We start from the raw sequence: 71,368 nt of genomic DNA, 5'->3' as shown, positions 1-71,368 counted from the left end.
AAACAAACGCTTCAAACAAAAAGAGCCATCAGGAGTTTCTGTTCTGCCAAAAACCCCCGGAAGTCAGACTGTTCTGTTAGGCCTTCGTGCAAAGCATTATTCTCATTAGAGGAAAGAGTGGGCTATAAAAAATGTTGTTTGATAGAAGTAATTGCTCCCCAAATGGGGAATTATTTTATTCATTTTTTTTCTTTTTTCCTTATAACATTAGAATGTCTGAGGAGCACCAAAGACAGCAGTCAAGTGTTTATCTACATTCCACAAACATCTAGCATCAGTGGTTTCTCTTTAACAGAAGAAAAACAATTTCCATATAAGAATGAGGCCTCTTGATGAAGGCAGTTGGGTGCAGAGCAGACTGCCATGTAGAAAGTGTTAGAACAGGGAAAGGAAATCCCCTTGCACCTGCCATGCTGATGGGTGGTTAGCAGTGGCTTCCCAGAGCGCTGTGTGAAGCCACATCTCAGGGAGAAGCAATGCTGTGATCCATTACTGATGTCTGCTGTGGCTTGGGAGGGGACAGTTTGCCATTTCTATACCAGAATCTCGAATCTGCCTGAAACATTGGCACGGTCTGGGATAAGAGCACAAATGGAGGCCCAAATACCACATGTCTAAAATATAAAAGTTAGTAAACAAATTGCACCCATGGCCTGGCCTGTGTTCTTGCTCACAGCCCTGGCAGCCTATGGCTGAAGCAGCAGAGCGCTTCCCTGGCCAGCCTTGCCACCTGCAGTCCAGAGTGGGAGCTGGACATTCAGGCCAGGCCAGGGTAATTCCCAGATGGTGACTGGGTCTGTAGGAACTAGGATGGGGACTTAGCTAGGCAATCTAAGTCAGGATTTCCAGTCAGTTCTAAGCACCTCCCAAATTATACTTCCCAATTAGAGGAGAAGGAGGGGCATAGTTATCTAGGAACAGTCTAAGACACTGATTATGGGTGACAGGTGGTTTGAAGAGGCCAGCTTTAACTTGAAGCAGCCGCTTTACTCTCAGTACCCAGCTCAATACATGGCACATAGTAATGCTCAGTAAATATTTATTTTAAAAAATGAATTATTTAACTATAATTCTTTGTACATGGGTTCATTGAATCAGCTTCAGGTCCCACAGTGAGGGGCCAGGAGGTGCTGGGTGGGTGGAGGCTGTTTCTGTTTTATAAAGGTGGTTAGAAAAGGACTCACTGGCAAAATGACATTTGAGCCAAGACAGAGGGAAGTAAGGGAGTGAGACATGAAGATATCTGGGGAACAATGTTCCAGGCAGTGGGGAAAGCTGGTGCAAAGGCCCTGAGACAGGACTATGCCTGGCATGTTTAAGGAACAGCGAGGAGGAGACTGGTGTGGCTGGAATGAAGTGAGAGCCAGGAAAAGCAGTGGGTAACGTGCTCAGAGGTTCCTGAGACTAACTCCTATAAGGCCTCATGGCCATGTTAACGGCTTTGGCTTTGATGTTGAGTGAGATGGGAGCCATCAGAGGGTTCAGAGCCCAGAACTGATTTACATTTTAAGAGGATCCCTCAGACTGCTGGGCTGAGAGTAGACCAGGCAGAAGTAGGGCACCAGTGAGAAAGCCACTGCCTGGTCCAGGTGAAGGTGCTGGTGGCTGGACCGATAGAGATGGGGAGAAACGGTCAGATTCTGGACCTCTGTTGGATGTTGGAGGCAAGAGATAACAATTAACTTACTAACAAATTGGGCATGAGATTTGAGAGTCAAGGATGATTCAAAGTTTTGGCCTGAGCAACTGGAAGGATGCTTGCTGCCATTCCCCGAGTCCAGGAAAGACTGTAGGAGGGACTGGTTCAGAGCAACAGACCAGGAGTTCAATATCCAGCATGGATCTGGGGCCAGATCATGGAAACCAATCGCAGGCTGTACTGCATTGGGTTTCCTTTCTTTTCTGCTCCACCGGGGCCTCTCAGCTTTTTCTCTATATTTTGATTCACCCTCTTCTCTCCGCAAATAGGTTGGCTCTGATTATTTTTTTCAACATGCCTCAGCAAGAAAACACCCAACCCTTCCAAGATTCTACCAGTTTGGCCGCCTCTGTGTCTCAGTTTATGCTTTAGAGAATTTCAGATAGTGTACCAGGCAGCCTGGGGCTCCGCAGCCAACTCACAGGGGCACCATGAAAAAACCCTTCACATCTTCAAGGCACTTGCAGTGATAGCTGACATCTCTCAGAGGCCTCGCGAACCTCGAGCTCAAGGTAGTTTCAGCATTAGATCCCACGATGTGCCTTTCCATGGTGTCATATCTTTGCAAGCTGGGTTTTCCATGGTTGCTGTAATAAAAAAAACCCCCAAACACACCCCTTACTTGAAAGCAATTACTTGAAAATCAACGTGGCGCAGGAAATAAGGTGTTGTCCAACCTACGTCCAAGGTTTGAAAGCTTGTGCAGTCCCGACAGGCACACACATGCCATTAGATAGCAATTGTAGTTACTCAAGAATGAATTAAAATGTTAATCTTTCAATTCACTATTTCAAAGTCTGCTAAGTTGTTAGGCTATAAAAATTTAAGTCCTAAATCTTTTAAGACGTTTGGACCTAACAACTTAATAAATGGAACGTAGGAATTTCTTTCTGCTTAGAGCCGGGGGTGGCGGTGGGAAAGGCTGAGTGACGAGGTTTCCCACGACCTGAGAAAGTTTGGGAACCTCTGCCTGAGAGAGAGAGACTCTAATTGGTTCCTGGCCAGCCAATGGGTGCGTAGCTTTGAATCAGGTGACCCCGGCTGGCCCAATCAGGGACCCCGCTGGTCTGGACCACGTCTAGGATGGAGTGTTGGCCCAGCAGGTGAGCATATCCAAGGTGTGGGTTGGTTGGTTGGTTTTGTGTTTATTTATTTTTTTGTTTTTCCATTAAATATGGCTGCTTCCCTTAACCGTACCCCTCACACCACCTCGAACGTTAACTGCACAAATCTCACTCTAAGTCTGTCCCTGAGCCCTGCTGGCGAGGGGAATCCCAGAATTCTGGAACTCGGCCCCCCTTGGAGAGCCTTTAGGTCCTTTCGGATCCATTCTGGTGTCTGTCCTTCCTCCCTGATGGGCCCGGCGAGCTTTGTGGGCGCTCCATTTTCCCAGCTGCTCAGCATTCGTGTCCCCATCCCGAATCCGCGACTCCCCAGATTGTGGCCTGCGTGCGGGCAGGCAGCGCCCACCCCAAAGCAGCAGAAGTTACCAGAAACTCGCTTTCTCAGAATTTCTTGCAGCCAAGGCGACCCATTAGATGCACCCACCGAGGACTCTTAACCTTGCAGTCGGTGAAGTAGCAGGGTCAAGGAGAGATCTGGGGGCTGGGGATCGTGTAGAAGGGGCGACACTGGCTAGGTTGCAGGGACAGTGGCCTCACTGAGGTCAGCGGGTTGACCAGGAGACTGCACCCGGGCAGGGGTCAGCGGGAGGAGCCGACAGCCGGTCCTGGCCCAGGCAGGTTTCTGGCGGAGGTGCCCCGTGTGTGCCAGCCCTCTTTTTGTACCTGTTTTCCAACCTCATTCTCCAGCCTTCTTGGCAACTGTGTGAACTCAAAGCTCTCCCTGTACATAAATTCCTATTCTGCCCAATTTAGCCAGAATCTGCATCTATGCCTGGAGTTGCTACTAAAAACGGAATAGATTCTGGAACTCACCTTACTCATTTATTGGTTGGAAAACAATCTTAGGAAATATATCTTATTGCTACATGAAAATGCATTTATACCAATCAGCCCATGAAATAGAAACTTATGCCTCAGAAGTAGGGTTATCCTATGTTCTGGTTTGTCTGGGACAGTTGTGGTTTGTAGTTGCTTCGGGCGTAATTATTATCAGCCCCTCCTTTTCACCCCCTCCCTCCAAAAAGTGCCAGTGAGGCAATAAAATGTATGGACACCTTACCCAGAAGCCCCCTGTATGCATGCACCCATCCCCCACTGTAGACCCTCCTTCCCCTCAAGTCACCACTATCTGAAAGTTTGCTTTAGTCACCCCACCCCTTTTCTTTACAGTTTAAACACCAAAACAATGTATTGTTTAGTTTTACCTGTTTTTGAACTTTATATAAATGGATCCATGCTGTTCATATTTTTTGTGACTCTCTTCTTTCCACTGAATTTTAGGTATGTGAGGTTTATGCTTGTTGGCAAATAATTGCAGTTCATTCATTTTTCCTGCTGTATAATATTCCACCATGTGAACATACCACAGTTTGCATTCTCCTGTGCATGAATATGTGACTTGTTTCTAGGTTTTGTCATTATAAACAAGATACGAGGAATGTTCTTGTACATGTCTTCTGCTGCACAGGCAAGCATGTGTGTTTTTTCCAGGGCTTATAACAAGGAAAATTGCTGGCTCACTGTAATGCATATAACCAATTTTATAATTTGGTTTTGCCAAACTGTTTTCCACAAAGGAGGTACCAATTGTGTTAGTTTTTTAGAGCTGCTGTAACAAATTTGCCACAAATTTGGTGGCTTAAAACACCAGAAACTTATTCTCTCACTTTTCTGGAAGCCAAAAGTCTGAAATAAGCATCACCCAGCTGAATTCAAGGTATGAAGGGGCTGCACTCGCTCCGGAAGCTGGAGGGGAGGATCCTTTCTTGCCTCTTCCAGCTTCTGGTGGCTCCAGATGTTCTGTGGCTTGTGGCTGCATCACTCCAGTCCCTACTTTAAGGAGCTCATGTGGGATGCCTGAGATGGACAAGTGAGTCAAGTGCTGTGATAGAATCATCTCTGAGGTGTTTCTGAAGTGTTTGACCATGCTTGGGAAGGTCAAAGGAGGCTTCCTGGAGGATATACTTCAGTTGAGGCTTAAAGCACTAGATAAGTTAGTTAGATGGGAGGAGTCGAGTAAGTAGAAGAGGGTGTCTCAGGAAGAGAAAGCAACAAAGGTAGAGGCCTGGAGATAAGAAACAGCATGCACATCTGAAGAACAAAAGCAGTTTGATGTGGTTGGAATGAAGGGTGTAGGCAGTTGAGGAAGTAGAAGGCTTTTTGTGCTAAGTTTAAGAGTCTGAAAATGTGAATTAAAAAAATATATATTTCAAAAAGATTCATACTTGTGTGCTTGTTGTAAACTAGTCACATATACATTGGAAATCAAAATTTCCCATAATACCAACTATCCCAGGAGAGGATATCTAATAATATTTGTGGTGTACATATATTTTTTTCCTTTTAAAAGATTGAGATATAGCCATAACCGGTTTGGCTCAGTGGATAGAGCATCGGCCTGCGGACTCAGGGGTCCCGGGTTTGATTCCGGTCAAGGGCATGTACCTTGGTTGCAGGCACATCCCCAGTGGGAAGTGTGCAGGAGGCAGCTGATGGTTGTTTCTCTCTCATCGATGTTTCTGGCTCTCTATCCCTCTCCCTTCCGCTCTGTAAAATTCAATAAAATATTTTTTTAAACAGATTGAGATATGACTATATATAGAAAACTGTCCAAAATTTAAGCACAGATTGATGAATTTTTACCCATGTTTATACCTGTGTAATTACTACTAAGATCAAGATATAGAATCAGCAAGTTTAGGGGTCTTTCTATAATTTTTTCTATTTATAGATTAATAATGTACACATACACATGTACTAATGTATATGTATATGTATATATACATGGATATATGAATATGAAGTGTAATTTTATGTATATATGATTATTTTATTTTTCAAAAATAGGATCATTCTTGACTTAATATTCTATGATAGTCTTTTTTCACTTAACACATCTTTCTATCTCAGTACATAAAGATCAAGAGATAAAATGTGATCTGGTTCAGTCATGCATTTATTCATTTACTCACTCATTCAACAAATACTATTTTTGAACTTATACAGTCTGTTCAGCTGTGTTTCACTGAAGAGATTTAGAGAGGAATGACATAGAGAGAACGGATAGAACTAAGCTTTACTTTTGTAGTTAGATCATTCTGGAAGAAGTATGCTGTCACTCACTTCCTTTGGTGCAAGAGGAGGGATAAAGCAGTTCCCTAAGGTAGGTGGCAGCTGCATTTTCCTTTTCGAATTATGTGTTTGTTTCCTCAAACACTCATTTCCACTCCAGGGAGACACCTACTGTCACTAACTTCTTACACATCCTTCCAGAGATAGTGGTGGTATGCATGAGAAGACACATGTACATGTTATTTTCATTTAGTCCTTTTAAAATCCATCTTTTCTTACTCAACAACATCTCATAGAGACCACTCCTATCACTGCACAAAAAGCATCCTCATTCTTTTTTAGTGGCTGCAGTTTTCTATTGAATGGAAGAACAACTTCTGTTTGCAGACCTTGCTGCTGTCTTATTACCTGCCGGACTGCTCTCATCCTCTGGCTGGTGGACATCTAGATGGGCTGGGTGATAGGCAGGGCTCAGAGATCTTGAAATGCGCCTTGCCTGACTGCCAGTCTTAGAGGCTGGAGCTGGGAGACCTCTGGGAGACATCCTGTGGCCCCAGGCTGTTCCCACTCTCTCTGTATGCTCAAGAAGTTGCCCTGGCTTGTTTATGGTTCTTTTCTTCTTGTTCCTGTGGCCAAGTAGGTCACCAGTTGGCCTGAGGGTCCTCTTGCCCACATCGGTTCTTGAGCTCTCCCACCTGGGTATCCAGCCATTTCACGGCTGTCTCAGAGTCCCCAGGCTTGTGCCCATAGTTTCTGGCAGACAGGCTCACCCTTGGTCATGGAATGAAAGTACTCATTTAATGAGTACCTACTATGTGCCAGGCTGTCTGGTAGCCTTATACAAGTTAATTTGTATAACAATTGCACCAAGTGAGTATTGTTGTCCCCATTTTAAGGATGAGGAAACAGGCTCAGATAGGGGAATCAGAGCTGGATAATGGTGAATCCTGAATTTGAACCCACTTACGTCAGACAGCTTAGTTTCCCTAGTACCCCTAGGCTCCCTGAGTCATTAAGCAGTAAGCACTCAATAAATATGTGTGGACTGACTGACTGAATGAATGAATTTGAGAGATATTTCCTGAGCAGGTCCTTTCAGACACTGGTCTAGGGCAGCCGTGGGCAAACTACGGCCCGCGGGCCGGATCCGGCCCGTTTGAAATGAATAAAATTAAAAAAAAAAAAAAAAGACCGTACCCTTTTATGTAATGATGTTTACTTTGAATTTATATTAGTTCACACAAACACTCCATCCATGCTTTTGTTCTGACCCTCCGGTCCAGTTTAAGGACCCATTGTGGCCCTCGAGTCAAAAAGTTTGCCCACCCCTGGTCTAGGGGCTAGGAATCGAGCAGTGTGCCAAGCAGACTTTGTGGAGCTGAAATTCTAGTGGGAAGACAAGCTAAACAAATAAGCAAGCAAACACACAAAAATAAGTTAATTAGAGACTAATAGGAACTGTGGAAGAAAAATAATAAGATGAGGTACTAGGCAGTGGTGGGGAGAGAGAGTGGGTGGGCCAATTTTAGATAGGGAGAGGGTCTGCAAGAAAGTGACCTTTGGGCTGAGATTGGAATGGCAAGAAGGAGCTAGTTAGCTACACAGACACAGTAGGTGGTAGGGAAGAGAGGATTCCTGGCAGAGAAACAGGACATGCAAAGGCCCTGAGGTTGGGTCAAGCTTGGTGGGTTTAGGAAACACAAAGGATTTCAGTGTGGCTTGAGCAGAAAAGGAGGGAGAGTGGTTGGAATTAAAAGTTCAGATGCAGGCAGGGGCCAACTCATGCAGGGGCTTGTCAACCGTGTAAAGAGTTGAAAGATACAAGTAGGGGAATGATCTTTTCTCCGGCTTCTGTGTGGAGAATACTCTGTGGGGTGGCAAGAGAGGAAGCAGGGAGCATAGTGAGGAGACCACTGCAGTCACCTGGCCTGAGATAGAAGGTGTCCTGGACAGAAGGTGGGAGCCATGGAGATAAAGGGGAGAAAACAGATTGGGGGTACATTCTGAAAGGAAAGTCAAAAAATTTGCAGATGAAATAAATATAGTTGGGTGATGGGAGGAAGGGACGAATAAGGATAACTCCTTGGTTTCTGACTGAAGCAACTTGGTGGATGATGATTGAATCGCTTATTGAAAGGGAGAAGATGGGGGAGGAGTAGGTTTTGGTGAGGGCGGTTAGGGAGCGAGGAGGACGAAACGGAGTTCCATTTTGGACACAGGAAGTTGCTATGCCCATTAGGCATCCCAGTGGACATATCAGCTAGCAGCTGGATAATGAGTCTGGGACTCAGGGGAGAAGTCAGGCAGGAGACTGATGAGTCATCCTACGGATGGTATTTAAAGTCACTGCAGGAACTTATGTGGGGAGCAAGTGAAGACAGACCCATTCTCAACAGACAGGAGGGTGAGGGTGCAGGTCGCCTAGGGTGGAGGACTGGCTTCCAGAATGGTGACCAAGATATTCAGCAGCTCAGCCTCAAACTCTGAGTTGTCCCAAGGGACCCTGGCTGAGGTGACTTCAGTGTTCTGGAAGCTGGTTCTTAGATGCTGTCCACAGGGCTTTTTTTTTTTAATGTAGGCTTTACTTTATTTTTGTTAATCCTCACTCAAGGATATTTTTTTCATTGATTTTTAGAGAGAGTGGAAGGGAGGGGGAGAGACGGAAAGAGAGAAAATCAGTGTGAGAGAGACACATCGATTGGTTGCCTCCTGCATGTGCCCTGACCAGGGCTAGGGACCAAGCCTGCAACTGAGGTATTTGCCCTTGACTGGAATCAAACCCAGGACTCTTCAGTCTGTGGGCTGACACTCTATCCATTGACCTAAACCGGCCAGGGTCCGCATGGCTTTTGACCTTCTGAGTCCTGACTCCTTCCTCCAAGAACTTCAAAAGCTTGACTGGGGTCCACAGGGAGCTGCCATTCTTTCTTTAGGGCCTTTGCCAGAATGAAGGCCAGGAAACTGGGACAGTAAGTACCTCATTCAAGGTCATAAGGGCTCAGATGGAACTGCCTCAGAACCGAGGAGGCAAACCCCCATCCACCCACATTTATAGTGGTTTGGTTTCTCATGAGGCTTTTGTTTTGCCAAGTGGGATATAAAAGCAAAAAAGCACTTACAGAATAATAAAGATGTTTAGCATGGGAGGAGCGAGAGAGACACCCTGAATTGTAGAGACTGAGGAGAGGGAAGTTTAATATAGGAAGAAGTTTGAGAACATTTGGCTTGTAATGTGTGATATAATACCATCCTTGGTCTCCACTTGGAAACTTTAGCAAGATCTGCTATTCATCAAGGCTTTGGAGGTTAGATTTGTGGTTTGGGGTAGAACAGTGTGCTCAAACTGGTCTCTGGATGGTCCTGGGGTCCGAACCACAAGTGGGTTATGTTGGGAGTAGTTTTAGGGAGGCTGTGAAATGCCATGAAATGCTTTCTGCTCCAGACTGGAGCTCCTGGAGGTCAGAGAACACACATAACTCACTTCTGTGTTCCCAGTGACCAGCTTCTCCACATCTCTTAAATTGTGACCCCAAAAAACCATTTGTGTCCAAATGCGGTGAAGGTTCATAAGTTGTGCTGCTGCCAGTGTTGGAGATGGACATGCTTTTAGTGTAGGGATAATTTTGAGAGTTGGAAGTACTTAGATAAAAACAGAGACAAATGAATTAACTGACAGCATGAATGCATAAGGAACTCTCAGGCTTCTCTTTGTGTTCCCATTTGTGGTTCTGGGGACATTCACACGCCTGTGTAATCTTCTCTCCTTCAGTGTGACCTGTAATTTGCTTTTTAGCTAATAGAATACAGCAGAGGTGATAGGATTTCACATCTGTGATTTCCTCGCATAAGATTATAACAACTGCCTTGCTTGCAGACTCTCCCTATTATCACTCTCCTTTGTTGGCTTTGATGAAGTAAGCTGCCATATGGAGAGGCCCACGTGGCAAGAAACTGAGGGTGACCTCCAGTCCACAATCAGCCCATAAAGAATTGAATCCTGAACCTTCACTGAACTTAGAAGCAGGTCCTTCCCCATTTGAGTCTCTGATGAGACCTCTACCCAGCTAATATTCTTATTGCATGATGAAAATTTCTAAAATTGATTGTAGTGATGGTTACACAACTGTGAATATACTAAAACAAAACAAAACACCCCATTACACTTGTACTATTTAAATGGGTGAATGTTATGGCATGAATTATATTTCAATCCAGTAACAACAAACACTTTCTTTTCTTGCTATGTAGCTCTGCTGGAATCACCTGGCCTTGGCTCCTGGCTGGAGTTCAGTTCAGGTATGTTTTACATGTTTATTCTATGTGTCTTTCATCCTCTTTGGATCAGAGAGTTAAATATCAGAAGTACAAAGGGGCAAGCAGGCACAGGTAAAGTTTCTTAACTCCTTGGCTCAGAACTAGCATATCACTTCTGCCCACATTCTATTGGCCAAAAAAATCATATGGCCAAGTCCAAGTTCAACATCAACAGGTCAGGGAAATACACTTGCTTCATCTCATGTACTTCAAGATTAGATGGGAGAAGGGAGTGAAGAATTGAGAATGATAATCTAATCTGTCACACCTTGTTTCTGAGCTCTGGTTAAACATGACATAGACCTAAACCTCCAAATCTGGGGCCACCTTAAATCTCCCCACAATTTCTGCCTGTTCCTGTATCTTATTTTCTCTTGCTTCTCTCTTCCTCATGGGTTTCCCTGTCTCAGGCTCATGTGTCTATGTGAGCTATCTTGCTTTTGGCCTGAGTCAAACTCAGATGAGAAGTCTGGCCTCATCCCTATTTTTGAGAAGAAATCCAGTCACACTCAGCATTTCATGCACTTAGTAACTTTGCTGAAGATTTCAAGGGTTAGGGAGAAGGATCGCATGGCATATTGCACAACCTCCCACTGTATTTATGGCTCCGCAATGCTCCCATCTCTGCATGGAGACTTCAGGGAAGACTTCCAAGAGGATGTGACATTTGACCAGATCTCGAAGGCTGAGTGAGAGTTGAGCAGAAGATAGTGACAGGAAAGAACATTCCAGGGAGAGGGAACAGCATGGATAAAGTGAGGAAATGGCTGGTGTAGTTGAGAAAATGCAAGTATTTGTCATTGACTGGAATGGAAGATATGAGCTGGCGAGTAGTGGGGAATGAGGCCGCTAGAGTGTTCCAGTGGTTTGTATGGTACCCAACGAAGCTAGAACTCCTTTTCCAGAATTAGCTTCCCTGTATGGTTCTGGGGTAGCATTGTCCACAAGAGAAATGTATGTGAGATTTGGAAGGTGGAAGTGAAACTGAAGTCACACTTTTTGTGCTCTGAAGGTTGATGCAGGGCCCCAGGCACTGTGGACACAGGTTCTACTTGGTCCTCTCAGTTGTCATTGTGGCTCCAAGTTCATCCTCCCAGGTTCTTTGTGCTCATTCATGCCCAGACCTCCTCCTTGATAGCTGAATGCAGAGACAAGATCATTGAATAGACTACCAGCTCCTGCAATAATGTGCAGTCTAATCCTTGTAATCAATCCTTTCTACTGTGGTGTTCATAGTGGTTCTCTGGTCAAACCATGACTGATACAGTCAGGATTGTAAAGACCTCTGTGTGCCACAGTGAGGCATTTGGGCTCCATCTTTTAGAAAGTTTTTTCTCAAATTTCAGCCATTTGAGGGCCATTGTGATAGAGGTAATGCTAAATGTTCACCAGTCCCTCTTCTTCTTGAGCTTATGGTGAATCTCCCGCCTCCCTTGCAGCTATGTTCTAGTGTAGTGGAAAACAGATAACTGATACAAATCTACATAATTTCCCCTCCTTTATAAAATGTCATTTACTTGCCAAAGATACTAGGTCATTGGTTCTTTAGTTTATTCCAATTTAAGTTTTTGCTAATTACATTCCCATGTATCATTTAATGTTAGTCCCCATATTTCTTTTTCTTTTTTTTTTTTAATATATTTTATTGATTCTTTACAGAGAGGAAGGGAGAGGGATAGAGAGTTAGAAACATCGATGAGAGAGAAACATCGACCAGCCGCCTCCTGCACACCTCCTACTGGGGATGTGCCCGCAACCAAGGTACGTGCCCTTTACCGGAATCGAACCTGGGACCTTTCAGTCCGCAGGCAGACGCTCTATCCACTGAGCCAAACCGGTTTGGCAGTCCCCATATTTCTTATATACTGCTAGCAGGCACACAATGTCTGGTTATCCCATTTTGAGACTCCACTTACAAATGGCAGCCTTATCGTGGTGAGATAGCCCCCTGGCATATTTGAACACTAACACTGAGCTGAGCTGTTGGTGCCTCCCAAGTATTAAGAAAAGGCAGCTGGTCCTAGCCGGTTTGGCTTGGTGGATAGAGCGTCAGCCTTTGGACCGAAGGGTCCCAAGTTTGATTCCGGTCAAGGGCACATGCCTGTGTTGTGGGCTTGGTCCAACCTGCAGGAGGCATCCAATCATTGATGTTTCTATATCTCTTTTCCTCTCCCTTCTTCTCTGAAATCAATAAAAATAGTTTTAAAAAAAAGAAAAGAAAAGAAAAGGCAGCTGTGCCCAGCCTGTGTGGCTCAGTGGTTGAGCGTCGACCCATGAACCAGGAGGTCATGGTTTGATCCCCAATCAGGCCACATGCCCAGGTTGCAGGCTCGATCCCCAGTATGGGGCATGTAGGAGGCAGCCGATCGATGGTTCTCTCTCATCATTGATGTTTCTATCTTTCTCTCCCTCTCCCTTCCTCTCTGAAATCAATAAAAATATATTTTAAAAAATATTTTACCCTTTCTTTTCCCTGCATGATCTACAATAATAATCTGCTTTGTGTTGATATTTATTGCTGTGTTGCTGACAATTACCTGAAAGAGAAATTGGGGTGCTTCACTGGGCTGGAAAACGTTTTAGCTACACCAGAAAGCAGGTCTAATTAAGCAAGTTTAATATATATATATATATATATATATATATATATATATATATGGCTAAGTTGACTCTCGTATGTGCGATACATATAAAGCTCTTGCTGGCGCCAGTCGCACACGTGTGTTTCAATCTGTCATTGTTGATTGTGAATTTGGTTGACACTTCTATTATAGAGAAAGGGCGAATAGAGATATTAAAATATTTCTTCTAATTTCCTTTCCATGTGCACGAATCCGTGCACAGGGCCACTAGTATATATGTAAAAGAAAAGGCAGCTACTGCCCGTGTCCCAAATGAAAATGACTAAGGAGGATTAAAGCCAAGTGATGTCATCATTATCTCTGATGAAACACATACACAGAAGCCTTTTGCTTGTCTTGGCGGGCTCCTTCTTCACCCCTGTGTATTTCTATCTCCCTTCCCCAGCAGATTGTCTTTAGCAATTGCATTTGAAGTCATGTGATTATAAGTGGGTTAGAGGCTTGGAGCAAGTTCTGCTCTTGGGAGAAGTCTGGAGGAACCTCTCAGGCTATTGGCTTGCAAAAGTCTCCATTAGTGGCTCCTTCATTATTGCCTAGAACAGTGGGGAAAGGAGGGTAAAAACCACAGGGGGTGTGCCCCTGCCTGATGGGGAAGGAAGGCCCCAGCTTTCTGCAGAGCAGGAATTACAGTCAGACTTCCTGTGTGTTGGGATCCGCTGGGGAGCTTGCTGGAAATGCAGACTCCTGGGCCTGCCAAACATCCAGTGAGTTGGGCTCTCCTGGGGGATGGGCTTTACGAATCTACATGTAAAGAAACTTTTCACTTTGAAATAATTCCGTTCTTGCCCAAACGTTGCTGGACTAGTGCAAGTGACTTGTGTATACACTTTACTCCAATTTTTGCCACATTTACCATTTCTCTCTTTCCGTATATAAATAATGCATTTTTTTCTGAATCATTTGAGAAGTTGCAAATGTGATGCCTCTTTACCTGTGGTTATCTTCTAAGAACAGGGAAATTCTCTTACATACCTACAGCGTAATTATCAAATTCAGGATACTTAATATAATGCAATACTATTATCTAAGCCACAGTGAATAGCAAATTTCCCTAATTGTCCCTTTTTAAAATAATCCAGAAGATGCAGTGCTTTTTGTGCCCATTTCTTTTTTGTCTCTTTTAATCTGAAACAGTACTTCAGGTCCTTTCTTTCTTTTTTTGTCCATGACCTTGACATTTAAAAAAAAATTAAAAACATGAACCATGTAAAGACATGAGACTTTTTAAAAAATACATTCTTATTGATTTCAGAGAAGAAGGAAGAGGGAGGAGAGAGATAGAAACGTCAATGATGAGAGAGAATCATTGATTGGCTGCCTCCTGCATGCCCCACAGTGGGGATTGAGCTCTCAACCCTGGCATGTGCCCTGACCGGGAATCAAACCATGACCTCCTGGTTCATGGGTCGAGGCTGAACCACTGAACCACACCTGCAGGGCTGACCTTGACATTTTGAAACATCTAGACCAGTTGTTGGGGCAATGTCCCTCCAGGACATTTGTCTGAGAACCAGCATCTTTCATTTCCTTTGACTTCGAGGCATTTAAGAGGATTGGGCAGCCCTAAGATACAAATACTCAAAACTCTAATCTCTCAATAATACCGACACCCGAAGAACTTAAAAAAAAAAAAAAAAAAAGCTTTGCCGAGCTGGTTTGGCTCAGTGGATGGGGCGTTGGCCTGTGGACTCGAGGGTCCCAGGTTCGATTCCGGTCAGGGGCGTGTGCCTTGGTTGCAGGCGCATCCCCGGTGGGGGGTGTGCAGTTGGCAGCTGATCGATCTCTCTCATCGATGTTTCTGGCTCTCTGTCCCTCTCCCTTCTTCTCTGTGAAAAATCAATGGAATATATTTAAAAAAAATAGCTTTGTGGGGCACCAGATTTAGCTCCTTGTAGAGTTCAGAGTTTGGGACTTTATTTTTTTTAAAGATCCGATTTGCTTGGAACTCAAATCCAAGAGATTTCTTTAATTGTCTGGATTGCTAAACTGATGTAGCCTGAAGGGATCCTCCTGGGCCTTTAATTTGCCTGACTTTGATCCTCTTTTGATCCTCTGGAAGACAGGAAACTTCTGGCAAGGTCAGTGTTTTGGGGTGAGATGTGGCCTGGGGGGAAGCAGAAGGGGACTGAGAGGACAAACACTAACCATTTCCTCCACACGCATGACATACAGGCAACTGGGTGCATGGCCACTGGCCTTGTCACCTGGGCAATTTTCTTACCCAGGCCTCACAAGTGTTCCCCAGGGAGAAATATCATCAGCTCCATTTTGCAGATGTGGCCACTGAGGCTCAGAAAGGTGAGGTCACTTATTTCTCTTCACTTAGTTAGGAAGTGGCTGAGCTGGAATTTGAGCCTAAGTCTATCTGACCATTAGGGTACCTCTCACCAGGGAACAACGCATGAAGGAAAATTTGTGGTCCGAATGGGAATTCAAGAAATAGGAGGGGAGGCATGGGTCAGCCCAAGTCTGGTCTTGGGACCAGAAGCTCTCGGTGGCATTTTGTCTGCCTGAGTGGCAAGAAATGCCCAGGATCACCTGCTCCAGTTCCTGCTTAGCCATTGGCCTTGTCACTTTAGTAAGTTGCCTACACTCTCTGTGCCTTGACTGTCCCTTCTGTAAAATGGGGAGAACCACATTACCTCATAGGGATGTTGTAAGGATGAAATGAGTTAATGTGGTAAAATGCTCTGAACAGCATCCAGTAGTGTGTTACATTAATGTCATTATCAACTCGTCATCTATTGCAGACCCATGGGTGTGTGGGGCTGAGAGAATTGAGCATCTTTGGAGAATTCACTCCTCGCTCAGCTGCCTGGGTCTGAGGTCTCTGCTGAGTTATGTTACTTCTTTGTCCTCATCTGCCAAATGGAGACCTTTCCCCAACTACCTGGACTTCAGAACCTTTCAGAAGGAGGTTAACCATCTCTAGCCTTGAGATTCGGAGTCCTTGTATTTCAGAATTGAGCTGAGAGCTCTTGTTAAATGCTAGCATCTCCTGGAGGGCCAGCCTGGGTCCAGCTCTCCGCAGTAAGCTGTCTTAACACCCCACATTCTCATTTGCTCACACACATATTCAGTACTTTCATTTAGCACCTACTGTGTGTTAGTCACTGTGAGGGTGCAGGGACTATTCTGTAGCAAAGAGCATAGGAGACGTGGTCCTGCCCTCATGAAGCTCACATGCTGGGGGGAGGGGTGGTGGTGAAAGCAGAGATGTAAACAACAAACAAATGAATAAATACTAGCAGAAAAAATTAATGGCTATGAAAATAAAAACAAGGCAGAGCAGGGAAAGGTGTCAGAGAGTGACTGGGAGGGAGGTGAGAGGGGTGATGTTTGAATATTTGAGTCTCAAGGAAATGCCTCTTGTTGGGACACTCTGGGATAAGCTGAGATACCTGAGAGAGCTAGGTAAAAATCCCTGGGAACTTGTTGCTGACACTGCCATCCTTTCTAAGGCGTTTCCTATCAGTGACTCTCTCCCCGTGGTGGGGCCCAGCCAGCAAGGCTGCCCTACTCCTAGCTGCTGGGAATACCCTTCCTACTGTTTGCCTGGGTCACACCCATTGTTCAGCTCAGCTCAAATGTCCCTTCTTCCAGGAAGCCTTCCACAACTGGGTCAGACCTCCAGTAAGAAACTGCCGTTGACTTCCTGGACTTGCATAAATCCAGCACAAAATGAATCCCACATATGTGTTTTTCTTCTGATATTAGGGGCAAAAAAGATTCCTGTTTCCACCCTGACCTACAGAATCAGAATTCTTGGGGCTGGTCTCTTCCACCTGCATTTTTAACAAGCCCCTGGTGCCTACTAAATTACGAGAAGCCCCCAGCAGAATTCCAGGGTGCTTTTGGGTCCTGTTGGATACTCGCTAGTGGATGGAGATACAAGACAATCTGCTAATTTTTAAATCAGAAGAGAATAAAAACTGCCTTCCTCCAAGAAAAACCTTCTCTGCTCCTGAGAAGGGATTTCCTGTCCAGGTCAGAGCCCACACATGGAACTTCTGAAAAGGCCTGGGATTCCAGTCCTGCCCGGGTTCTCCCTAGTTGGCAATGCCCACTCACCCTACCCCTATTTACCATCATTAGACCCTGCCCTGTTTCAGAGGAAGCCAGGCTCACTCCATCCAGGCTCCTGAAGACAAGTTGGAGCAGCAAATTAGTTGTGCAAGTTAATTCAAGGGCCACCTTTGGCCTCTCAGGAGCACAGATTATTCCGGAGCATTTTGGCTCGCTTCCCAGAAGCCAAGAGAGACACTTACCTCTGCCTGATTTCTGGGCGCTAAAGCAGGTCCCAATGTTCTTTCTGGGCAGCTCCCCGTCATTTACCCAATCAATGAACCTGACCGAACCTGGGCACACCCTACTTGGCACAGAAAACAGACTTCTTTTTCTTCCTGCTTATTTGTTACCAGGATGTTTAATCATTATAATAATCACTAGCATTTATTGCCAATTTACTAAGCTTTTTATACCCATCAACTTAATTCTCACAAGGACTGTATGAGGCAGAAATGGTGTTACCTCCAATTCACAGAAGAGGAATTGAGTCCAGAGAGCTGTGGCAAAGACTGTTATGTGTCCCCCAATGTCCCTTCTAAAGTTTCTCTCTTCTAACATAAGAGGAATTCAGTTTTCAGCAGGAAACATGTTAATAAACTAAAAAGCATTGAATTGTACATTTTAATGGGTGAATTGTATGATATGGAAAATATATGCCAATAAAAGCCGTTTGAAAAAAGCTCAGTAGTGCTGAGGATGAGAAACCCTGGACGAGTAGGTAGTTTACGGAAGAAAATTGGGGGATCAGGTTAGGGGACAGTGCAGGGCAGGCGACAAATTTGAACTTTATTAACATTGATGGGTGACAGGATTAGTAGACTCATCTCTGGGTATGTGTCCATATTTCAAGATTCTTTGAGCACCTACTGTGTGCTGGGCATTTTCATGTACATGTCATCCCCATGATGGATCTGTTGTTAGGCCTGCATCCTATTGTGGAGATGAGTAAGCTGAGGCTCAGAGAGATTCACAGACTTGATCGAGGCGGCACAGCTGGTAAATTGTAGCTGGGGTCTGAACGCACTTGGATTTGTTCTTGCTCCCATGGGCTTTCTACTGCTGTTTACTGACGCTCAGTGAACTCTCTGCCTTGGCTCTCTCCTGCCGCAGCCCTGGTTGCAGCCTGTAATCCTGGGGGCACCCCAGGAGGCCCTCCCCAGAATGCTGAGGCTCATCCCAGGTAGCAGTTGGTAACTGGATGGGGACTGGTTGCTTAGCAATGTGGATGCAGATCCTGCCCTGTTCCAAGGGAATCATCTTCCAAATCTTGACTGTGGAACTTGAAGGAAAATAGTCCCAGAAGGGCCTGAGGAAGCCAGAGCCTGGAATGAGCAGGGAGAGCTGAACAGCTATGCTGCTGGGGATAGGGGGGCAGTTTGGAGATGGGGACCCTCCTTAGGGGAAGACACAGCCTTAGGGGACAGTGAAAGACAGCGAGGAGACCTGGGTCAATCCTATTGGCATTATTATTACAACCACAGCTACGTTTCCTGAGTTCTGTCTGTGTGCAAGGCACTGTGCTTCGTGCTTTATATTCCATAAGCCTTCGCCAAGCCCATGCAATAAGCTGTTATTATTTCTCCTTTGCAAACAAGGAACCAGGGCTCTTAGAGGTTAATTGACTTGTCATGATGTGGAAAGTGGGGAAGCTGGAATTTGACACTCCAGCTTGGTCCCCATTGCAACCCTGGCTGGGCACTTGGTGGAGAATACTTACCATGTGGCTCCCAAGGGACGGTGTGGCCTGCCCCACTCTTCCTGTGACTCTTTTTGCTCCAGACATACCATCCTTCCTCCATTTTCTCCAACACTCCAACCTTGTTCCAGCCACAGGGCCTTTGCATTTGCTGTTCCCTCTACCTGGGAAACCTTTCCATCCCTTGTCTTTATGTGGTTTACTCCGAATTCATCCCTTTGATCCCCAGTGGAACATCATTCATTCATCCATTGATCTAAATATAGTTATTGAGCGCCTCCCAAAGCAGATAAACATGAATAAATAAAATATAGATGCTCCCAGTCCTCTTTCAGCTTACAAGCTAGTGGAAGAGACAAGCCAATAAAGACACAATTGCAAACTCCCACTGCTCCTGGGAAACATTCCCTGACTCCCCTGCCCTTTTGGCAAGAAGAGATCAGAAACCCCCTCTAGACGTACCCATGATCTTTCATAGTGTCTAGCCCACTGATAGGAAATCAGTTAATTATATAGTTATTTATTTAATGCTGCTCTCCTCTCCCAGGCTGTAGGTTTTGTGAGACCAGGGACTGTGAGGCTGCACTGTGAGGGTTGTTACTGTTATTATCAGAGGAAACTGAGGCACAGAGAGTTTCAGCAGCTTGCCTAAGGTCACACAACAGGTAACTGGTGGAGCTGGGATTTGAACCCATGTTTCAATCAGTAGGTTATGAGTAGGTTAGAATGAAAGGAAGAAAGAAAGAAAAAAAGAAAGAAAGAAAGAAAGGAAGAAAGAAAGATGAAAAAAGAAAGAAAGAGGAAAGGAAAGTAAGGAAAGAAAAGGAGGAAGGAGAACAGGAAGAAGAAGAACACATCCATACAAGGCATCCATCGTGGTTATGCCTTCCCTGGCCAGCCAGGTCCCCCTGGAAGTTGTCATCTGTTTCAGAGCCAGGCCCGGCCACTGGGTTCCCTGCTTTCCCTGCAGCTGTGTGGTAGCCTAGGGTTGCACAGCAGGCTGGAAGCTCCTTACATAACATGCCACCCACCAGCTTGCGTTGGGCTGCAGGGAGGGAGCAGGAAGAGGCAGCTTGGAATGTCAGAGGGGCCTTTTGGGATCAGCATTCCAACCTCTGCTTCTTAATTGAGCAAACTGATGTCTCAAGAGTATGATGTCATAACACCCGAATCCAGCATAGGGTTCCTCTGCTCCAGTATTCCAGAGGGAGCACTCTCACATGTCTATGAGCCAACACCCTGTGATTTCTGGAACCTTCTGTGTGCTCATATCAAGGAAGGACTCTGGCCAGAGAGCCCCAGAGGACAATTTCGTGCAAGGCTGGGGCCAGGGAACAGAAGTCTGGCATGATGTGCCAAGCAGTGTGGTAAGAATTTTATATAGATCCACATCTCCACTGGCATACAGTGAGGGAGATCCTATTATCTCTATTTGACATCATTTTGTTCCCTTTCTTACCGGTTTTGTGATCTTGGACAAGTCTGTTTGTGTTTCTGACCTTCCATTTCTGTTTCACATTTGAAAGATGAAGGGACTTACCCAAACACATGCTAGTAAGAAGGAAAGCCAAATTTGCCCACCCACACATTTCCTGAGTCATTAGTATATGAAAACATACTACTAATTTGGGGCAGGCAGTAGGCAGAGCTGAATAAGACTCCACTTCTGCTCTCAGGGAGATTACAGTCTCAGGAAGGAATAGCGCATGTGGTTTTCTTTCCTGACAGATAGTCCGTATCATTTGGTAAAGGCTGCCTGCTGGAGTGCCGCATCCTGGATCTGTGGGGGAAAAGTACTGGGATTGATTAGTAATGTCTGCCACAAATCAGCCATGGAGAACTAAGTATTGGTCAGGTCTTGAGATGGAGACATCAGAGGTCGAGTTTGGAAAGGCCTTCCAGGCGGCCAGAGACTGATAAGAGCAAAATGGGGGTTCTGCATGGAGCTCTGCAGGGGTGAGAAAGGAGGGAAGGGAAATGTGCACTTCAGGGGAACTTTGGAGATGTGCCCCGAGGGTTAGGAGTGGACTGTGGCCATGAAGACATGGGGTGTAGCAGCTCTCCAAACTGGAGGTCTCTGGGGAGACAGCAGCTTAGAGAGCGCACAGGCTCTGGATGAAAAGAGACTCAGTTCAAATCCTGACTCAGCCACTGACTGAATGTGTGACCTGGGACATATCATTTAACCTCTCTGAACCTCTTCTCTTCTCTAAAATGGGGGAAGGCTATTGGAGTGATTGCTGAGTGAGGCCCGACAACAATGACCCACTCGTTGCAGGACTCAGGGGTGGTGTTCACGCTGTCGTCTGTGTGAGTGGCACCTCCTGGCGCACCAACATGAATGGTGTCCTGGAGCTGTGGGACTTGGCAGCCTGGATAAGGAAACAGGGGCCCAGAGAAGTATGTCAGTTACCTAAGTCACACAACAGAAATGGGCTGGAGCTCAGGTCTGTCTGAGTCCACAGCCCAAGCCTGGAGCCAGCATGCCCTCCTGCCCACCACCAGTTTGCCAAATCTGGCAAAAGGTTTATCCGTGACTGAACTTTGGGAGATTGCTTAAGCTGCCACTTCCCCATGTGGATTTCCCCACAGGGATATGTGGCAAAGGAGCGCGTGCCTGTGCAATCCCGAGCACGTGGCCTGGTGCACAGTGGAAGTCATTCAGAACAGGGAGGAAGAGGCTGGCTGGGAGGATGAACCCCACTCGGAAGCTAAGAAGGCACCCCTAAAAGAGAGAGGGTGACAGCAGCATTGGCAATGGAAGAAAAGCAGATGAGTCTTCAGCCAGTATAAGGAGGTAAATCTGAGAAAACAGATTTGGGGGTGAGAGGGCTGCCCAGCTCTCGAAGGGGCTGCCGGAGTATCCATCTCCAGGTGCGTCAATCAGTTAGGGTCCCGTAGGAGGCAGGCGGGGGGGACTGATGAGCATTAATGCAGGGGCTTGTAACAGAGCTGTGGGTAGGGGAAAAGGGAACCAGCAGGGGACAGTGGTGCTCCTGGGACTGGCAGGAGCAGGGAACCCCAGTCCTGAAAGAGCAAGGGGAGAGGCTGTCCTTGAATTTGGCAAGAGCTGTAGTCTTGAGACAGAAGCTGGGCTGTAGGTAGAGGAATGCAGCTCCCATTGGCCAGGCTGCCTGCATCCACACAGCATGGGGGCAGCCCCCCAAACCTCACGGACTGGAACTGAGAGTAGACAAGGGAACAGGGATGCTCTTACTATGAGAAGGCAGGAAAACTGGACAGATGCTTATCATGTGGCCCTGAGCAGGATGATTTCAGAACATTCTGGCCACTCTCACATTCTTGGATGACCATTGACTTGATCAGCTTTTATCTGGGACATTAAAATTATGTGGAATACGGTGGCACTTTCAAATGATGCAAATTCAGGGCAGGATGGCTGTTACGTTCAGGCCAGAGATGTTCCCAGAAGGTGAAAAACACACCATTTCCAAACTCCCTGCTGTTATTAATCAGCAAATGTCTCAGGAGCAGGTGTGCATGAGTGAATTTTGAGGTCATGGAAGATAATCCAGTCTGGCCAGGCTAAAGCAGGTGACCTGACTCTCCGCCTGATCCTGAGCCACTGAGCCGCTGGGTAAGGGGATTAATCTAAATCTCTCCGAGGAGAGGACGGTTTTTGAGAAAACCTGGGACCCAAGAAATGAAAGTTGGACTTAGTGACCTCAGGCTTGCTCACTGGGATAATTTAGAAAAGCTGCCAGTGTGGTTGAGACCCCCTGGGATGTGGGGGTGGAGGACAGGGAGCTCAAAGGGGCCTGGAAGGAATGGGAATAGGAATTCGGGGGGGGGGATGGGGTGAACTGGGAGTTCATGCCCTTCTCAAGGGGGCAGTTAAGACCCAGTGCTGGCTGGTTGTCACCAAATAAACCCAGCTGGGCTGGATTTGGGTCCTGACTGGGCCTCTTACTCATTGTGTGACATTGAACAAATCACTCCCCCTCGCAAGCCTCCGTTTTTTTAATCTGTAAAATTGGACAATAACAGGACTCACCTCATGGAGATGTCCTGAATGAATGAATGTTCACAAATGCCTACAACAGTTTCTGAAATATAGTAAAAACAACTATATATGAAAATTTGCTAAATAAATAGGTAAATACGAATGTAGGTCCTTTATTGCCAGATCTTCCCATCTTTCAAGGGAAGTAAATCTGGAAATCCAAGTTTTAATAATCATATTAATGGCAAACATTTGGGCAGTTTAGAAACACCTTAAATATTGACACAGTTTTTAAAAAAATATATTTTTATTGATTTCAGAGAGGAAGGGAGAGTGAGAAAGAAATAGAAACATCAATGATGAGAGAGAATCATTGATCGGCTGCATCCTGCACGCCCTACACTGGGGATTAAGCCTGCAACTAGGGCATGTGCCCTTGGCCAGAATCGAACCTGGGACCCCTCAGTCCGCAGGCTGATGCTCTATCCACTGAGCCAAACTGGCTGGGGCGATACAGCTTTTTGAGGTACATGCTGTTATTACCCCCATTTTACATATGGGGAAACTGAGGCACAGAGCATTCACATAACTTGCTCTAAAGTTACATACTAGCGAGTGGTAGAATTGGAATATAGGGTGAGCGACTGTCCCAGTTTCAGCACTGGAAGTCTCATGTCCCAGGAAATGCTTCCGTCTGAGAAACCAGCCTGGTGATCACCCTGATTCAGACCTGATCAGTGTGGCTCCAGCTTCCTGCTCTTAACCACTGTACTCTCTTTTTTCTTGCACGAATGCTTCTGATATCTAAATATTCCCACTATGGGCCAATTGGCAATTCCTGAAAGAATCTGATGTTCCATGGCATCGGACTTCTCACTTGTTCCAGAGATGTGCCTCGGGCATGACCCACCATTAACTCCATTTCCAGCCCCTCTCTGGAAAATGGGGGGTGGTGCTGAAAATGCCAAGCTTTTAATCTGGTGACGAGCCTCCAAGAGTCACCTCATTTGGACAAACGACACTCCAGGAAATTGCAAAGGATTTAGGAACTCTGTCAGGAGCCAGGATCAAAGACCAAATATAGAACAAAAGATGCTCCCAGTGATAACTCCATATGGTGCAGGTGGGTACTGGAAATATCAGCGGGAACACTTTGTAGAGTAGATGATTGTCTAACCACTGTGCTGTACCCCTGAAACCAACACAAAATAATGTTGAGTGTAAACTGTAATTGAAATGATTTTAAAATTAAAAAAAAAGAAAGATGCTCCTAGTGCTCTTACCACTTAAGGAAATTACAAGGTCTTAGAAACATCCAGAGCCTCCTCTGCCCCTCCCTCCCTCCCTCCCTAGCTCAGCATTCTTTACCTGTTCATAACCTTGCTGTGGGGGGACAGGGCCGGGGGGGACCAGGACCAGGAGAGAAAGATAGCACAGATGGGGCGTGGGGAGGGTCCAGTTATTTACTTTTTCAAAAAAGACGGAAGCATTTGGCCCTGCTCCTGATGCCAAATTGAAATTAATGCTGGCTTCACTCCCAGGCTGGTTCCCATCCCATCCGGAGGGCAGAGTGTCTGCAGCATTGAATCCAGGAAGGTCACTCGGGTGTCACCGCTTGTCACTGGGGAAGATGGGGAGGAGCTGTGACCATCGAGGCCCATGAAAAAAACTGTGAATACAGCTCAGATGGGCCAGGGGACTTTAAAGAAAGGACTTCTCCCCAGAGGGTGGGCAGGGTTCTGGCATCAGAGGGGAGTTTGAGGCACCAAGAGATCGGCAACAGAGGGAAGCCATCACCACAGGAAAGGTAGGAAGAGGCAGGGGAAGGAACGGGTGTGACAGAAGCACAGTGAGGGCAGGAGCTGGGGTGAAGGCCATCTGGACAGGAGGTATGCAGCTACCACCAGAGACGCCATGCCGAAGCAAGGAACTCAAATCCCTGCCACTGGGCCCAGGTACCTCTCAGCTCATGGGCTCTGTGCACCGGACAGTCAAGCAGCACCTCTGTCCCACATCTCATTGGTCACCTGAGGTCTCAGACAGGCTCACTTTCTATAAGATTCAGTGTTCTTCACCCAATTCTGGAACACAAACCAGGATTTTCCTAGCAAGGAAGACGTGAGGGAAGGGCTTTGTGTGTGGCCAACCTTTGAGCAGGTTTGTACCCAGGAAAAGTGGCTGCCCCAGCCCTGACTTCACACAGTGTCTTGCTCTAGTGCCCAACACCTACTAATCAGTCTTTTGTTTCCCAGGAAATTTTGTGTCCAAATTCCATTTCCTGGGAAAGAAACTCTGATTGGTCTAAACTGGATGAGGTACTCTCTTCTTCTTCTTTTTTTTTTTTTTTTAATATATTTTATTGATTTTTTACAGAGAGGAAGGGAGAGAGATAGAGAGTTAGAAACATCGATGAGAGAGAAACATCGATCAGCTGCCTCCTGCACATCCCTCAATGGGGAAGTGCCCGCAACCCAAGTACATGCCCTTGACCGGAATCGAACCTGGGACCTTTCAGTCCGCAGGCCGACGCTCTATCCACTGAGCCAAACCGGTTTCGGCAAGGTACTCTCTTCTTGTCCAATCAGCCAAAGCAGGAGGGAGGACTGGGTGACATGACATGCCAACATGGAGATTAGGCCACTCACCAGATTCCAGTCAAGGGCATGTACCTCGGTTACAGACTTGATCCTCCACCCTGGTCGGGGCGCATGTGGGAGGCAACCAATCGATGTGTCTCTCATCACATTGATGTTTCTTTCTGTCTCTCCCCCTCCTTCCACTGTCTCTGAAAATCAATGGAAAAATGTTCTTGGGTGAGGATTAAAAAAAAAAAAGCATTGTGGAAGAAGTCAGAATCCTGTCAGACCGTGTGACCCTTATCGATGGATTAGTACTCTTCTTATCTGAATGCCATAGGTGGGGTGAAATATTTCACAACCTTTTCAGGTTTTAAAGTTCTTCATTTGGGCCTCTCAGTCTGAAGAAATGAAGGCTCAGAGCGGTCAACTGACTTTTCTAAGCACACAGCAAATTAGTGGTGGAGGCAGGACTAGAACCTGGATATCTTAACACCTTGTCCAGTGTTCTCTTCATTATATCACTATGCCCTCCCTGCTCGTGTCCCATTTTTTGAGAATTATCTTCACAGCCACCTGATCATGCTCCTGGCCCAGGTGATGGGACCAGCAGTGGACATCAAATCCAGACTGGGTGAATTGGATTCTCTTTCCTGGGAAGTTGAGATTAGGACACGGATTTTTAAAAACGAGGCTCAAATGGGAACTCATGAGAAGCAAGCTGATTGGAAGAGGGGAGAGCAGAGAAAATAGTCTTTAAAAATAAGAGGCCAGGTTGAAAGAGCAGGATGTTCCAGAGAGAGAGAGCGAGAGCTGGAGAGAGGAGCTGCCTTCTGACAGCTTTCGGGTCCTTGGTTCTTGTTCCTCCGGAGGGTCTGCCTCCCGCTTACATGCAATAATGTAATTATTTTTACATGCAATAATGTGTTCATATAATTTAACATGTTTTTGGCTGCAAGTAATAGAAACCGAAATCCAGACGGTCTTAAACATTAAGGACACGTATTTATTCCTTTAACAAGTACAAAGCCAAGGTGGACTTCAGGCATGGTATGATCAGAGTTCCAGCTACATCGTTCTGCAATTCTCTCTGGACTCTTCCCTCCACAGTGTGTAGGCTTTGATCTCACACTGGCTTTCCTCATGATTACAAGAAGGCTGCTAGCAACAACAGGGGCCACATCCTTCCTTGTTCCCATCCATAGAGCTAGTAAAAGCATCCTCCCTCTAACCCCAGACTGTAAGTCCTTCCTTTTTATCTGATTAAGCCACTGTCAGTTATGTGCCTATTCCTGGACCAGCTGCAGTCTGTAGGAGAATGCTGTGCACAGATGGGTCCTAAGTCCAATTATTGGCAAGGGATGGCTGTGATTGGCTAAGAGTGATCGAGATTTATTGTGTATGTGAAACTTCTCCTGGTCACATATGCTGAATGGGAGAGGGATGGTTACCTGATTTAAATTGGAATCTTCTAGGAAGGAGGAGGGGGGAACAGATACTGAAAGGCAAAAACACACACACACACATCATTTTGAATAATATCGAGTGAGTTTCTGATCCTTGTAAGCACAGAGTCCCTTGGACAATCAACTTGCTGGTCTGTGGCCAAATGCCTTTGCCCAGCCCCTCTGCAGCTTGATTCTAATTTCCTCCTCCATTCTGTAGACTGTGCTATCGCCAACATTTCTCACCGCTGGCTCATCATTTTGGCAAGCTGGCATCTCACTCTGCTCTAAGCCCTGCTGATGGAGCTAAAGATCCCTTTAGCAGAATTGATTCTGGCATGTTCTAATTTTAAAAGCCTTGCACTTCTCTGCATGGGGGATGCTGAAGTCGGTGCCCATAAAGACAGAGAGAGTAAATTCTTCTGAGGAAAGCCTATTTTTAACAAGTCCTGAACCTAATTGAACTTAATCATCTGTCAGTTGTTGACACTTGAAATGTGTGAGTCACTGGGCTATGTATGGAGTGGCCCCTCAGACAGATGGTAGAGATCAGCTTCCAGAAGAACTGTTCAGGTTTGGAGCTGTGGCTTCACTCGGGGTTATGGTAAAGCATGGAGCTCTAGAGACAGATAGCTGTGGGTTCAAATATTGGCTCCCCCACTTACTGCAAAAGTCAGCCTGTTTCTGCAAGCCTCAGTTTCCTCATCTGTAAAATTGGGATGGTTACACTTGTTCCAAAACACTTGTGAACCTTGTGAAGGAAAGGCCCCTAGTGATTAACTGGGCACAAATTCATAACCTGAGTCTGCCAGCCATTGCTCACAGAGGCCTCCCACACATCCTGCATTTCAGGGAAAAGCCAGAGACTGAGCCATCAGCCTTTTGCTGTGTTCCTGCCAGCTCATAAGGGAACTCCTGGCATCCTCTTTCCACCAATGGGCTGAGACCTGCTCTCTCCAATCGGAACTGCTCTGACCAATCAAGACAGTGATTTTGGACCAATCAGACTGTGCAAATTTGCATTCCTCACTTGCATAAAATGGACCAATCAGGAAACAGAGTGGGAACTTTTTAAAAAACATATTTTTATTTATTTCAGAGAGAAAGAGAGACGGAGAGATAGAAACATCAATGATGAAGGAGAATCATTGATTGGCTGCCTCCTGCATGCCCCACATTGGAGACTGAGCCCACAACCCAGACATGTGCCCTTGACTGGAATCGAACCCGGGACCCTTCAGTCTGCAGGCCGATGTTCTATCCACTGAGCCAAACCCATCCCCTGGAAACTTTCACTATAAAAAGTGGGTTCTCCCTTGTGTGGGGAGAGCATGCTTTTGATTTCCTCTTGAAGCTGTGTTTCCCTGGGTTTGCAAACCTGAATAAAGATTCTCCTTTTTCCGCACTTTTGTTGACAACTCCATGTGAGTCATCAAGGCATGACATGGGGCAACTTCTACTTGGCATTAATATGCATAAATTTCCTTGCAGAAATGTTAGCACATTTGATTTGGGCTTGTTGCTCAAACCTCATAGGTCATAATACTGTCACACGAACATCCTTATGGCTACAATGGGGCTGCCATCAACATCTAGGGCAGCGTGCTTTCTTGTGCACCATATTACACTCCTGAAACCAACAACTATGGTAAGTCCTAAGACATTTGTTCCAAGAGCTTAGGCATAAGAGAATGGCATCTTAGTATGACTGAACTACAGTTCATTCACTCAAGGGGCTAGAGAAGGTAGGGTAGAAATCACATGAAATCGAAATTGCCATAGAAAACTAGTACCCCCTCCCCCCAGGTCATTTCCCTTCAGCAGTGTGGCTGGTTCTTTTTTTTTTTTTTAATTAAATCTTTATTGTTCAGATTATTACATTTGTTCCTCTTTTTCCCCCCCCATAACTCCCCTCCTCCCAGTTCCCGCCCCACCCTCCGCCCTCACTCCCCACCCACTGTCCTCATCCATAGGTGCACGATTTTTTTTTTTTTAATATATTTTATTGATTTTTTACAGAGAGGAAGGGAGAGAGATAGAAAGTTAGAAACATCGATGAGAGAGGAACATCGATCAGCTGTCTCCTGCACATCTCCTACTGGGGATGTACCCACAACCCAGGCACATGCCCTTGACCGGAATCGAACCTGTGACCCTTCAGTCCGCAGGCCGACGCTCTATCCACTGAGCCAAACCGGTTTCGGCGGTGCACGATTTTTGCCCAGTCTCTTCCCGCATCTCCCATACCCCTTTCCCCCCCAAGAATAGTCAGTCCATTCCCTTTCTATGTCCCTGATTCTATTTTAATCACCAGTTCATTCTGTTCATCGGTTTATTTATTCACTTGATTCTTAGATTCACTTGTTGATAGATGCATATTTGTTGTTCCTAATTTGTATCTTTACCTTTTTCTTCCTCTTCCTCTTCTTAAAGGATACCTTTCAGCATTTCATATAATCCTGGTTTGGTGGTGATGAACTCCTTTAGCTTTTCCTTATCTGTGAAGCTCTTTATCTGACCTTCAATTCTGAATGATAGCTTTGCTGGATAAAGTAATCTTGGTTGTAGGTTCTTGGTATTCATCACTTTGAATATTTCTTGCCACTCCCTTCTGGCCTGCAAAGTTTCTGTTGAGAAATCAGCTGACAGTTGTATGGGTATTCCCTTGTAGGTAACTGAGTTTCTTTCTCTTGCTGTTTTTAAGATTCTCTCTTTATCTTTTGCTCTTGGCATTTTAATTATGATGTGTCTTGGTGTGGTCCTCTTTGGATTCCTTTTGTTTGGGGTTCTCCGCGCTTCTCGGACCTGTAAGTCCATTTCTTTCACCAGGTGAGGGAAGTTTTCTGTCATTATTTCTTCAAATAGGTTTTCAATATCTTGCTCTCTCTCATCTTCTGGCACCCCTATAATTCTGATGTTGGTACGCCTGAAGCTGTCCCAGAGGCTCCTTACACTATCCTCGCATTTTTGGATTCTTTTTTCATTTTGCTTTTCCGGTTGGGTGTTTTTTGCTTCCTCGCATTTCAAATCATTGACTTGATTCTTGCGCTCCTCTGTTCTGCTGTCGGGAGTCTGTATAATATTCTTTATTTCAGTCAGTGTATGCTTAATTTCTAGTTGGTTCCCCAATATAACATCGAGGGTCTCATTAGTTTTCTTGTAGATCTCATTAAGTTTATCGGCGGCTTCTAAACAGTTCTTGAGAGACCTTAAAAGTGTGGTTCTGAACTCTAGATCTTCCATTGACAATTTTGTCCTGTTTCTTTGTCTCCGCATTTTGTTATGCTTCCTTGGTGCACCCCCTAGTGGTCTTTGTTCGTGGTCTTATAGTTAAATCTTGATTGTTGTAGCTAATTCCAGGGAGGGTTTGACCTCCAGGCCAAGTGGCTATGAGAATCAGCTGTGTCAGCAGTGAGAGAACTTCTGTCCTCTAGGGAGGTGCTAATCTAGCCTTTGCCTGAGGCTATCCGGCAAATGCCTCTGTGCAGGGCTTGGGCGGGGCGGGTCGCACAGGATCAACAGGGTGGGCCGGAGAGAGCAGTTATGGCGGCTCTCAGTCCTGTCCCCAGGGGCTCTGCCTCTCTGAGTCCCAGCACCCGCTGCAAAGCTCGGAGAGAAAGCTGCACTCGCTCTGACCGAAGCCAGGCAGTCCCGCTTCTCCCGTTTGAGTCTGGGTCCCTAAAGACTCGCCCGGATCTGGAGCTCAGAGTCTTCGACTCCCTCCGGATTGAAAGCGCCAACCGCGCCCTCCGCCGCCAGCCCGCTCCGCGCACTCCGCACCTCAGAATTTGACTTCAGCACTGCGCCTCCTCTGAGTGTCCGTATGCGTTTCTCTTTCCTCCTAGTTGTAGGACTTCCACTCAGCCAGCGTTCCTGTGGTTCTGGGTGATGTCCGTTCCGTCTTTTAGTTTCACTTTTGAAGTAGTTGTTCAAAGCAGCAAACTCCAGCGTTAACCTATGCTGCCATCTTGGTTCTCCTCATGGCTGGTTCTTGAGTTAGGCCCAGAGGACATGGTCGTGGTCGGCTCGTATTTCAGGGGTATTTGCGTATAAAAAATGTTTATCTTTTAAACCAACAAACTCGGTTAGGCCCCTGAAAAATGCTCGGGTCCGACTGGGGTTCCCTGTGTCCTGCTCACAGGTGGTGGGAGTGGGTGCTCCTGAAGAAAACTGATGGGCGGATCCCCCTGCACGGGGGAAGTTCTCTTAAATTCTCTCTTGAGTTGGTGCATGTAAAGCAGGTAAGTTTGCCTGAGTGTGAGCGGGAGGCGGGCGGTAAGCAGAGTGAGTGGAGAAGCCAGCGAATGAGCCTGCCAGTGGCCGATTCCGGGAAGGAGAGCAGAGCATTGCCTGAGTCAATAAGTTCGTCTGGCTAAGGGGTCGCTGAGGAGTATGTCGTCCCCACGTCCCCCCAAAGCTTCCCAATCACCCGCTGTTCTGTGACCCCCCACCTGTGGGCCCTGCGCCCTTCCAGTGCGTTCCAGAGGAGAACGCCCGCTTGTGCAGGTCACAATGGCGCCTGTTCCAGGGGCCGGAGACGCCGGGACCCGGGGCTGCGCGAGCGAGCACAGCGGGAATCCCTCCGGGCGTTGCCCGCGTGCGCAGGACACACAGCTGCAGCGCTCTGCAGGCGCCCAGGTAGGTTTCCAGCCCCTGTGGCTGCACCTGCTGCTCCACAGCGCCCTCTACTGGGTAAAAGCAACGACGTGGTTGTCCCCAGCCCACCCCGACTTTGGGTTGCCCTAACCTTGGAAATAACCATGGCCCCCTTCACTTAAACATAAATGACAGTGTGTGAGATGACTCCAAGAAAGTCCCACAAACTTCCATTTCACCCCATAATGATCCCCCGACTTTGATTTTAATTTGTGGGTGTTCCTGCGTCCCTGCTTGGCTGGTGCCCCAAGCTTCTGGTTAACGTTCCACCAGGTTAGGCAGCCCTGGCTCTGTTTCTCCAGGCTTCTCGCTCAGACCTGGCATTTATAACCCACGTAGTGGCTTCTCCCAGGGGCCTGCACAGATCTTCATGACCCAGGCTTTTCTTTTACTAGTAAAGGCAGATTGTTAAATTGTAGCAGCGGAGGAGGAGCAGGCCTCCCCATACCCCGGCTAATTAAATATTAGCCAGTAAAGACGCTATCTACCTAGGAGCAGAGTTCATTCATTCAAACAGCATTTGCTGACAGTTTATCATGTGCTCCACACTACAGACACAGTAGTGGGCAGACTGAGGCCCACTGGCCTGGCTCTCCCTGGCCTGGACCTTTGGATTTCTCAGCACCTTCTATCACACACACTGCTCCCCAGAAGTGGGCAGCTTTGAGGTTCTTCCCAGGAATTGCAAACTCAAATTCCTGCTGAAATGTGGAATTGGGGGCGGGGGAGGGGGGGCCGGGGGAGGAGTTAACAGTAGGGAGGAGTGGAGCCTGCAGCCAGGAGAGTGAGTGCATGACCCACATTCTCCTTTTAAAACACTGTCTACTAAGCAGAACTGAAGGCATTTTGAATTTGCCCTGTAGGCCTTGAGTTTGAGACCAGTTAATGAGAGGGTGGTGTGGCCAGGGCCAGGATAGGCGTGGGACTCTCTGAAGGCCTCTCTGTGAGAATGGGGATAGATTTGTTTGCAGGACTGGGCCCAGCCCAGAGGGCACAGAACGGGAAAGGCCTATCTGGGCATCTGGGAACTGGAGAGAAGCCAGTGTCCTTGGGGAGCCTGGTTCTGTGTGTGTGTTATCTCCAGCTCCTGGAGAGAAACACAAAACATACCAAATAATTCAAGGGCAAGACGAACTGATGCTTGAAAGATCCTGATTCACAAACAAGCTACATTCATCAAACACGTGCTATGTGCTAGCCACTGAGCTAAGAACGTTGTATGCATTATTTTCTGCTGAGGGTGGATGTGGGTATCCCCATTCTACAAATGAGGAGACTGAGGCTCAGAGGGGGAAAATCTCATTTTCAGTGAATGTCAGGTTGACTTGAGTCATGCTTTTAGAAAGGCGCATTGCAGGTCCACTTAGGAACAGAAACACCCGCGAATCTAGAAAAGCTCCTGGATGATGTGAAGTTGGAGCTGTATGAAATTCCAGAGCTGAAAGAGATCCCAGAGTGAGTGTCCTTTGCCCAGACCTTAGCGGTCAGGTGAATCCTGCCACAGCCTCTACCCCAACCATTGTCTTTACCCCACCTCCCTGCCTGTGGGAATTTCCCAATATTAGATATTTTTCTCCACCTATTATTTACCAAAATTCAGTTAGTCCTCAAACCCTCTAGAAACCCTCTAGATTAGAACATCTCAGGGAAAAGCCAGAGATTCTGATATTGTTAGCCTCTAACAGCTGCTTGAAAATCATTTCCAAGGCAGTGGATTATGTAAGAAAGGAATGCTCTAGGCTGCAATGAACAAAATACTTGATAAGAATGCCTCAAACAATAGTGATACTTATTATTTAACCAGAAGCCTAGAGGTAGGCAGTTCCAAGAATGGGGCGGTGGCAAACGGTCAATCGGACCTAAATTTCCTCCCATCTTTCTTTTTTGGTCTCCTTTAATGTGACAGTGTATTTCTCCTCATGGTCACAGGATGGTTGTTGCTGCAGCACCAACCATCATGCCTTCACAATGATTTCCTAGAGCGGAAGAGAGAAGAACATGGACAAGCTCTTTCTGTTCCAAAGGAATAGAAATAGATTTCTCCTTTTTGGCCAGATCTGGGTTACATGCCCATTCTTAGACCAATCACTGAGAATAGGAGGTGGTGGGTGGGATCATCCCCACAGGGACAAAAAATGACCAGGAGTGGGGGGTGCTGTGTATCTAGGAGACAGAGAAATTCTGGACACTCCTCAGACCCTTATAAACAAGGGACTTTCACCACAGGAAACAACCCATATCATACCAGCCGCCATTTATTGAGCACTTACCACGTGCCAGGCTCAGCGCCTAACACCTTGAACAACCTGTGAGGAGGCTTCTAGAATTTCTATTTTCCAGAGGGGGAAACGGAAGCCCAGCGAACTGAAGCAGTTTGTCTAAGGTTAATAAGTGCCTGAAGAGGAACTTTTGCCGAGCTCTGATGATTGACACAACCACTGCTTTACGCTGCAGGAGACCCCTCCATGGGTAGCAGAGCTAGTAGTTTCTGCCTCAGGAATTTAGCCCCTGAGGTCTGGGAGTTGGGGTGCAGGGGATCTCACAGCCCTGGAGGACTTGTAGGGTTAACACTGTCACCCTCTCCTCTGAATACCTACAGACCAGGGGGTCCCCCACAGCTGAAGCTGGGCGAATCTTGCTCAAACCCCACCAGGGGACACACTGCCCCTGATGCCATTTGCCCCTCTTCTTTGGGAACACAGGGAGCAGGAGGGTAACCAACATGCTGGAACCATCTGCCCAGCTCCTAATAATAAATCGTGAGAGGAACAGGTTTCAGGCAAACATTGCTTTAAAAAAAAGAAGAAGAAGAAGAAGAAGCCTCTTTTCACACCCGGGCAGCCATCTGCCGTGTCCTCCTCATGTGCCAAGCTGGGGGTGGGGGGGTGGGGGGAGGAGAAGGTTACTCTGGGTCCTGCACCACCAACAGGGGTGGCTCACAAGTTCTCTCCCTTTTGCCTCTGTGGACAGGGCACTGCAGAGAGAGGAGGGAGCAATCGCTGGCTGAGCAGAGGGAAAGCACGATTCCTTCAAGATGCCGATGGTAGGTGGGAATAGCTCTCGTGTAGACAGGGCTTGCTGTGGGTTAGGCGCTGTGCCGTCCAGTGTACACATCTCAACTCCTTGAATCCCGACAACACATGTATGGGTGCCCTTTTGTAGATGAGAGACGAGAGGTTCAGAGACGTGACGTGACTCACCCAAGGTCATCCAGCAAGGCTGCCTCTTCAGTATGCAGCAATGGGGCCTAGCTTCCCTCCATTCTGGCACCCTGGGGCTGGGGGTGTTTCCCACGTAACAGATACGCTGCTGACATCACTCAAGGATGACCTTCCACCTCCAGCCTTGCCCCAGGCACCCTGTCCTCTGCCCTGGAGCTGAAATGTGGGCGTCTCTGGTTACCTCACCTGTTGCTCATGCACTCTCTGCCTCACCCAGTCAAAGAAGATCAGGAGAAAAGACTCCGAAAATCCCCCAGAACCTACAGAGAAGGAAAAAGAGCAGCAGGCTGAGGTGGAGCTTCGGAGGCTGAGGCAGCAGTTCCGGAAGATGGTGGAAAGTCGGAAGTCCTTTAACTTCAGCTCCCAGCAGAAGATCTTGACTCAGCAGTGAGTGATGGTTGGGGCTTTGTCCTAAGTGAACTTGTAAGAAAGTTTCACGTGGCTTGCCCTCTCATGGGGCCTTGGGCCAGGGCCCTACTTCTGAACCCAATCTGAGGATCACTTGGGATAGCTTCAGTGGGCAGGGGGAAATGATTCTCAGAATCCAGTGTGTCTCAGGGACTCCAAGGGGAGCAGGGCATCCATGTCTTAAGGAAGGACCCAAATGAGAAACCATTTCTGGGTCTTGTTTCTTTCTATACATGGGTGTTCTCTCTGAATCTCAGCCATGGCTGGTGGAAGATGGCTGCCTCCAACTCTTTCCTTAAAAAAAAAAAAAAAATTATTGATTTCAGAGAGGAAGGGAGAGGGAGAGACAGAAACATCAATGATGAGAAATAATCGTTGATCAACTGTCTCCTGTATGCCCTCCAACTGGGGATTGAGCCCACAACCTGGGCATGTGTACTGACTGGGAATCGAACTGTGACCCTCTGGTTCATAGGTTGACACTCAACCACTGAACCACACTGGCCAGGCTGCCTCCAGCTCTTGAACTATCAAAGGTCACACAGAGAGACTGTTGTGAATCAATTCCAACCCCAAATTCCCAGGAGAGAGAGAATCTGATTGGGACCGCTCGGGTCAGATGTCTACTCCTAGAACAATGAGTGGTGGCCGGAGGTGGGGCTGAGGCCTAGGACACAAGATGGCTATAGGTATCATTCCCATGGTCCTAGCCCTGGAGGTGGGGAATGCCCAGAGAAGAAGTCACCAGGCTGTCAACACCCCAGAGCAGCGGTCGCCAACCTTTCGGACCTCACGGACCACCAGTGGTCCGAGGACCACCAGTTGGCAACCGCTGCCCCAGAGGATGTTTCCTGCTTGTGCATCCTGATGGGATCTGCAAGGTAGAATGACTGGCCCAGTTGGCATGGCTCAGTGGTCGAGCATCGACCTGTGAACCAGGAGGTGTTGGTTCGGTTCCCGGTCGGGGCATGAAGGAGGCAGCAGATCAATGGTTTTTTTTCCTCCTCCTCCGCCTCCTCCTCCTCCTTCTTTCTCTCTCTCTCTCTCTCTCTCTCTCTCTCTCTCTCTCTCTCTCATCTCCCTCCCTCCCTCTCTCTCTCTCTCTCTCTCTCTCTGTCTCTCATAGAATGTTTGAAATCAGGTTGCCCTAGGGTTATGGTATGTATAGTTTCTTTGGACAGTAGGAAGGTGTTTCCTGAGGTTAAATAAGCAAACATTAAACAGGTATTTTTAGATTCCCTACAAGGGAATGTAATTTCTCAGCTCCATCCTTAATGTTTGTACAGGCAGAAGCTGTCCATTATTAGAAAGAAGATCTTGAGGTTAGACAATGCGTGGGGTTCAGAAGAGAGGGAGAAGGGGCTCTTTAGATTTCCCATGGATTTGACTCGCAGCCACTGCTGGTCCACATGGGATCTGAATGTCAGTAGGAAAAAGGCACCCTTTCTCGAGAGATGTACTGCCATCTGTTGGAAACATTGTCACCATGTAGAGGTTTGTTAGAACAAGATAAAGTGTCTCCCAGAAAAGTGTAATAAATCAACAAATCGGTATTTTTTCAAGCAGACAGTGCTCCTTTGGGCCATGCAGTCCCCAGCCTGCACATCTGTGCCTGGGCTTAAATGGGGGAGAAAGTCCCACCTGCCAGACTTGGAAGACTAGATGCTCTAGAACTGGGTGTGCACGCTAGCAGTCCCTAGCCACATGTGACTATGTACATTTGCAATTGCCCGGCCTGTGTGGCTCAGTGGTTGAGCGTTGACCTATGAACCAGGAGATAATGGTTTGATTACCAGTCAGGGCACATGCTCGGGTTGTGGGCTTGATCCCCAGCAGGGGGTGTGCAGGAGGCAGCCAATCAATTATTCTCTCTCAACATTGATGTTTCTCTCTCTCTCCACCTCTCCCTTCCTCTCTGAAGTCAATAAAAATATATTTTAAAAAATTGCAGTTAATTAAACACAATTGAAAATTCAGTTCTTCAGTTGCACTAGGCACCTTGCAAGCGCTCAAAGCCACACGTGCCTGGTGGATGCTATCTGACAGCGCAGCAGAGACCATTGCCATCACTGCAAAATGTTCTATTGCATGGTGCTGTTTTAGGACAGTGTCGGCAAAGGACGGTCTGGCTGGCTGCCTGTTTTTGTAAATAAAACAGCCACAGCTACATTTATTTGTTCATGCATTGCCTATGGTTACTTTGTTGAGTAGTTGCAACAGAGACCGTCTGGCTGGAAAAACCTAAAATATTTATTCTTTGGCCCTTTATAGAAAAAGCTTTGCAGACGCTGTTCTAGTGTGGCACTGCCAGCACTTCAGTGGGCATACAAGTCACTTGAGGAGCTTGTTACAGAGCAGATTCTGATTCAGTAGGTCCTGGGCTGGGACCTGAGCCTCTGCATTTCTCCAAGCTTCCCGAGGATGGTGGGGCAGCTGGCCTGCAAACCGCACTGGGCAGCGGGTGTGGGGTGCCCAGTGTTCACCAGAAATGTCGCCACTGTGCCGTTTTCTGTTGTTCAGTTGTTGTGTAGTCTCCTGAGCCTTTTCTCTTTCTGAAACCGCCGTTCTCCCATATCCCCCACCCTCTCTCTTCTTCAGAGTAGACAGAGGGAGAGAAAGGAGGAGACTTAGGTCAGCCAATTTAACAAATTATTAGCACCCCAAGTAGAGAAACTAGGGGAAGTTAGAGTTACTATGTTGATTCAAAATTGCAAAATTGTCTGATGGGTTTGTCTCTCGTTATTAGAGACTAGTGGCCTGGTGCACGAAATTCATGCGGGGGGGGGGGGTTCCTCAGCCCGGCCTGCACCCTCTCCAATCTGGGACCCCTTGGGGGATGTCTGACTGCTGGCAGTCGGACAACCCTCTCACAATCCGTGAAGGCTGGCTCCTAACTGCTCACCTGCCTGGCGGCCTGATTGCCCTTAACCACTTTGCCTGCCTGCCCGCTTGCCCCCAACTACCCCCCCCAACCTGATCACCCCCAACTGTCCCCCACTGCCAGCCTGCATGCCCCCAACTGCCCCCCTGCCGGCCTGCTTGCCCTCAACTGCCCCCCCACCAGTCTGATCACCCCCAACCCTCCCCTCCTAGCCTGATCGCCCCTAACAGCCTCGGCCTTGGCCCCGCCACCATGGCTTTGTCGGGAAGGACATCGGATGGTCTCCCTGAAGGTCTCCCGGTCTAATTAGCATATTACCCTTTTATTAGTAAAATCTGGAAATATGCCAGTGAGCTGGGGGCAAAAGAGAATGTGGGGGCCCCCGCCATGTCTGGGTAATGGGTTTTGACAGGCACAGCGCCAAATTGTTCCCTAGGAAAAAAATGCCCCTTGGAGGAAGTCACAGCAGTGGGCGGTGCAGTGAACTGGGTGGCAGGCGATCTGAGTTCTAAACCTGGACCGAGGACTTGGGCAGGTCCCTTCCACCGTGTCAGTGGGCTGTACCTCTCCGAGTCTCCTTTCACAGCGAAGGACTCTGGAGAGTCTGACCAAGGCGAACTCAGGGTCAGGGTTAATCGGGCACTGCTTTCCTAACAGAAAGGAAATCAAGTCCCTGCAAGAGGAGCAGGATGAGATCACCCTGCATTTGAATCTCATCAAGTCCTCCAAGAACTTGGATCTGAATGAGAAAAACTATATGGAGCTGCGTTTCCTGCTGCAAACCAAAGAGGACTACGACTCCTTGATTAAATCGATGAAAATGCTCTTGGCTGAACTGGATGAGAAGGTATGGTCTTACTTTTAAAGGGCCAAACAGAACACAGAGCAAGGGGAAGGGCTATGAGAAGTACCCATGATGCCTTAGGGCAGATATAACACCCTTCCCATCTTCACTTGCCTAAACGTGACTGGCCACTCTCTCCACCACTATTGATTCCAGCTCTGTTGATCCATTTCTCCACCATGAACTCCAGTGCCTCCCCACTGTACTTTAAATACATTTCCAAATTCTTCCTTTACCTCTAGGGATTGGCTAGAGGTAAAGTCCAGGTAAAATCCAAAATCTGACTAATATCAGTTGCAAACACCAATCACTGATAGATATGAAGCATGAATGAGGAAGAAACCTTTCTTGTTTTAAATCACTGAGTTGGGGGGTGTTTCTTACTGGAGCATAACCAAACATCTTCTGACTGATGCAGTAAGAATTTGAAAATTCACTCGAAGTACAGTGAGGCGGCACTGGAGAACACAGTGGAGAAATGGACTAATAGAGCTGGGAGGTCAGGGGTTATATAAAGTGGTGGGTAACATCCATGGTGTGACAGTTAAGGATGCGTTTGGCTGCAGGTAACATATAATGCTCAAGAGGAATGTGGATCAAAAGGATATTTACTTATTAATTATTTTTTTGAATAAAAACTGTGTTTAGCCCTAACCGGTTTGGCTCAGTGGATAAAGTGTCGGCCTGCGGACTGAAGGGTCCCGGGTTCGATTCCGGCCAGGGGCATGTACCTTGGTTGTGGGCACATCCCCAGTAGGGGTTGTGCAGGAGGCAGCTGATCGATGTTTCTCTCTCATTGATGTTTCTAACTCTTCTATCCCTCTCCCTTCCTCTCTGTGAAAAATCAATAAAATATATTTAAAAAAACACACAAAAAAACCAAAACTGTGTTTATATGTAGGAGACAGCTTGATTGTAGGTACAGAAGATTATAGAGGATTTTACAGCTGCATACCTTCCAGAGGGGCACTGGACAGTCACCAAGGATGGGGCACAGTTCTTGGATGTCTGGTGTGGTCTCAGATGTTGCAGGATGTGTGACATCTCCTGACCTGCCCATTAAGTGCCACTAGAGTCCCATCACTGCAAGAGCCCCAAAACACTCCACCAGGCCACAGAAGGCCCTTTGTGGGGGAAATACCTGCTGGAAACTTTCTGTTGGGAGCCATGGGTTAGGCCCTAACCGTTAGGGTAAGGTGGAATTTATGCCCACAGGTGAGTGAAATTTACAGCAAAAACTCTAAATTGCCCTGGCCGGTTTGGTTCAGTGGATAGAGTGTTATTCTGCATACTGAAGGGTCCCAGGTTCGATTCAGGTCAAGGGCACTTACCTCAGTTGCAGGCTCCTCCCCATCCTGGACCCTGGTCGGGGCTCATGCAGGAGGCAACCAATCAATGTTTTTCTCTCACATTGATATTTCTCTTTGTTTTCCCCTCTCACTTCCACTCTCTCTAAAAAGTCAATGGAAAACTATCCTCGGTTCAGGATTTAAATAAACAAAACAAAAAACCTCTAAATTGCTTCATTTTACTCCAAACTGGCTAGGATTAAGTTGAATTGAGCATGTATCTGAGAAATTAACATTCTATTTATAGGAAAAGAAAGAACACTGCAATTTTTGTTTTAGCACATTCAAGTTAGTGAACTGTCGGATTTGTATCCATACAGATGTTAACACAGCTGGGTTTTCTTTCTTTTCTTTTTTTTTATTATCTTTTCAGATTACTCAGATGGAAAAAAAAATTATAAACCAAAAACAGATCTTCACAAAAACACAGGAGTCCAATCACCCCCGGAAACTGCAAAAACAGATCCACATGCTAGAGACACGTTTGAATCTTGTACGTAAGGGGTTCTCTGCAGCTTTGCAAACATCTCTGCCTCCCTTTGCTCAGGGTAAAGAATGATGTCTGTGGAGCCATTAGCAGAATATATATATTCGTTTAGTAGACAGGCTCAGGAGGTGGTGAACTAATGGCGTACGTCTAGATCAGGCAGCCTGTTAGAATTTACCGTCCACTCACTCTGTTCCACCCTCTCTGTTCCGTCCTCTCTTGTTGGCCCACTGTTACCCAAGGTGACTTTCTCCTTCTTGCTCTCTGCATCTTAGCACATGCGATGCCCGCATACCCTCTACTCCTCCCCTTTCCCTCCCCCCTTTCTGGGATGCCTACTCTTAGTTCCCTGCTTCATAAACTCCTACTTGTTTTCAAGAAGTAGCTCAAATATGACCCTTCACCAGGCAGAATTAGTTAGACTTCCCTCCCCCATGCCAATCTGCTCGTGCCTCTAGTAGAGCGAGTGCCTTTTGGTTGTCATTGATGTCGCTGAGAAATAGTAGGCATAGGTTTGCATACCTTGATAAAAAGAAAGTGGCGTTTCCTGATCGCCTTCAGTCTACTGTGATTTTGGCATTAAGCAGGATTTTGTTGCAAACTGGAATAAGCAAAAATAGCTAATGTATTGGTCATAGAAGTGAAGATTTTTAGAGAAGAAGTGGTACCTTCAGCCATAGGTGGATCTAGGTCAGCGGTTCTCAACCTGTGGTTCTCGACCTCTTTGGGGGTAGAACGACCCTTTCACAGGGGTTGCCTAAGACCATCAGAAAACACATGTATAATTACATATTGTTTTTGTGAGTCATCACTATGCTTTAATTATGTTCAATTTGTAACAATGAAATTGGGGGTCACCACAACATGAGAACTGTATTAAAGGGTCGCAGCATTAGGAAGGTTGAGAACCACGGATCTAGGTGCTCCAAACATGTCTTTTAGACATGTTAGCTGTCCATTTTTTCTCTGGGTGGATGTCATTCTTGGGCGGCCTCCAACGTGAACAGACACCAGCAGAAAGGGAGTCTCTCTTCCCTAGGAGTTCAGACACAAGTCCCAGGGTTCCCATGGGGCCAGCCTGGGTCCCGTGCCCATCCCTGAATCAATCACTGTGGTCTGGAGTCACGTGGCTACCCTTGGACTGCATTCCTCCCTCCTCCCCCTTCTCCCATCAGACTGGGGAAGGCAGCCCTGTCCAATGATGTGGTCTGAGATTGAGGGAGAAGTTCCCCTAGAAAAGCATAAAGAGCCCTAACCAGTGTGGCTCAGTGGATAGAGCATCGGCCTGCGGACTGAAGAGTCCCAGATTTGATTCCTGTCAAGGGCATGTACCTTGGTTGGAGGCACATCCCAGTAGGGGGTGTGCAGGAGGCAGCTGAATCAATGTTTCTCTCTCATCGATGTTTCTAACTCTCTATCCCTCTCCCTTTCTCTCTGTAAAAAAATCAATAAAATATATTTTTTTAAAAAGAAAAGCATAAAGAAAGGGATAAGGAATGCTGGGCCGGTACAGACAATACATTCCAGTCTGGCTTGTGAAGTTACAGCTACCCGGACACTAGCCAGAGGAGAAGGAAAGTGAATTGATTTGGAGGGAAGCTTGTCACTAACTCACTACACAACGATCTTAGCTTTGCCAAAACTCTGACCACCAAGCTTTACCCAGGAATGGCTGAACCAAATTTGACCTGGTCTCTCTCTGCCTCCCTCCCCACCCTGCCCCCTTAGCCTGGAAGCTGCATGAAGTCAGGGCAGTATCTCTTTAATATCCCTGCACAGTGATTTGCTGCCATGCTCAGAATGCCTAGGATGCATGTCAACATGCAGGTTTCTGGACCCCTTCCACAGTTACCTCAGAACCTCCCGGGCTTGGACATAGGCTGCACTATTTAAAAAATATATATATATTTTTTAATTTATATTGATTTCAGAGAGGAAGGGAGAGGGAGAGATAGAAACATCAATGATGAGAGAGAATCACAGATTGGCTGCCTCCTGCACGCCCCCTACTGGGAATCGAGTCCACAACCCGGGCATGTGCCCTTGACTGGAATCGAAACAACTGGGACCCTTCAGTCCCAGCAGTCCCACTGAGCCGCACCGGCTAGAGCTGCACTATTTATTAACAACCCCAGTGAGGATAAAGGTGGTTAAGAATCAGTAATGCCTGGCACAGTGTGAGGCTCACAGTCGGTGCTCAGCAGACATCTATTGATTGAATGAATTAATAAACACATACGTGATCTAATGATGACTTGTCTGTAGAGGTTGGCTTTTTGTTAGAGGTCTATTCAGATTTTCTATTTCTTCCCGAGTCAATTCAGTAGTGTCTTGCTTCTTTAACACTCTACAAAGCACAGTGCATCATCCAGCCCAAAATGTCAAGAGTGCTGAGTGTGAGGAGCTCTGCATGAAAACAGCCCCATCCCAACTTCTTTCCTGTCATCAACTTATTGAAGAGATCAGTTCAATTGTCCTGTAGAAAGTTCTACTTGCTGGATTTGGCTGATTGCTCCTCATGGTATCATTCAGCTTGTTCCCCTCGCCCCTGTAATTACTGAAAACCAGAAGTTAGGTATAAACATAGGTGAGACATTTGAAATCCAAGAAAAGTAACTTGTCAAAGGCCACTGAGCCAGCTGGTGGCCAACTTAAGCCTCACACCCAGTGCTCCAAGCCACTGTCCTTTGGGCCTGGGGTGGGAGGTTGGGGGAAGACCTCCCAGCCCTCCGGCTGCTTTTTGGAAACTTGTCTCATGCCCTAGGAACGAGCCCTGTTTTGAAGTACACCCCTCCCCACAGGTCACCACGAACTTTAACAAGATGCTGACCACCAACTCTAAGCTCCGCAAGGAGATTGAGGACCTACGGTTTGAGAAGGCAGCTTATGACCACGCCTACCAGCAGCTCCATGGGCGCCTGTTAATGCAGAAGAAAATCATGAATGAGGCCATTGAGCAGTCCGCTCAGGCCTATGAGCAGAGGTGGGCTGAGGGAGAGACCCTCGGGGGAAAAAAGGTCTCTTAGATCCCTGCTGATCATCTAATGTCCTACTCTGGGCCACCACTGCCTCCTGTGCTTATGTGTTGAGGAACCTTAAATCATCATCATAACTCTAAGCGCTGACTATGTGCCAAGCCTGATGCTAGGTGCTTTGGGGAATATTTCAGCCCTCACAAATGCCATAGGAGTTATACCCCCATTTTATAGGCCAGGAAGTGGAGGCTTAGAGATGCCAAAATACCAGAGATCCAGATAAATGGCAGATCTGAGATTCAAAGCTCTATGCCATATTATCTCCTTCAGGTGCCCCTGCCTCTAGTCCTAGGGGTCTCTCTCAGTCTCCCGGCTTTACCCTCACAGGGCCAAAAGACATATAGTTTAGCAGTGAAGAGCACATGTTTTAGAGTCAGTGAGGTCTGGGTTCGAATCCTGGCACTAACACTATTATATTGTCATAGGACCTCTTTGGGTGGTAGTGAGGATTAAATAATATATATGTATTAAGGAGTGGCTGGGACATAGTAATTGACAAGTGGTGATGATGATGATGGTGATAATGCTGCTGATGGTGGAGGTGATGATGGTGATGTGTGTTCTGGTGGTGATGAAAGAAGAAGAATTTCCTGGGGATGGTCTAGACTTGGTAGCTCCTGTCATTCAGATAAAGAGGGCTGCTCCTCCACTCCCTGATGGAAAGAAGTGGTGGTCATTGGCAGAAAGGCCCTCTGGGCTGGCAGGGAGAGGGGAGGATCCTCTGGACACTCAGGTTCTGTGCCCCCTTCGCCCAGACTGGAAGCCACCGCCCGAATGGCTGCCATGAAGGATCGCCAGCAGAAGGACATCTCTCAGTACAACCTAGAGATCCGCGAGCTGGAGCGTGTCTACGACCACGAGACCAAGCTTAAATCCTTCCTGCTCATCAAGCTGAACGATCGGATGGAGTTCGAAGAGCAGGCCCAAAAGGAAGGTACACTCTCCTGAGGCAGAGGGACCAGATGGTAAAGCAGGCTGAGAAGCTTTAGCTTCAACCCAGCAACCATGGAGAGCCACAGCATGTCAAGGGCTCAGGTGACCAGAGGTGCCTGGAAAGAGCCTTCTAATTGCCACATGGGGACCAAATCAGAAAGCTAAGACTGAGTTCAGGAGAGTAGGGGCTATTGCAGGTATGCAGGCTAGAGAGAGCAAGGTTTAGAGAACTTTCTTGGTTCTGATTTCATGAATCTGCCAAGTTCTGAGCCTGTCTCAGGCCCCTGTACCCAGGGCCTCCTTGAATTTCGTCCTGCTCAAATGTCTCATCCTTTGAGAGGACTTCCCTGACCATCCAGCTTCCCGTCACAGCACCTCCATTCTCAGGCCACAATGGTAGTTATTGGATTTCTTTTTCTTTTTACTTGGCTCTCTTCTTTTTTTCTGATTCCCCCACCAGAGCTCCATGGGGCAAAGGTTTTGTACTCACAGAGCCCCACTCAGTGTCTGGCACATAGTAGGTGTGCAGTTAAGATATTTGTGAAGCAACTAAGGAGTGAAGATCCTGCCCCATCTCCTGGGAAAGCCTAGCGTCCTCCCCAAGGCACAGTAATTGTAAACACAGAACGCACCTCTGCTGGGCACTGCACTGAGCACCTTCCTTTTCCCACTCACATCACTGGCTTTTCCTTTCCAGCTCTCAAGCCAAAGAGGGCCAGGAGGAAGAGCAAGGGTGAGAGTTTTGAGAGCTACGAGGTGGCCCACCTCCGGCTGCTGAAGCTGACGGAGAATGGGAACGTGAATCAGCTCATTGAGGAATTTCTGGCCAAGGAGGAAAAGAATTTTGCCCGGTTCACGTATGTCACAGAGCTCAACAATGACATGGAGATGATGGAGAAGAAGACCGAGAAAATCCAGGTCAGAGCCACTCTTTACAAAAAAAATCTTTTTAAATTGATTTCAGAGATGAAGGGAGGGGGAGAGAGGCAGAGAGAGAGAGAGAGAGAGAGAGAGAGAGAGAGAGAGAGAAGAGAGAAACATCAATAATGAGAGGGACTCATTGATCAGGTGCCACCTGCATGCCTCACGCTGGGGATCAAGCCCGCAATCCGGGTATGTGCCCTGCCCAGGAATTGAACCGTGACCTCCTGGTTCGTAAGTTGACACTCAAACACTCAGTCACTGAGCCATGCCGGCTGGGCAGGGCCATTCTTCTTTCCCAGGCCTGAGACCGGCCCGCCCCCACAGCAGCCTTACCCACTGGGGGCTCTTTGGGAACACTCTTTGAGATGTTCTGCAACAAAAAGGGCCTCGAGGGCAAATCAATTCAGGAAACACTACATTTCCCCCAATGTCCTGCCTGCATTTTCAGCCTGTCTGGAATTGGTATTTGCCTTTTAGTTGATATACACACGTAACGTGGCCATGTCCCCTCACTCCAAGTAACATCTATTATCCATGTCATGTTTTATAATCCAGGGTTCAGTAAACTATAGCCATGGCCAAATGTGGCCTGTGGTCTATTTTTGCATAGCCCAAGAGCTAAGAATGGTTTTTATATATTTAAAGGGGTATAACAAATAAGAATAATATATTAGACAGACCATGCATGACCTATAAATCCTGAGAAATCTATCTGGCTCTTTGCCTCAAAAGCTTACTGCCTTCTGTTAATCAACAGCTTCACAGAATTGAGAGGAGATGGTCGATTCATCTTGGAGAGACTTGACGTCCATGAGCATAGTAAATGCTCTGCCAAGCCCTTTGGTGAAGAAACCTGGTTGCCTTCGTTGAGCCTGTCATTTCTCAAACTTAATTGGCTCCCTGGGCTACTTGTTCCTCAGAGCATACCTAAACAGCCTTCGGGATGTCTACAAAGGGTAGGGTCTAAACTCAGGGTGACACTCCAGGCTCTTCAAAATGTAGCTTCAACCTGCCCTGCAGGCTCCGCCCCCATCACGACCCCCAAGGCCCCTCTGCAGCTGCCAGGCCCAGCTGGGCCATGCATTTCCCTCCCCAGAGGCTTTTCTTGTGCTGCTTCCTCCTCCCATGCCCTTGCCCTTCTTCTGATGAAATGCTGCACATTAGTCCCTGCCCTGCACAAATGCCATCTCCTCAGGGAATTTATTCTTCCCTCTGAGGTCTCAGTGTTCTGTTTATATGACTAGAGGAGCCACTTCCTTTTGTAATGGCACTGTTTCCTGAGTGTGGGGCTTGTGTAAGTAGATCATAGCTAGAATGTGTAGGTGGAACTTGTAATTTACCAGCGATGAATGAATTTTAATGAGGATTAGGAAAAATGTAGCTTGCAGAGCAAACTTGTGACTTGGATATTATTAGTGTGATCAGTAATAATAATAGTAAACAAATAATGATCAACATGTTAAAATAAAGTTTGGTTGAATTAAAGACTATTCAGAGGTAATAGAAGGTTGATAGATAATAATAGTATAGGTGGCATGCAGAAATGGAGGAAATGGAGGCGGTTGTATCAGTTAGGGTTGTCCCAGGAAACAGATGGCATGCCCCAAATGGGTAAATTGAGGTGAGTTTTTTAAAAGGGACTATTTACAAAGAAAATTAAGAAGGGAGAATGCAGGACCAGCAAGAGGAGAGGGATCCAGAGCTGGTGAGGGGAGGGAGCAGTTTCTGGAATCAGGAGCGAGGTGTGTGGAGAAGAAAGCTGTCTGTGTGCCCTTCCTGGAGGGATGTGGCCAAAGTAGTGACCTGCCAAGGAGTGGGGAAGTACCCCCAGCCTCACTCTCCTTCTGCCTTGTAATCTCCAGCTGGTGTCTCTCATTGGCTAGGCCCAACCCAAGCCAAAAGGCAGGAAGGTAGATTCTGGGAGAGATGGAGAATGTCCAGCTTACAGTGTATTCCCTCTGCATTCCTGATGCCCAGGAAGCCCCCGCCCCGCACACAATGGAAGGCACATTTAGTAATTGGTTCCCAAACAGTAATTGACCTTGACCTTCCCATTCACCTTGAGGTGCTCTTCTGTCCTCCATTTGCCACACAGACTGCCTCTGGCACTGGGACGAACGTGTCTGATGAAGATGGCCAAATTCTCACCCTTTCTGGGCCTCAGTCTCCTCACCTGTAGAGTGACTACTTGCACTAGAGCAGTAGTTTCCAAGACTTTATAAAAGAATCTATAGAACATTTTTGTTTAAACTCAGGTTCTGAGGAAACACCAGTAGAGAAAACAGATAAACTGATGAAAGGGGTGGAGGTGGATGGGTGATTGGAGGAGGTGCCTGAGACTTAACCTTTTGGCTTTCTTGTGGCATCTCTGCTCAAACTAGGGCTTAGGTAAAAAAAAAAAAAAAAAGGTAAAAACAAATAGGATTCTAACATCTGCCTTCACCCCTACGTGGAGGGTTGTGGTTAGAGCGATGGGTAGGGCTAGTTCCCCAACAGGATGTATGCAGCTTTCCTTTTTTTTACTGCTTGGTCTCCCCCACCCCTACATTAAAAAATGTATTAGCTGCTAACATTTAAAAATGAAACTCTGGGTTTCTGATTTCTCTTGGAAAGTCAGATTTGACAACTCCTGCCCACTGTCGCGTGGGAAGCTTAATCCCCTGCCCCTATCATCCCCCAAGCCTGCCCTCTTTCAGCCAGGCCAGCTGGGTTTGAGTTTGCGATCTCCCCTGTAGATGCTTCACCACTCCCCTCTGGTGGCCATGTGCAGTATTGCAGGGGTGGTCTTTGAATACAAAGAGATCTGAAGGAACATGGAAGGGTCCGAATCCTTATTTTCCAGGAAGGAGCACCTTACTAGTCCCAGTGGGGTGACAGAGACAAGCCATAGAGAGGGATTTGAGGAAACTGACCTGGCCAGGAAATGGTTCCCCAACAGAATTGACCTAGATCTTTCCCATTCCCCATGATGGTACTTACTCTTTGCTACACAGCTTGCCTCTGGCATTAGGGCGGGATGTGTCTGATGAAGATGGGGCAGGTCCTTGCCCTCTCCAGGCTTCAGATTTTCCATCTGTAGAGTGATGTTTGCACCAGAGCAGTAGTTTCTGAGCTCCTTTTTGAAGTTACCGAAGTGCCTTTGGGGGCTTAAATAGAGCTGCAAATGCTTGTTGAATAAATCCTGAAAACTCTGCTTTCCAATGGGAAGGCTTAATATGTTAAAAATCTTAGAAGAGAAAGATATGCTCATTATAGAAAATTTGGAAACTACCTAAGGATAGAAAGAATTTTAAAAACTGCCCATTATTCCATTGCCTAAACACAATCATTTTGAACTGTTTTCTTCTGATCTTTTTTGGTGATGCTTTAAAAATGTAACATAGTTATTATCACATATTATGCATAAAGTTGTATATTATAATTGAAAAGGTGTTCTTTTGTGTTATTTGTTCATCCGGCAAGTTATTTGTTAAACACCTTCTATATGCCAGACACTGTTCTGGGCACTGGTAATATGTCTGTGAGCAAGGTTTCAAAAAGCTCTTCCTTCATGGAGCTGCTTTTCTGCTAGGGAGAAACAGACAAAAAACAACAAGCCCAACAAACACATAACTGATAGAGTTTATTAGAAAGTGAGAAACGTGTATAAAAAGATACAGTGGAGCATGTGAAGAGAGGGATTCTGGAGTCAGGTGAGGGCATGGCCATTGAGAAGTTAAGCTTAATCAGACTTGTAGGTGAGGGAATAAGCTGTGCAAATCTTTGGGGCGGGGGGGGGGAGATGACTATTCCAGGCAGAGAAAACAGCAGTGCAAAGGTCCTGGGGCAGGAGAGTGCAAGCAGTCTAGGGTGCCTGGAATGGAGAGAGAGAGATGGGGTGGGGGCTGAGGTTTGAGAGGGGAGGGATGCTATGGGTTCTGGGCAGAGTATATTTCCAGAAGAGTTTTTGGCAGTCACGCTGAGAAACAAGAGCCATGGGAGAGTTCTGGGCAGAAAAGGAATGCCACCTACTCAGGTTATGTACAAAATTTGGAAATACTAAAAAGTATAAATGGGAACCCCAAATCAAGAAGCATCCCATCACCCGGGCATGACATTGGTTAATCTTTTTGGAAGATTTCTTTTTGGGTTACTCTTTTCCCTTTAAAGATGGGAAACATAATCTACATGCCTGTGGGAAAATGTAATCCAAGAGCATATAAAGTTTCCAGGTGATTCTGGTTCATGCTAGTGCTTGAGAACTGCTGCTCGAGGCTGCCTGTCCATTACAGTAGCCACTCACTCCATGTGGCGATTCAGTTCCTTAGTGGCACTAGCACATTTCAAGTACTCAGTACCCACGTGTGGCTGGTGGCTGCAGCACTGGATGATGCAGACAGGGCATTTCAACCATCACAGAAAATTCTATTGACCACACTGTTCTAGACACTTACCCAGAAAAACAAGAGCCATCCACCCTCCTATTCTCACAATGTTTTATTTTTGTTGTTGTTGCTGACTACTGCAGTATTCTGTTTAAAAAAATATACATTTTATTTATTTTAGAGAGAGGAGGGGATAGAGAGAGAAACATTGATGAGAGAGAAACATTAATTGGCTGCATCCTGCATAACCCCTACTGGGGATCGATCCTGCAACCTGGGCATGTGCCCTGACCGGGAATTGAACCAGTGACCTTTTGGCTCATGGGTTGACACTCAACCATTGAGCCACACTGGCCGGGCCCTCACCTTTTTTAAATTAGGAAACCTCCAGGGTCATAAGAGGGGCTCAGGGGTTCTGGGCTCCTTGGATTGGATAATTTAAATCCTCACAAACTCCTCGAGGCACAGTCTGATTTCCAGGCGTGGCAGGGAGGGGAGCACCCCCTTTTTTCATGGTCTGGTTTTTCTCTCGAGCAGAATGAGATCATCCACTTGCAATCCCAGCAGAAAATGTCTGATGATAATGACCTCTCTGTCATGAAACAGCTGGAGGTAAGACCAGGATGGGAAGGAAGGGACACAGGAGTTTCCGTTGTCTGTCGTCTGTCTGTCTGTCTGTCTGTCTGTCAGGCAGCCTGTCAGTTGGTTCTCAGGAGGAGTAAGAAACCTGCCCTGTGACTCTCTACTGGCCTGAGTCACATCTTGGCAGATCTGACCCTTTGTCACAGGCAGCCTCTGCTACAGGTATTGCTGCAGAATTTTGTCCCTAGGGCCACTGTGTCCATTTAAAGACTCCCCCACTTCAGGGAGCCTAGCCCAGGCCCTTGCAGCTATAAATTTATCCCAGGTTGGCAAATTGCAGACAGATATCTGCCTCAGTCTTTTTTCTCTCCCTTGTCCTGGCTGTAACCTGTTCTCAATCAATAATAGTTATTACAAACATATCTTGAGCAAGTACTACATACCAGGTATTAGGCTGTGCTTTGCTTACACTCTCATTTAATCCTCACAGCGGCCCTATGAGGTAGGTGGAGCATTTTACAGATGAGGAAACTGCGGTTCAGAGAGGCAAAGTCACTTGACCAACATCACGGAGCTGGAATACTGTATGAGCTTTGCGTTGTACTAGTATTTAGCTGCCAATAACACAGACCCAAAATAACTGGGGCCTAATCAAGATGGAAGTTTATTTACTTCGTTAAGAAATAAGACTGAAGTCATGATGTCATCAGGGACCCAGGCTCCTCTTTTCTGTTTTGCCATCCTTAGTGTGTGGCTTACATTCCCAAGGATGCCTCTTAGTCGTGAGGATGAGTATGGCTGCCGATGGTCCAGCCATAACATGGTTGAGTCAGCCAGCTTGAAAGTTCTTTCCCGGAAGTCTCAGCCAATGACTCCTGTGTTTATGCCTCACTGGCCATTCCTATTGCCAAGGAGAGTTTGGAAATACAATTTTTAGCTGGGCACATGGACACCCTAAATACAATCAAGGTTTTGTTATCCAGATATAAAGGGAGAATGGATACCAGACATCTGCCAAAGATGTGAATTCAGACAGTTGACTTTAAAGCCCTCTTATAATCTAATGGTTTCTGGCCCAGGAACTGTTGTCCTAGCTCATTTCCCTTCTCTTCTCTGGGGCTTCTTTCTGTTCTTGGCATATGCACCTGGTAGACAGCTATGGCGGTGCCATTCTCTAGTGAGCCACTCGGGGGAAGCAGAGCACATGATGCCCATTGAGCTGCTGCCGCTCAGAGGCCTTCCCCAGGAGTTCAGGTGTGAGGAGTTCGACTTCCAGGCAGGACCCAAGTCCAAGGAGACCCTTCCCACGCTGGGCACAGACTTACAGTCCCATGTCCTCGGCTTTGGGTCACCTAACGTCCAGGTGCTTTGTTGAGGTTGGGGTAAGTGCTGCTCTGCATCTCAGCTTTGAAGGCTTAAAGGCAGGGCAGCTTAGGGAAGCTGGGCTCACCAGGCAACCCCAAGCATCTCTCCCACCATCAGCTCTTAGTTCGTTTGGCATTAAAGGGCCTTCTGGAGGCTTTTTCAAATGCAAAAACAGGATTTGTCTTAATAGCCCCCCGGCTTTCTTAGTTCTGCTTCCATCTGCTCTATTCTTGGAGCCTTGCCACACACCTTTCATTTTGTCATCTCCAGCCCCTCTGGGAGAAAAGGTGGGGCCAGTCTTTGATGGGAGGGTTTTGCATAGGAGTTAAGCAACTAGGCCTCGGAAACAAATGCTTGGCTATAACTCTCAGGAAAGTCACTTCCTGTGTGACTCTGGGAAAGTGATTCAACCTCTCTTAGCCTCAGTTTTAACACCTGTAAAGTGGGGGTAATAATTGTTCTCACTTCATAGGACCGTTACTATCACCTTGTTACTAATAATTGTACAAGTGAAGAGTTGAACCCAAGGTCAGGTACTTAGACAACTTGATACAGGAGAGCTAAAAAGAAGTTGACTTTTCTTCTCTGACCTCAATATTCCTCATCTGAAAACTGGGTCAGTGTTGTGAGGATGAGTTGAGATGATGCGTGTAAAATGCCTGGAACCTTTTAGGTGTTGGACACATATTATCACTATCACAATAGGCTTTTTAAAGAAAATGTGAACTTTTTCAAAAATATTTTTTTGTTGACTTCAGAGAGGAAGGGAGAGGGAGAGAGAGCTACAAACATCAGTGATGACAGAGAATCATTGATCGGCTACCTCCTGCATGTTCCCTACTGGGGATCGAGCCTGCAACCCAGGCATGTGCCCTTGACTGGAATCGAACCTGGGACCCTTCAGTCCACAGGCAGATGCTCTATCCACTGAGCCAAACCAGCTAGGGCAAATTGTGAACTTTTGATGCACCTTTAGAAAGAGAGGGCAGCTCTTGCTGAACTATGAGAAAAATGCAGTCCTGGGCACTGAACATTCTAGTTAGTAGGTAGGACAGGAAGCTGCCTGGTGCAGTGGTTGAGAGACTGTTGGAATCCTGGCTTCCCTTTCCTGGCTGTGTGTCTCAGAGCCTCAGTTTCTTCACCTGGAAAATGGGTGTGCAGGAAGGGTTGACCCCTTGGAATAATGACCTGGGACAGAGCCCTGGGGAACGGGGTGGGTCCTTACAGGGTCCATTTTACCTTTGCAAGTTGAGGACTCAGAGGGCGCTGCTGGAAGCCTTGGAGCACTCAACCGAGTGCAGTGATTCTCAGCCTGGGCTGCAAGTCAGAACCACCTCGGAGGCTTTGACATTCCCGATGCCCAGGCTGCAGCCCAGACCAGTGACTCTGAATCTGACACTGGGGTCTGTGCAGCAAATACATATACTATATATTTTTTAATTGATTTCAGAGAGGAAGGGAGAGGGAGAGAGAGATAGAAGCATTAATGATGAGAGAGAATCATTGATCAGCTGCCTCCTGTACGCCCCCCACTGGGGATTGAGCCCTGACCTCTTGATTCATAAGTCAAAGCTCAACCACTGAACCATACACCAGCTGGGCTACACAGCAAATATTTTAAAGCTCCGAGGTGATACTAACTTGAAGGCAAGATTGCGATCCAGTGGACTCTAGGAGGTTCTTAAACTTCGTTGGGCGTTAGAATCACCTGGAGGTTCATTAAAACACAGGTTGCCAGGCCACACCCAGAGCCTCTGGTTTAGTCTGCACTGCAGCCCCATAACTTGTATTTCTAACAAGTTCCCCACTGAAGCTAAACTGCTGGTCCTGGGACCCCACTTTGAGAACCACGGGGCTCGAGCAATGTTTTAGCCCGTGAGTGGTGAAATTAGTTTGTTGGACTGCAACCAGCATTTAAAAAATAATGAGACAGAATAGAAAAGAAAATATTAGAACACACAATAAGAATATTGGTTTGTGAAACTTTAATTTCATTTGATTAGATAATATATATGAATACACACACATACACATACATATGTAGGTAGGTAGGAATTAGGCCGCAAATATAAAATATATTTCTTCCTGTGGGCTATAATTTTTAAGTCACCAGCTTTCAATGAAAAAAACCCCCAAAAAACAACTAACCCACGCCCTAGCAGGTTTGGCTCAGTGGATAGAGTGTCGGCCTGTGGGCCAGTGTCCCGGGTTCGATTCCATCAAGGGCATATACCTTGCTTGCCGGCTCCTCCTTGGCCCAGGCCTGGACCCTGGTTGGGGCTCATGCAGGAGGCAACCAACCGATGTGTTTCTTTCAGATCGATGTTTCTCTCTGTCTTTCCCTGTCTCTTCCACTCCTCTAAAAATCAATGGAAAAATATTCTCAGGTGAGGATTATTAAAAAAAACACACTAACTATCCAGTACACATGTAGATATACATACATTATGTATACAATACATACATACATTATGTATACAATAAAATTTACATTGAATAATACTTATCCTATTACCTGCAATTCATTCTAGTATTTTTCTCTTTCTTTTCTGTTCTACTCCATTTTTAATGCTGACTGAGGCTCATTAATTGATCTTGCACCCCCTTCGAGGTTTGAAAACTTGCAGTTTGGAGACCCTGGCCCCAGAGGGTCCTGAACCCTCATCCCCACTGAAAGTCTTTAGGGGGGGCTGACCCCAAGGTGGCAGCCTGGCTGACCTGGGGTGGGAATCTGGGTCTGCCACCAGGAGAAACTAAAGAAGACCACGGAGGAGGCAGATATGTATGAGAACAGCTACAAGGAGATCCAAAAGACCTTGGAGCGACTCAGGAGTTCAGTGGAGGACCTTTTTAAGAAAATAAATTGTGATTCCACCAAGATCCTGGTGCAGTTAGGGGAGACAGGGAAAGTCACCGATATCAACCTTCCACAGTACTTGGGTGAGTCAAGCTGGGACCCGTTAAAATCTTAGGAACCATTTCCAGAGCTTTCTGTAACCAGGCATGAGGACTTGTTCTTGTTTGTTTGTTTGTTTATTTGTTTTTGTGGCAGTAAGTCTGGTGGTAAAGCATGTGAGCACTAATGCTCGCCTGCCTGGGTTCAAATCCTGGTTGTACTCTTATAAGCTGTGTGACTTTGGGCAACTTTCTGAACCTCTCTGTGCTTTAGTTTTTTCATCAAACGAAAGAAAGAAGTGATCTTTATTAGGGCAGTACTGCCAGTTTGTTGATACTGAATTGTTTCTTCCATGCATCCACAATCTACCACAGTCCCTGGCTTAGTAGGCATCCAATAATCATTTGTAGAATGAATGAATGACTCTGGAGACTGCACGGGGCTATGTAACACAGGGGAAAGGGCAGCTCCCCCAACCCAGACAGATCCGGGAAACATTCCTGCAGGTGGCAGAGCCTGACCTGGGTCTTAAAACTCCAGTAGGGGTTATTCAGGGAAGGTGTAGTGAAAGCATTTTAGGCAGAAGGAACAGCCTGCCTAAATGAGCAAGGCCTGAAGTCTGAGACAGAGCGAGCACTGAGGAAAAATCAGTAGTTTAAAGCAGGGCAGGCCCAGGCTTCCAGTGTTTACTGTAACCCAATGTTTCTCAACCTTCTTTTTATTATCACCTTCTAAGGAGCCTTTTTAGATGTTCTTTCCCTGACTGCCCCATCCTCATAAGAATTTAATACTGTTGATACACAAATTATAAAAGTATAAAGCATAAAAGTATAAAGCACACATATACATGCAGGACATAAACAGATATAAGGATAGCTGTTTATGTCTTGTATGCGTGCTTTATACTTTATAGCAGGAGGGGAACCTTTTTGTCTGCCCAGAGCCATTGGCCATTAGATATTCATAGCATCATTCTCGGGCCATACAAATTATCAACTTACTAGTAAGCATTAGCCTGCTATATTCGGTCATTTAATTAACTCACCCCTAACCCCTTGGCCAGGCCAGACCAAATGATTTCACCCATGGGCCACACATTCCCCACCCCTACCTTAGAGAATCAGTTCACTTTTTGCCTCTCAAGAACCAAATTTTACCTTTTTGGGGTGATACTGCCCCCTTAAGAATGCATGGTGTAACCCAAGAGAAAGCCATTGTCCATATAAGAGCGCACGGCAGCCCCCACTTCCTATTCCCTCCCTTCCTCTCCAGCGGGGGTGGGGGGGCACCACCCCGAGATTCCCCTCTTGGTGGTGGTCTTGACCGCCTTGTTTTCCCCCAGCCATTATTGAAAAGAAGACCAACGACCTGCTGCTGTTGGAGTCCTTCCGGCGGTTCCTGGATATGGAGGAGGCCGACATCGAGACCCTGCCGACCTTCCACAACCCTTTCTGGGACAGCTCTGCCCTCTTCAAGATCGCAGAACCCATGAAGGTCAGCCCCCCAGTGCTCAGGGCTGACCCCTTCAGCGACAGGCTGGATGAAGGTGAGTTCTCTTTCTACCCAGATCTGCCCAGGTCGCTGGGTCAAGGGTCCTTGGAAGTCTGCAGTCAGGAGAGTCTGTTGTGTTGAGCCTCAGTTTCCCCCTTTTTATGAGCCCATCGCTTTCATCCGGTACCTTCTTGGCTGTGGCCACTTGACATGGTTCCCTTAGGGATGCTTCTCCCTGTGGCCCAATGGCCTCACCGCAGATCCTGACGTTTAGTTATCCTGGATATATTTTAAAATCACAACTGTTTTATGACCATTTAAAATGAATCTTAAGCCCTGGCTGGTTTGGCTCAGTGGCTAGAGCAGCCGTGGGCAAACTACGGCCCGCAGGCCGGATCCGGCCCGTTTGAAAAGAATAAAACTAAAAAAAAAAAAAAAAAGACCGTACCCTTTTATGTAATGATGTTTACTTTGAATTTATATTAGTTCACACAAACACTCCATCCATGCTTTTGTTCAGGCCCTCCGGTCCAGTTTAAGAACCCATTGTGGCCCTCGAGTCAAAAAGTTTGCCCACCCCTGGGCTAGAGTGTCGGCCTGCGGACTGAATGGTCCCAGGTTCAATTCCAGTCAAGGTCTCGATCCCCAGTAGGGGACGTGCAGGAAGCAGCCAATCAATGATTCTCTCTCACCATTGACGCTTCTATCTCTCCCTCTCTGAAATCGACAAAAATACATTTAATAAAATAAAATGAATCTTAAAATATCCAAAATTTCCAAATTGGCAGATTAGGGGCTCACAAGATCTCATCTCTCACCCTCACCCTGTGCTCTTGAGTCTCACTCCACCCACGACCTCCCTTGGTCCCTCCCCATCCAGAAGCCTTCCATTGACCTGCCTTCCTTTCAGAGTTCATGATGCTCCCCTTCATGGCAAGGGGGGGTGAGGAACCAGCCCTTCTCCCTGAATCTGGGGAGGGGAGGGCAGTTTGGCAGCATGTATGGGAAGCCTGAGAAGTGGATACACCCCTTAAGCCTGTAATCTCACCTGTGGGAATTGGTCATCCAGGAAAAACGTATTCGGGGGTCTAAGATGAAGGTGGTAGGATATTCACTGCAGCCCCAAACTGGAAATGACTGAAATGCCCACTCATTAGAGATTGGCTAAAGAAGTTACCATTCATTCCACATACAATGGGCTACCACACAGCCACTAAAAAGAATGTGATGGTATATAATATATCTATATATTCAGTGGTTCTCAACGGGGGGGGGGGGGAGTGGGGGAAGGGAAGTGGGGAGGTGATTTACTCCTCAGGGGACTTTTGGCAATGTCCAGAGATACTTTTGGTTGTCACAACTTGGAGGAGGGGATACTACTGGCATTAGGGGCCAGGGATGCTGCTAAAGTCCAATAATCGTACAATGCACTGGACAGGCCTTCATAACCCTGATATATATGATGAGAGAGAGAGAAAGAATAAGAATAAGAATAAGAATAAGAAGAAGGAAGAAGGAAGAAGGAAGAAGAGGAAGATGAGGAGGAGGAGGAGGAGGGAGGGAAGTTGAGAGGGAGGGAAAGAGGGCAACACCTTGATTATGCACTTGAGAACAAAGAGAATGTAGAGGCAACTTATGGCAGATATTTCTGGGTGGTAGTTTGCAGAGAACTTTACATTTCTGAGTTAAACATTTCTGTATTGTTTAAGGTTTTTTTTTTGGAAATTTTTGTGTGTTTTTTTTTTTTTTTTTTTTTTTTACAATGTCCTGCGTTACTTTAGTAATCAGAGAAAAAAGTAGATTTTGAAAATGCTGCCCCGCCTCTCTGAGCAGCATTTCAAGTGTGCAGGTATGCCAGGGACGGATAGAAAGACCTGCCAACACGCATGCGCACGAAACTTAGCAGGAGTGAGAGCTGGGTCTGGTGTCAGCCGCCTTAGGACAGCTTCCCTTGGCCCTCTGAATTCCTGAAAGAGGTGGTTTGTGGGCATAGATGGCAAGGTCAGGCGTCTGCTCCTGTGTTCAAGGGAATGCTGATAAATATTGGCTTCTCTTAGCTCACTCACTTGTGGCTCACATGTGTGAATTAAAAGAGGCACCCCCTCTGGGCACATTAATTAGAAAAAGGTGCCCTTTTTGGGTACATGTGGTTTGGCAATCTAGTAGGGGCTGGATTTCAGCCCATTCATTCATTCGTCATTCATTCATTCATCATTCATTCATTCATTCGTCTCCACCTGGCATCCTTGTGCTATCCACCTCCTGAACAACGGCACAGGGGGTGGCCCTGTCTCCTTGAGATTAAACCAAACTCACCTGGGAGAAAACAACAGTTACTGTCCGGGCATCCCTGAGCAGTACATCCCTGCCTACCCTCTTCCTCCCTGAACCTCGAGAATGGTCATACTCCAACCCCAGCATTGCGGGGGAACCCAAACCAGGCTTGGACATTCTTGCCTTGGACACCCACGAATGGGGCAGAGAGGCACTGTCCCTGGGAGGGAGGTGTGCTGGGTTCGACTTTCAAACTCTTCATCCGAGTCTCACTTCTGGCGCAGTGGAACAGCCCCTGGACCACAGCAGCCTTCGGCAGATGGTGCTCAGCAACAACATCGCGAGGGACTCTCGATATAGGGATTTACAGCTCGACAGCATTCCTGAAAAGGGGGACGACCTGAAGCCCAAGAAGAAGGTAGTCAGCATCTGACGTGGGTGGGGCCGCATTTGTACCGTAACCCGAGAGAATAAATGTTTTGTTCTGTAACCCCACTGCCTCTTCATACTCCCTGCTAGGAGACGAGGGCGCTGGGAGCACCCGGGAACAGGGTAGAGGAGCAGGAGGGGTTGAGGTCTAAAGCCCGCACAGGATCCGAGAGCTGTGTGAGGCCACCATGGCCCCTGAGAACCTGAGATTGTGGTCGGCACAGGTCCCCCTTGTCATGTCAACTCGGTGGAGCAGGGACGAGTAAAGCGTAGGGGCCAGTGGGGAAGCCAAAATACTGATCTTCACGTCGCAGAATCACATGGGGGTGCAGCAGCCATTCACAGGCAGGAACTGCAAGCCACATAACCTCTGTCTCTCTCCCTGCCCCCCCTTTCTGTGTGTGTGTGTGTGTGTGTGTGTGTGTGTGTGTGTGTGTGTGTGTTGGGTGAACGTATCGCTGCAGAGCTGTGTCCAGGGCTGTGTTTCTGCAGGTTCTGGGCATGAGGCATGTGGGTCATTGCAGTGAGTGGGACATAATGGGGCGCCCTGGGTCCTTGCCTACCCAGTTTGCTGTTGACTTTGAAAGGGGCCCCGTTTCCCGGCAGCCCAGGCTGAGGTCGTCATTCGTGCTGATGGGACTGCCCCTGAGCTCCTGCAGGTTATTCTTGAGCCTTGAAGACTCTCTCCAGCCTGGCTCTTCTGACTGCCTGGATCCCGTCATTCCTTCTCGGTGGCTCCAGCTGCCACTCCCACCCCCACTTTCAGCCATTGGCTCCCATCCCATCATTCACTTGGGCTGTGTCCCGAGTTCTTGGGATTCTCTTGAAAACTTACGAGGGTCTGACGTTCATTCCTCTTCTTCTTGAAAGGCATCTGGGGAACAGCCATGTGTTTGGGGAAGGGGCTGATTTTAGCCCCAGGATGAGATGAGGGTTAATCATGTGACCCAGCTCTGCCAGTCAGAGCACTCCACCTGTTTCAGGGTTGGTTAGATACCCCAAAGGCCCTCTTCTGGGATGGTGTGCAGCTGGGAGACATGTGCCCTCTTTCCAGTAAGATTGCTGAGGGGATGGACAGGAGCCATTTTGCTACCTTTGAGAGCCCAGCAACAGGAAAGAAAGCAGTGCAGGGGACAGGCCTCCTCAAGTGCTGATGGCACCTGTGAGCTCCTGGATGCAGCTATGCCTGAGGCCCTTGGACTTCTCAGTTACGTGAACCCATTTGTTTCCTAAGTTGGTATTCTCACAGCCAAAATAGACCCAAATGCTTTAACAATGACTTGGATCACTCAAAATCAAGAGTCAATTCATGCCTAGGCCTAGTTCCTGGACCTCAGAGTCAGAAATCAGTACCCATTTTCCAACTTCCTAGAGAGAAGTAGACAAGTTCTACTTTATCTCAAATTAGAAATTCATCTCTTACAATGAACAGATGTGATTTTTTTTTTTTTTTTGCCAAATGAACATATTCTTAGAATGCATGTGCATCCTAAAGTCTTCCTCTAAAGTCATCACGGGGCCTGTCTAAGCACATTTGTTGGAGGAGCACTCCAATGGTGTCCTGGAGGAAAGGGTGTCGTGGAAGCTGGGCTCTACAACTGCTTGAGGTCTAGTTAACATTCCAGTAAAATGTAACCCTTGATAGAAATAGTGCTGAGTGGCTGAAGTCTATTTTAAATAGTCACTAAGATTCAATAATAATGACAGCAGGGCCATCACTTGCTTATATTCTGCCTTTGTGGGAATTAGCAAAGGGCCAGCCATTCTGCAGTCCCTACTGTCAGAGAAACACCGTGGACAAATACACGACCTCCTGTTTATTTGGACGTGGCCTCTGCATGGATTTCCATCTGAGGATGTATGGTCATGTGGTGTCACTAAGCCACCCAGGCTGCAAAGAAGGTGGAGGTAGATACATGAGGCAGCCACAGCTAACAGGCCAGGGGCAGGGATGGTGGCTTTCCTGGGCCAAGTGATAGGAGAGCAGGGACCCCCTCCCCCTCCCCACAAAGACAAGCCCAGGTTGGGCAGTGAGCCCCTCCCTTAGTCCTTTTCTTCTCCATGGGTGATGATGTGCACCAGGTTCTTATAGTCCAAGTTGCCAGTCACATCAGGGGGGAAGGCGGCAAACATCTGGTCAATCTGCAATGAACCAGCAAGAGGTGCAGAGGATGATGGGAGGGGAAGAAGGGAGGAGGGCTGTGTGCAGGGGCAGGCCTGATGGAGAGGCAGTGGGGGTGCGGGTATGGGGTGGGGATGGTGAGGATTCGTGTCAGGGGGGTAGTAGACATGGAGATGTGTCACTAGACCCCCTCCAGGAAGGCCTTGTCACCCAGCTGCTGCAGAGCTGCAGGACCCAAGGTCACGCCCTTCCTGGGGCAGCCCATAGCCTCTGATCAGTGTGGGCCCAGCGTGGGACCTCTTGGAAGGGCTACTCTAGCCACCGGGAGTGTCCACCAGGTCACTCCTTGGGTCAGTATCTCCCTCCAGCCCTCCTCCTTCCTTCCCCTTCCTTCCCAGGTGCTGACCCCAAGGGCCACTCTGTAGGGACGTCCCCCCAGAACCCAACCTGAGACAATAAAACAGGGATCACACACTCAAGTGTGCAAAGGAGCTGGACAGGTTATGTAAGGGAGCAACGTGGGCCTGGTGGGGACTATGGCTAAATAGGGACACATGGGACACCTACAAAAGGGGCAACTGCTCAGGGCCAGCTGCTTATGGCCACGTGGTTAAGGAGATCAGACTCTGAGGGAATCTGAGTCTAGAAATCTAGATTAAAAACAAAACACGCAGTTTCCACATTTAAAAAATATTGGCTAGTTATCTTAAAAAACCATACTGGCTACTAATAGCTAACATGTGATAACATTATCCTTACCACATGTCGGCACTTTACACATACTAACTTGTTTAATCCTCACAGTGTACTAAGGTAGGTTCTATTACTGTCTTTACTTTACAGATGAGGATATTGGGGCACAGGGAGGTTAAGGAGCAGGTCCAAAGGTGAAGGCAGGCTCTTTTAACTGCTTAAGTTTTGGAGAGAAAAATCTAAGTAGAATTTTTAGTAAAATGTGGAACTTGATGGAATCAGGCCTGAGGAGGGACTATTTTAAATAGACTCCTTATGGAACATTAATAATATTGATAAGACTGTTGCTGGTTCATATAGGACTTTTGGCAAAGTATTAGGTGTCCCTTCTTCCAGGCACCTTACTGCCACCTGCCAGAAAATTATATATTCTGATTAAAAAAAAAAAATTATAAAGACACTTTACTGCCATCTGCTGGGAAACTGTTGCAACAAATACACACTCTGATATCCTATATAATAAAAGCCTAATATGCAAATCGATCGAATGGTTGAACTACCGGTGAAACGACCAGTCGCTATGACATGCACTGACCACCAGGGGGCAGATGCTCAATGCAGGAGCTGCTCCCAGCCTGCAAGCCCCAGGCCAGCCACCGGTCACCCAACCAGTTGCCCCACAGATTGGCCCTGGTCGTTGGCCAGGCTTAGGGACCCTACCTGTGCACGAATTTCATGCACCGGGCCTCTAGTATATTATAAGAACAGCTTCCAGGAGAACTGTGTAGTGCGGAGCCTACGTGGCAGTCCGTGGTACCTGCACACCACCCTTCCTCCATCAGGAAATTGGTGCTCTACCCAGGGCTCCCTGCATTGTGCGGGAGGTAGACCTGGAGTCAGACCTGCATTTACTGTCAGTGTTGTCCTGTTAGGCAAGTGACTTTACTCCCCTGGGCCTCAATTTTTCCATCTATAAAATGACAATAATACTAGTTCTGACCTCGTGGGGTGATTGAGAGAATGGCATGGGATAAGGGCTCAGTAAACAATGGCAGGTTCTGTCTCAGTGTGGGTCAGGGTTGTTTTAGAAAAGAGGAAGATGGAGTCCCCGGAAGGGTGATGCCAGGAGCTGGGGTGCAGAGAGCGTCCAAAGGGCCCTCTTACCTCCTCGTTGGAAAATCTCTCCGCCTGTGTGGTCAGCATCTCCTTAATGCTGCAGAGAGAGAAAAGCAGGTGTTGGCTCAAGGTGTGTGTGGGGGAAGCAGGGAGCCCCCATATCCTCCCCCATAGACCCCACTCACTAATCAGCCTTCAGCACCCCTTTGCCTTCGGGGTCAAACACTTTGAACGCGTTGAGGATGGTCTCTTCAGGGTCTGCCCCTGAAACAGAAAACAGGGTTGAAAGGTGCTGCGGGTGGCTTGGAACCTGTTGGACCCCAGGAGGCAGGACCTAAGCCCCCCACCTCCCTCGCCCAGGTTGGGGGGCCAGGGCAAAGGCTATTTTCCTTGGAGAAGAGACCCTACCTTCCTCTGAGCACTGAGCCTTGATATTTTTTAAAGAGTGGGTTAAGAATCCAGTTATTTTTGAGCAAAACTCAAGGTCAAAGGTGGATTTAGATTTGGAAAAACTGGGATTCAAATCCTGACTCCAGCACTTGTTAGCTGTGTGACTTTCTCTGAGCCTCAGTCCCCATCTGCAGACTGGGGAGCAGAATAGATCCCATGCCTGGATGCTGGTAAATGAAGTCATGCGTACAAAGTGTTTAGCATGAACTTTGGCTCAGTGGGTGCCTTGGAGCAACATTAGCTGCTGTCTTTGTTTTTTTTTTGTTTTTTTTTAGAGAAAGATAGAAACATCGATGAGAGAGAGACATTGATTGGCTGCTCCTGCATGCCCCCTATTGGAGATTGAGCCCGAAACCCAGGCATGTGCCCTGACCAGGAATCAAACTGGTGAACTCTTGGCTCATGGGTCAACGCTCAACCACTGGACCATGCTGGCCGGGCTAGCTGCTGTTTTTATTCTTCTCCCCCCCAATGTTACTCTGCCTCTGTCTCCTGGCAATCCTTGTCTATTCTCCTAGTGCTTTCATTCATACCCAAAGATGAAGACACATAAAGACAGACCGACATACACACAGATGCGCACACACACAGATGCACACCCGCTTACCCTTAAGTTTCTCCCCAAACATCGTTAGGAACACCGTAAAGTTAATGGGACCTGGGGCTTCCTTGATCATGTCATCGATTTCCTCATTTTGCACGTTCACACGCCCTAGGAAAGGAAACACACACTCAGGGCCTCCCAGCCGGGACGGAAACAGCGCGCAGCACACTGGCATTTGCCCTGTAATTTCACTTCAGGGAATCTAGTCTAAGAATAATCAGAGACAGAGAGGACCCGCCGGAGATTCACGTGAGAAGATGTTCCCGACAGTGTTATTTATAATAGCCAGGCCAAACTCTGATGTAGGAGGGGTTAGTTATATTTAAAATAGTGTCTTTGGAACCTGGAACATTTTATACAGATATTTTAATATTTTACGCCAATGGGAAATGGCCATCTTATACATTGGCCCTTCTCAGCTGGAGGTGGGAGAGACAGATCAGAGTCCCTGGAGGGTACTTGTTCAAATTATGGCTGCTGTAACCCAGGAGCCTTGGAGATTCTGACATACCTCCTCATGCTAGTCCTTGCCGCAGGCCTCTATAGGACCCTTGAGCAAATTAGAAAAAGATACCCCTTCTTAATTTATTTTTATTCTTTTTAATCCTCACTCGAGGATATCCTTAATGATTTTAGAGAGAGGGGGGAAGGAGAAAGAGAGAGAGAGGGAGAGAGGGGGAGAGAGAAACATTGATGTGAGAGAGAAACATAGATTGGTTGTCTTTGGGTAACAAACCCACAACCTTTTGGTATATGAGATGATGCTCCAACCAACTGAGCCACATTGGCCAGGCCAGGATAATTTATGTTTTAAATATAAAAATCCACAATGGCTACAAACATGAAGAGGAGTCTGTCGAACTGTGCAGTGCACAACCTGTATTGCTTGCTGTTCACAGTGACCCTGAGCTCTAGGGATCGGAGTGTGTATGTGTGTGTGGAGGGGGTGAGTGGTAGCAGGTGGGACATGTCCTATATAATAAAAGGGTAATATGCAAATCGACCAAACAGCCGAACAGAGGAATGACCATCCGGATGACCATCCCGGACCACGCTATGACACCCACTGGTGCTAGGTCAGCCAAGGTGGGTGCGATGCGATTGGTTGGGGGCTCAGCCATTGTCCCATGATTGCCCCACAGAGGGAGGCCCACGCCACTGGCCAGCGGGGTGATCAATTGGGGAGCTCCATGATCGCCCCAGGCCACTGACCTGTGGGCTGTGGTGGGTGGACGGGGCCTCCCTCTTCCAGGGAAGCCTGAGTCCTGGGTGCTGGCTGCCGGAGGACAGCCTGGGTCCTGGGTGCCAGAGGGAAGCCAGTGCCGGCAGCCAGGGGAAGGAAGGCCTACTCTCGAATTTCATGCATCGGGCCTCTAGTATATTATGAAAAAACTCCGTGCACTTATGTTCACATTTAAGATATACATTTTAAAAAGCTGAATCCAAAATAGAATGATTCCAATTATTAATCTCCCCCTCCAATATACCTAGAAAAGACTTAGAGGCTGAAATGTTAACAGTGGAGTGTGGCCTAAAGGGTACTATTGTTTTCTCCTTTAAACTTCTCTAAATTTTCCAAGTGTCCTGTTGTGAGCTGGCACTGTATTCAAATCACACACACAAAAAGTAATAAAAAGAAAAGAAAAGATATGAGGACATGCAACAGTTAAACTCTTCTTTCCTATCCTCTGAAATTTGTCTTAAAGGTCAATCATGGTTGAGCTGTTTCTCTGGAAAACGACAAGCTCTTCACTGTTTCGATGGTCCCACCTCCTGGTCCTCATGGGCGTGGGATGGACCCTCCTGCAGGCCAAGAGGGGCAACGTACCAAGAGCAGCAAAGGTGTCCCTCAGATCGTTCTTGTCGATGAAGCCATCCCTGTTCTGGTCCATGATGGTGAAGGCCTGTGGAAGGGAGGTGGTTGGCTGGTCAGCTCAGGAAAAATCGGGGGGCAGGAGCCCAAGAGGCTGGGCCAGGGGGTACGGGAAGTGGGATTCTGGGATTTTCAAGGAACACTGAATAAATCCAGAGTCAAAGATTTAAAACAATCTGGCAGTTCCTCAAAATGTTAGGCATAGAGTTACCGTATGATCCAGAAACTCATCTGGCAGGTTTCCAGTCGAGAGAATTAGAACCTCTGTCCACACAGAAACCTGAACATGAATGTCCACAGCAGCACGATTCATGTTAGCCCCAAACCGGAAACAGCCCACATGTCCACCAGTGGATGGATGGATAAACAAAATGTGGTCTATCTATACCAGGGGTGAGGACCATCCGGCCTGTGGGACATATAAGGCCCTCAAAATCATTTGGTCTGGCCCTGCCAAGGCACTAGGGGTGAATTAATTAAATGTTTGACCAAATATAGCAGGCTATTTTTTAAGTTGATAATTTTATATGGCCTGTGAATGATGATATAAATATCCAAATGGCCCTTGGCAGAAAAAAATATTCCCCACCCCTGATATACAATGGAATACCATTCAGCCATAAAAAAGGAAGGAAATAATGGCAGGTACTACAATATAGGTGAGCCTGGAATCACGATGCCAAGTGGAAGAAGCCAGGCACAGAAGGCCACATATTGTGTGACTCAATTTCTATGAAATGTCCTGAGTAGGCAAATCCATAGAGACGGAAAATAGACCCGTGGTCACTAGGGGCTGAGCAAGAGGGAAGCGTGGAGTGACTGCTGACAGGTATGAGCTTTCTTTTGAGGGCGATGAAAATGTTCTGAAATTAGATAGGGATAATGGTTGCAAAACTCCGCGTCTGTACTAAAGAGCCCCTGAACTGTACACTTACTTTTAATTTGCCAATTTGTGGTATTTGTATTTCTATAAAGCTGTTATTGAAAAAGAAAAGTTAAAAACCAGGGTCTTGTGTCTGCCCCCCGACTCGCCAGCCCACATTGTCTGTAAAAGACAGCTGGTAGTCTTTCTCAGCTAGCTGGCAGGGAGACTCCAAGAGCTGTGTAAATGCCCAGGGATTTTATAAATGACATGTCATCACTATTTTTTTTTTGAGTTCTTTGTGGCAGCTGGAACCCTGTCCCCTGTCCCCACCTCCAGCAGCTGATCTCCTCTCAGAGGTTGGGATGGGGTGAAGGAGAGGGGTGGTGGCTTTTTTCTTCCTGGAAGGTGACTATTTTAAGTTCAGATATGACATTTCATCCCAGGAATTCCTCTTTCCCTGGTGGCCTGTGGGACACAACATTCCTGTGACTGAAAGTTAGTGGGGACAAAAGGTGCAAGTGTGCACATCCCATTTGGATGCCCCAGTGGTCTCCCCTTTGGTATAAAACACACTGGCCGCTTTAGCAAAGCTTAGCGTATTTTCCTCTGAAGGGCAGGGTCTGGGAGCATGGGTGCCTCAGTATGAGCCAATCACAACTGCTGGAAAAAGAATTAATTGTCTGTCTTTCTAAGCCAGTGGTTCTCAACCTTGGCTGCACATTAGAATCACCTGGGAATCTTTTTAAAATCCTGATTTTTGGGCCTCATCCTCCGGAAATTCTGTTTCCTTGTGATGGGGTGGGGCCACAACATTAGTAACAAAGAAACAGAATTTCTGGAGGATGAGGCCCAGAAATCAGGATTTTAAAAAGATTCCCAGGTGCTTCTAATGTGCAGCCAAGGTTGAGAACCACTGTTCTAAGCCTTCAGACGGTGGCTTCGTTTTGCCTGATTGGTACATAGTTTACTTCGTTAAGCACAGTCCCGGAGAATGTGATAGGGTTTCAGACCTCGCTGGTACTCAACAATCAAGGACTGTAAAATTTGAAATCCAAGAGATACTGTTTTCCATCTCTCAGATTGGCAAAAATATTTTAGACTATTGGCCAATGACAGAGATGTGAGAGAAAAAAGTACTTTTTCCTCTTGGGGCCAATGGGAGGAGGAATTAGCATTTCATTTCTGGAGGACAATTTGGACCAATGAAACATCAATGTGAGAGAAAAACTTCTAATTGGTTGCCTCCTTCATGCACCCTGATTGGGGAATGAACCCACAACCTTTTGGTATACGGGATGACTCTCTAACCAATTGAACCACTAGGCCAGGGCTGCTATGTATGTATGTATGTATGTATTTAATTCCTTTGACCTAGCAATTCTGCTTTTAGGATTTTATTCCAAGGAAATAACCAAAGATACAAGCAAAAATGTGTTGCTTATGAAAAAATAAAACATTCTAAACACATGTAACATCCCACTGTAGGAAGTGGTTTAAATAAATGATAGAAAATGTTGATACTGAATTGCTCAAAGAAAACTACCAGACACTCATTGGCAGGTGCAGAAGACTATAACTTTGTTTAACAAATATATATAACAAACATGACTAGAAGGCTGTATACCCAAATGTTAACTGATAATCTATCTCTGGGTTGTAGAATTATAGGTCATTTGTGTGTTCTGAAAATTTTCCTACATTTTCAACAACAACAACAAAAGCTTTACTGTGATGATTAGCAAAAGTTATTAAAAATCTGGGGTGGTGTGGAGGCTAAAGACATCTAAGCAAGAGGTTCCCATGGGGAACACGGAATGAGGGGAAGGTGCCCCCCAAAGGGTGGGAATCTGCCTCCAGGCTAATGATTCCATAGCTGCACCCACCTCCTTAAATTCCTGGATCTGGGTCTGTTCAAACATGGAGAACACGTTGGAATTGGCGCCCTCGGCTCTCTTCTTGGCTTTCTTGGGTGCCTAGAGTGGGGGGGAGAGGCATCGATTAAAAGAGTCAGAAATTAGAAAGTTAGCTCCGGCCCTGTCTCTGGGTAAATCTCAGCTGCTCATCTGTAAAATGGGGGTATGGTGTCCACAATCCTCTCAAAACACTGATGCTGGAGGGATAAATTGACACAAAATGACATTTCTCAAAGGCCCCCCTGGTTCTGGTGGATCATAAGAGATTGAGGATCTTGCAGCAGGCTCCTTTTAAAAGCTTGTTCGGCTGGTGTGGTTCAGTGGTTGAGTGTCCACCTATGAACCAGGAGGTGTTGAAATGATTCCCAGTGAGAGCACATGCCTGGGTTGCAGGCTAGGTCCCCAGAGGGGGCGCGTGCAGGAGGCAGCTGATGGCTGATTCTCTTTCATCATGATATTTCTGTCTCTCCTTTCTTCTCCCTTCCTCTCTCTGAAATCAATAAAAACATATTTAAAATATTTTAAAACTAGGAGTTTAGGTGTGTCTCTGGGGATGGAGCCATGCTTCCAGATCAGCCCCCCGCAGGGCCCAGCTGCTTTTGTTCCAATGCATTTCACAGAAAGTTCAGTAATGCACAGAAGGAGAATTGATTGGGGGCGGGAGTCAGGCTCACGAAACCATGAGGAACGTCGAGATGAAATGACACTTTTTCAGGGTGTTAAAACCCAATCGCTCCCCCACCCACACACACCATTTCCCCCTGATCCAAATGGCAGCGAAATCTCTCTAAATGTTCCGGCCTTGCACCACACAGACAGTGCAAAGAAGACTTTAAATAGTCACAGCTTAAACACGGGTACATACATTATTTCATTCAATCCTCGTAATTGCTCTGTCAAGTAGATGCTGTTATTACCGTCACCTTTTTACTGGGGAGGCAACTGAGGCTCAGGGAGGTTGGGTCACTTGCCCAAGGTCACAGAGCAAAAAGCAGAGCTGGAGTTGAACTTGGGCAGTCTGGCTCCAGGGTCTGTGCTCCTGACCTCTCTCCTCTGCTGGCCCTAATTTGGGGGCTTCCTGCTTCGGGAGGGAGACACCTAACTGAACTGCGCCTGGAGAAAGGTTTTAATTTTGCAAGTTCAAAAGGTGAAAACAAAAAGATCTTTTCCCCAGCTGCCCGAACAAGAGAAAAGAATTACAATTTGATCCTTAAAAGCGTTCAATCCCATTTTGCAAGCCCTGGGAGTTATTGATTCCTCCGGAGGTCAGTAGACAAGCCATAAAAAAGCCAACTCTCTTATTTTGTTTTTGCAAGTCCCCGGGAGCTGCTGTTATTTGTGGCTTATCAGGGCATTGATTGGGGATCCTCTATGCGGACACAGCCAGCAGCGCTTTCCCCATCGGAGCCTGGGGTCCTCAAAAGCCACTGCCCCTCCCCCCTCCTGCCCCCTCAGTCCTTTGCTTATAGGGGGTCCCCTTCTCATCCACCCAGCAGTACTCACCTCCGGGAGCCCTGGCTACTCACCATGGTGGAAAGGACTCAGCGCTGGTTCCCTAGAAGAATCCCACAGGCTGCCCACTCTCCTCGCCCGAACAATAAATACTTCCTCCCCATGTTTAAAAATAACCGCATGACCACTTTTGGCAGTTAATAGGTAAGGCCCCCCCCACCCCACCCCATGCCGTTCTTCTGAAGTAAGGGCAGCTCATTCGACACCTGGTGACACTTGAGACCCAAAAAGGCATTCAAGGTTAAAGAGGCAGGCGGCTGGGTCACGGGAGAGATGCTTTCCGCAGCGCTTGGGCGGGCGACACTTGTGCTTGTCAGTTTTGAGATGGAAAATGGCAGGGAGAGGGGATGAGAAGTCTCACATGGTCAGGCACAGGTCCCATCTCAGGGCCTTTGCACCTGCAGGTCCCTCTACCTGGAATGCTTTTCCATCCGACATCTGCCGGGCTCCCTTCCTCTCCTCCTTCAGATCTTTGCTCAATGTCACTCTCTCAGTGAAACTCCCCCACCGCCTGATTAAAGTAGCCATTCACGCCTGGAACTCTGTTCTCTGTTTTTCTCCACAGCCTTTCTCACCCCCTAATGCACTATGCACCACAGCGTGAGCGGAATTCACTTATTTCTGTTGTTCAGTGTCAGTAGACAGCTCCGGAGGGCAGGGTCCTCACCATGCTCTCCCTGGCTCCCGCTCATGACCGGCACAAAGCAACTGCTCAACAAATACTTGCCGGTTACTTAATAACTCACTTACCGAGCACTCACTATGGGCCAGGCAGGTTCTCGGTAAATGGCAGTCATCACTCACTTTCCTTCTCGGTGGAAAAAAAAAAAATTCATATTGGAGGCACAAACCCAAGAACCATTTATTGCCTGGACAAAAAGAGATGTTTTTTTCCCTTTCTCTAGTTATACATGGGTTAGAATTACCCTGAAGCACCTTCTAACAGAATCTTTAATAACAAAATACGTGTTTTGTTGTGTATTCATAGGCGTGTACACAGACACTCAAGTGGCACCTGCACTGCACATGCACACGCACACGCATGCACAGGCAAAACACTCCCATGCACCCATGCACACACACATTGGCACGCGCACTCACACACATGCTCAGGCACACAGACAGGTCAAGAGCTTTTCTGCCCACCATTCTCTGACAACACGCTGTCTGAGGGTCCGATGACCTCTGAAGCTTCACTCAGGTAAGGGACCCACACATCATAAACCTCAACCTGACAAGAGTAGGAATTCACCTTCAGCTGTAACGTGGTGGCACAGTGATCTGTTTTGATAGCACAGCAGTGTATTATTTCATTATTTTTAAAGCCCAACTATTGGTTTACTACATAAAACGAAAGCTGAAGCAAACAAAACTTAGGGAAACACAAGCGAAACCCAAAAATGACTTCCTGGACTTCAAGACCTGATTTGTGACCTGAAACAGTGAAGGAGGTGAATTTCCAAAAAGGATGTTGCAGTCCC

General features: G+C 47.1%; 2 protein-coding genes across 2 annotated transcripts; one reads left to right on the top strand and one right to left on the bottom strand.

Moving 5' to 3' along the window:
- Positions 1-34,700: 34,700 nt before the first annotated feature.
- On the top strand, positions 34,701-58,743 carry CCDC63 (coiled-coil domain containing 63; the record flags this gene model as incomplete). Its single annotated transcript, XM_081113722.1, has 10 exons — positions 34,701-34,864; positions 38,424-38,613; positions 40,333-40,452; positions 43,248-43,429; positions 44,237-44,415; positions 45,112-45,332; positions 50,240-50,314; positions 54,397-54,589; positions 55,888-56,091; positions 58,595-58,743. Exons 1-10 carry the CDS (start codon positions 34,806-34,808, stop codon positions 58,741-58,743), a joined length of 1,572 nt encoding a protein of 523 aa, XP_080969848.1. The 5' UTR covers positions 34,701-34,805.
- A 1,799-nt stretch (positions 58,744-60,542) lies between these two features.
- On the bottom strand, positions 60,543-70,030 carry MYL2 (myosin light chain 2). Its single transcript, XM_081114034.1, has 7 exons — positions 69,902-70,030; positions 68,346-68,435; positions 65,553-65,628; positions 63,728-63,832; positions 62,856-62,934; positions 62,719-62,767; positions 60,543-60,881 (listed from the first exon to the last, which is right to left on the bottom strand). The coding sequence occupies exons 1-7, from the start codon at positions 69,902-69,904 to the stop codon at positions 60,783-60,785; spliced, it is 501 nt and encodes a 166-aa protein (XP_080970160.1). The 5' UTR covers positions 69,905-70,030; the 3' UTR covers positions 60,543-60,782.
- Positions 70,031-71,368: the final 1,338 nt, after the last annotated feature.

Source organism: Myotis nattereri (assembly GCF_964212035.1).
Source record: "Myotis nattereri genome assembly, chromosome: 19".
Classification (NCBI taxonomy): Eukaryota; Metazoa; Chordata; class Mammalia; order Chiroptera; family Vespertilionidae; genus Myotis; species Myotis nattereri.
The sequence above is the reverse complement of the archived record's forward strand: the minus strand, read 5'-3'. Positions and strand labels throughout refer to the sequence as shown.

Coding starts and splice junctions, on each gene's coding strand:
- MYL2 (XM_081114034.1), bottom strand. Junction 62,935..63,727: donor GTTTGGGGAGAAACTTAAGG/GTAAGCGGGTGT, acceptor TTTCTGTTTCAG/GGGCAGACCCTGAAGAGACC. Junction 62,768..62,855: donor GGGGTGCTGAAGGCTGATTA/GTGAGTGGGGTC, acceptor CTCTCTCTGCAG/CATTAAGGAGATGCTGACCA.